At 41.0% G+C, this 72089-nt stretch overlaps 2 protein-coding genes across 2 annotated transcripts; one reads left to right on the top strand and one right to left on the bottom strand.

Annotated features, from left to right (window-relative positions):
* Positions 1-14961: 14961 nt before the first annotated feature.
* Positions 14962-21574, top strand: LOC120860408 (elongation factor 1-alpha 1). Its single transcript, XM_040236211.1, has 8 exons — positions 14962-15230; positions 16162-16339; positions 16599-16778; positions 16895-17191; positions 17272-17422; positions 17520-17776; positions 17860-18094; positions 18196-21574. Exons 2-8 carry the CDS (start codon positions 16196-16198, stop codon positions 18318-18320), a joined length of 1389 nt encoding a protein of 462 aa, XP_040092145.1. The 5' UTR covers positions 14962-15230; positions 16162-16195; the 3' UTR covers positions 18321-21574.
* A 17698-nt stretch (positions 21575-39272) lies between these two features.
* Positions 39273-61416, bottom strand: LOC120860406 (protein MTO1 homolog, mitochondrial). The gene is made up of 12 exons (XM_040236207.1): positions 61090-61416; positions 58552-58751; positions 58333-58450; positions 53439-53728; positions 51416-51528; positions 51127-51317; positions 50761-50891; positions 49899-50103; positions 49647-49818; positions 45404-45522; positions 42553-42713; positions 39273-40982 (listed from the first exon to the last, which is right to left on the bottom strand). Exons 1-12 carry the CDS (start codon positions 61304-61306, stop codon positions 40821-40823), a joined length of 2079 nt encoding a protein of 692 aa, XP_040092141.1. The 5' UTR covers positions 61307-61416; the 3' UTR covers positions 39273-40820.
* Between the last annotated feature and the right edge of the window lie 10673 nt (positions 61417-72089).

Raw genomic sequence — 72089 nt, 5'->3', positions numbered from 1 at the left:
AGTGGTAGTCGACTCATCTGCCATCTTGGACCATCATTTGATTCTAATGAGCTTATGTCACGTACTCAGGCGAGACCATTCTTTCTAAGGTTGTGCCCTACCCGCTTCCCTACTGTCTCACTGTTTAGTCATAAAACCCAGGTCCCATTTCCTTGCCGCTGATCAGTCAGGAACTGCTTGCTCTTAGCTCCGAGAGGCTGGCTGCGTCCTTTGTCCCATGGCCCCTCTGTCTTCAAGCGTTCCTAATCCTTCTCATACTTCAGACCTCTCACTTCCTCTTTGGCCGCCAACCAGAGAAAACTCTCTAATTTGGAAGGACTTGTGATTAGGTCAAGCCCAACCCAGTCATGATGAAACTGCTGAATTGTTTCAAACATGTCCATCCCTCTGTGGAAATAGAAAGTGGCTCTTTTTAGAGAAAAACTCTTTCAAAGGTGACAAATATCTGGAGAGAACTGAGCTTACACCTACCTGCCTGAAGAGGAAAAGTATTTCCTCTTTCATTCTGTATGTGGTAAAATGTCCTTTCAAACATTTGCCCCCAGTTTAACTTTTAACTGGTTATTCAGGTTTTAAATCCTCCCCACAAGTGTTTGTTAGTATCTCTGTGTCCTAATCAGTATTGGAAGTTGTAAAGATGGACTCAGGAACTTCCATGATAAAACCTCAAACCATGTATTCAGCATTATTTTATTATATTTTTATTTTTTATCTCTGCCATGCAGCTTGTGTGATCTTAGTTCCCTGACCAGGAATTGAACCTGGGCCACCACAGTGAAAGCACCAAGTCCTAAAGACTGGACCACTGGGGGATTCCCAGCTTTGTTTACAGCATTTCTCCAACTCAGTGCTATTGGCCTATTGGGCTGGATAATCCTTTATTGTGGAGGCTGTCCTGAGGGAGCCCTGTAAGACTCTAGAACAGCATCTCTAGGCTCTCCTCTACCTACTCCATACCAGGAATATCCCCAGGTCATGACAATAAAAAATGTCACCATACATTGCTACCCATCCCCTGGTTGAGAAGCAGTGTTCAATTCTAGGACTACTCAACTTTCATTAAACGAGCCATGTCTTGAATTATTACTGCTTTCTCAGTCTCAAATGACAGTAGAAATCCTTTACATCTTTTAAGACCCATATTCCCTGTGTGTCAGTGTGCGCGTGCTAATTGCTTCATCATGTCCGACTCTGTGCTACCTATGGACTGCAGCCCGCCAGTCTCCTCTGTCCATGGGGACTCTAAGAACACTAGAGTGGGTTGCTGTGCCCTCCTCCAGGGGATCTTCCCCACCCAGGGATGGAAACTGCATCTCTTACGTCCTCTGTATTGGCAGGTAGGTTCTTTATCACTAGTGCCACATGGGAACATGTGTCAGTATAAGAAATTTATTGGAGGAAAAGCAGATTAAAGTCCTAGATTCCCTCTCTATTACATTAATTCGATCATTCATTCAACCAATGTTTATTGACCGTCTACTATGTACTCCTGCAGACGGTGAAGGACAGGGAAGCCTGGCGTGCTGCAGTCCATGGGGAAATAGAGTCTGACAGGACTGAGCGACTGAACAACAGCAACTATGTGCCAGGCACCAGATACCCTGGTAAGAAAAAGTCAGACAAGGTTTCTGCTCTCATGGATTATACATTCCAGTAGACAAGACAAAACTGAAATATCAATAGTAACCAATGGATAAGACAATTGCATGTTCTGATAAGGTGTCAAGAAGAAAAGAAAGAAGGAGCTACAATGGAAAAGCACAGTGACAGAGAGGATCCCTCTGAGAGCATAGCATCTGGAATGAGACTAGAGGGAGGAGCTGGAGCCAGCCATGTTTCAACCCTGTGCTCGGCTCATCTTAGCAACTCCTGTGGCCACAGAAAGGTTCTGTGAGCAAAACGTTCCTGCACTGTTTGTTTCATTTTATGACAGTTAATTAACACAAAATGCATTTTTTCCTCCTGCTTTCATAGAATCCTGTTTTCTAATTCCAACTGAGCGTTCTGAGAGTGAAGGGTCCCAGTTTCCATTCTATAGCAGCAATTTTTATCTTCTCCCAGATTCCTGTCACATAATGGATGTGCCCACATCTGAAGAGGGTTTCTGTAGGCAATTTTGCTTCAGGTTAGGAATCTAATAATAGGTTCCTTCTGCTGTCTGGCTCTCATCTACTTCCTTTATTGTTAAAGTTTAGTGTTGGAATAAATGTTTCTGAATTTAGGAGGACTTTACCAGAGACTAAACTTAATTTTGTAAAAAATGCTATATATATACATTTTTTTGCTTTGTTGTTCATTTAGAGATTTACTTAGGGGTATATATATCTATATATATATAGATAGATAGATAGATATAGATATATATAGTGGGGTATTTTTTGCATCCTTTGGGTTATTATGGTGTTTTTTCCCATTTATTTCCTTAAAATACAATGGTAATCATGAATTTGTTGTAAGTACCAACAGGAAAGTAAAACTTTAGAAAATCTCTTCTCATCAGTTAGTTGTAATGTTTTTAAGATTTATGAATTATGAATTAACTTTTGTCATCATTAATGATGATGACTACTGTCTATTAGACTTTCACTGTGTGCCAGATTATGTGCTAAGCATTGCACATTCATTATTTCATTTAATCTATTAAGTATTATATTCTGTTGCAAGTGAAGGAACTGAAGTTCAATAAATAAAGCTCAAGAACTTCCCTAAGGACGCAGAGTAAATATTAGAGGCAAGAATAATTCAGGGGTTGTTCTTTTAGTCACTAAGTTGTGTCCAGCTCTTTTGTGACCCCATGGACTGTAGCCCGTCAGGCTCCTCTGTTCATGAGATTTCCCAGGCAAGAGTACTGGAGTGAGTTGCCATTTCCTTCTCCAGAGGATCTTCCCAACCCAAGGATCAAACCTGTGTGTCCTGCATTGGCAGGCAGTTTCTTTATCACTGAGCCACTAGGGAAGCCTGATTGGTAAAATATGTCATTAAGTAAGGTAATATTATAAATGGGATAATGCTTATATTAAACATTAATGGGCCTGCTCAGAAACAAACAATGGAATGACTAAAGTAGTATACATTAAGTAATTGTTATAAGGAAATGATAATTCCACCAAACAGTATTTGCCAAGTCCATTATAATCACGTAAAAGAATTTTCTTTTCTGAAACCACTTGGACTGTGGGACTTAGTTCCCTGACTGGAGATGGAACCCATGCTCCCTTGCATTGGGAGTATGGAGTCTTAACCAACAGACGGCCAGGGAAGTCCTATAAACTCTGCTTCTTATTAAAGTGCTTAGCCTATTAATTTTTTTTTTTTTTTGGCCATGCCATGCGGCATGCAGGATCTCAGTTTTCTGACCAGGCATGGAACCTATGTCCCCTGCAATGGAAGTGCAGAGGCCTAATCACTGCATAGTCAGAGCATTCTCCCCATTAACATTTATTGTAATTATTGGGTTTAGGTCCACCGTTTTACTATTTTCTTTGTTCCTTCGGCTTTTTGTTCCTCTTCTTCTTTTGGATTGTTGGAGATTCTTTAGAATTCCATTTTATCTATGGCTTTTAAGCTGTATCGCCTGGCATTTGTTTTTACTGTTTGCTCTAAGGTTTACGGTGCACACCCTTAACTAGAAACCTTGCAACTAGATTGGCCTATTCACCTTTCATACCTGTCCTTTAAGCTATAATTGTTTTTTGGTTGTTGTTGGATTTTTTTTTCTTTCTTTTTATCTGTGCTGGGTGTTTGTTGCTGTGTGAGGGCTTCTAGTCGTGATGAGCCAGGGCCACTCTCTAGTCATGGGGAGCCGGGGCCACTCTCTAGTCGTGGGGAGCTGGGGCTTCTCTATAGTTGTGAGGAGCTGGGGCTACTCTCTAGTTGGGGTGCTCAGGCTTATTGTGGCCGCGTCTCCTCTGTGGCATCCTGGCCGTAGAGCATGGGCTTCAGTACTTGTGGCCTAAGGGCTTAGTTTCTCTGCAGCTTGTGGGATCTTCCCCAACCAAGGATTGGACCTGTGTCCCCTGCATTGACAGGCAGATTCTTTGTTTTTAAATTTGTTTACCTTGTTTTATTATTTATTTTTGTCTGTGCTGGTCTTTGTGGCTACTCTCAGGCTTTCTCTAGTTGGGGCCAGTGGGGGCTACTCCCTAGATTCTGTGCTTGGGCTTCTCATCGCGGTGGCTTCTCTTACCGCGGAGCTCGGGCTCTATGGCATGACTAGAGTACATGGTTGCAGTGCATGGGCTCAGTAGTTGTGGCACATAGGCCTAGTTGTCCTGAGGCATGTAGAATCTTCCTGAACTTGCAAGCGAACCCTTGTCCCCTACATTGGCAGGTGAATTCCTAACCACTGGACCACCAGGGAAGTCTTCCCTAAGAAGAGTCTTATTGTCTTGCTTAAGTTTCACTGAATGAATTGACTTTCCTTCACCAGATTTGGGAAGTGTTTAGCCATTATTTTTCCATAACATAGTGATTAATGTTGAGCCTCTACCCCAAATTTTTAAGTAGTTCTACCGATAGCATATACATACTTCCTACAACTAAAAATATATATACTTTTTAAGTATACTTTTGAGTCAATTAGTTAACAATGGCACAGGAATACAACTCATTCTTTACTCATTCACTCATTCATTTAATACACAATTACTGGGCAGGAACTGTTTTAGGTGCTGAGGATAGGCTAATAAACACACAAAATTATATTAGTTAACACTTAGAAAATGTAACAAATATTAAAAATATACATTAAACGGGAACTCCCTGGAGGTGCAGTGGTTAGGACTTTATGCTTTCACTGCCAAACGTCTGAGTTCAATTCTCGGTTGATCCCACAAGTTGTGCAGTGTGGCAAACAAACAAAATAAATCAACTTCTTTAATTATCATAACAACTCAGTAACATTAGTATCCCTATTTTACAGATGAGGAAACAGAACTTAAAGAGATTAAGCAATGTTGTCAAAGGTCACGTATCGGAGCTGGACTTTGAACCTAACTAGTCGGCTCTAGGATTCGCACTTTAAAATCCTCGCTGACTGAAAAGTAAATAAAATCCTTGCCACTTTACCACTGACAGCCAAAAAATGGAGGCCATAAAGATGGGCAGCGGTTACTTTTAACCTCATGAGTACAAGGTAAATCAAGACTAAACTCTTGGGAACTCCCTGGTGGCACAATGGTTGGGACTCTGAGATCTCACTGCAGGGGGGCCCAGGTTCAATCCCTGGTTAGGGAACTAAAGTCCCACAAACTGTGCAGCATGGCCAAAAATAAAAAAAAACAAAAGACTAAACTCTCTTTCAGCTTGGAGAGTTTATTATTACAGCAAAGGTTAGTACAGTTTAACTGGAATTAGTGGAATCAAATGGAATTAATGAAATCAAGCGAGGAAACAATACAGTACTACACAAAAAAGGAAATAGTCATCATGCTGCTGTGGATCCATAAGATAAATTCATGGAGAGATTGTTAACAGCTTTTAAGCACATGAGTTAAAAGCCACCTGGGTTGCCCAGGCGGCACTCAGTTCAGTTCAGTTCAGTCACTCAGTCATGTTCAACTCTTTGTGACCCCGTGGACTGCAGCACACACCCTGTCCATCACCAGCTCCCGAAGCTTGCTCAAACTCATGTCCTTTGGGTCGGTGATGCCATCCAACCATCTCATCCTCTGTCATCCCCTTCTCCCCCTGCCTTCACTCTTTCCCAGCATCAGTGTCTTTTCCAATGAGTCAGTTCTTCGCATCATGTGGCCAAAGTACTGAAACTTCAGCTTCAGCATCAGTCCTTCAGGAATATTCAGGACTCATTTCCTTTAGGGTGGACTGGTTGGGTCTCCTTAAAGTCCAAGGGACTAGTGGTAAAGTCCAGGTGGTGCTGGTAAAGAATCTGCCTGCCAAAGCAAGAGATGCAAGAGATGCTGGTTTGATCAGTGGCTCAGGAATATCCCCTGGGAGTAGGAAATGGCAGACCACTCCAGTATTCTTGCCTGGAAAATTCCATGGATAGAGGAGTCTGGTGGGCTATAGTCCACGGAGTCACAAAGAGTCAGACATGACTGAGGGCACACCCACGTGTGCACACATACGCATACATTCACATGGTGGCTTTTAGATTCTTTTTTCATTTTGAGTGAGTGTCTTCTAAAAAAAATTAGATGATCTAAGAGCTTACCATAGTGGTTCCCCAGATACTGAGACTTGGTTTTCCCTTTTCATTAATGACTGTGTGTCATGCTGTTTCCCAAGCAATCATTAAATGCAAGATGGTTGAGTGTTTTTAAAGTTTCTAGGGAAACTTGAGTTTCTAAGTTTCTAAGGGAACCTGAGTTCAATCCCTGGTCAGGGAACTAGATCCCACATGCCATGACTGAGAGCTCACATGCCACAACTAAAGATTCTATATGCTGCAACTGAAAAAGGAAAAAAAAAAAAAAGATCTCGAGTACCCCAACTAAGACCTGGTGCAGCCAAATAAACAAATAAATATATTTTAAAAAAGGTCTCTAAAGTTCTTTTTGCAGTAAGAACAGCTTGCTGGTAGATATCTGGGAAGCAAACAGTACTGGAAAAACAGAGGCAATGACATAGCAGCAATTAAAAAAAAAACTATGTTAAAATAATTTTTTTAAAAAGATATAGGGCATTTAATCTTGGAAAGTACAAGGATGTGAAAGGACTTCAGAATTAAGGGTAACTAAGCTGCTCGGAGAAGGCAATGGCACCCCACTCCAGTACTCTTGCCTGGAAAATCCCATGGACAGAGGAGCCTGGTAGGCTGCAGTCCATGGGGTCGCTACGAGTTGGACATGACTGAGCGACTTCACTTTCACTTTTCACTTTCATGCATTGGAGGAGGAAATGGCGACTCACTCCAGTGTTCTTGCCTGGAGAATCCCAGGGACAGAGGAGCCTGGTGGGCTGCCGTCTATGTGTCGCACAGAGTCGGACATGACTGAAGTGACTTAGCAGCAGCAGCAGCAGCAAGCTGCTTTTGATTTTTAAAGATCCTATCCTAGTTTTAAAAACTTTAGCATTTATAACTTTATAATATTTAATACATAGCATCGCCAAGATTCTGAAAATGAATCTGATAGGCAAATTAATAAGCAAATGTAAACTGTCAGATGTTAAATAGAGAGTGCAAAGCAAGGTCATTGTGGCATCTTCTTAGTAAAGAAACTTCACTCTATGACAAGATTCCAGATAACTAGGACTCTTAAATAACAACAAAAAAGAATAACAAGCAACAATTGAGATTTATTGGATGTTTACCACGTTCCAGGCATTGAGTTAAGCACTTAACATTGACTGTCTTTATTCTTGCCACAGTCCTCCAGGGTAGATGATATTTATTATTATCTGCACTTTACAGATATGAAAACTGAGACTTAGGTTAAATCACTTGCCTAACATCCCATCACCAGCTATGGTGGACCCAACATGGATTTGGGTGAAGGCTTTCTGACTGCAGATCTGTCTCACTTTGAAAGCACTAGATAATACACACATCAGGTGATAAAACAAACAAGAGGAAAAAAGAAAAATTCCCTGTCAACTATTGTTCTAACTTGGTACAAAAAACCATGCTCAGCCCTTGAGATTCTTACCTTGTTCTTACAGCAGCTTTACAGGGTAAGTACTATCATCTTCTTTTGATAGAGGAGGGATCTGAAGTTTAAAGAGGCCAATAAACTTGCCCAGAGCCACACATTCAGCAAGTGATGGATCCAAGATTTGGACCCAGGTCCATTTGTCTCTGAAGCCCTGGTGTTCTTCACTGCTTCTTTGGGGGACTCAGTGAATACCCCAGGAAGATCTTGCTCTCTGTTCCTATCTGTGAAGGTACAAACTCTCCTTTCTCACAATCATCCAAAACCCCCACCGTCCAGGGCCTCCTTCCACTGACCAACTCCCACAGTTCCTACCCAACCAGGTGAGACTCTGAGCAGATCTCCTGTCTGCTGTCCTCATCCACTGCCCCAATCTGTGTCCTTCCTGACTGCTCAAAAGCACCCTAGGCTTACCTGCTTCCAGCGCTCATGTCCCACTGGAGTCACCTGCACATCGTTTGTTTCCTGTCTCTACCTCTCCAGAGTTCTGCCACACATACCATGCAGCAGTGATTGTTTTTGTCTCTTCAATGTCTTGCTAAGCATCTGGCACACAGAGGTGGTTGTTCGTGACTGTGCTCAGCTTGCGGGATCTTAGTTCCCCAACCAGGGATCAAACCTGGCACAGAGTCCTAACCCCTGGGTCACTAGGGAATTCTCTCAACTAATGTTTGATGGCTGGATAAATAAACAGTGACCTCTGAAGTCCTATTCAATTACTATATTGTACTGAAGGCCATAAGTTGAAAGTCGCTGCCATTTATGGATCTCACACACACACACACACACACACACACACACACACACACACACAGTCACAGAGTCACATATATTGGTCAATTGACAGTTCTAATATTTACAAGGAATGGATTAAAGTACTCATTATTAGAATGAATAATGAAAATTGGCAGAGTAAATTTCTCTGTGTTTTGAACAGATTTTTCTTTCTTGCTTTTTGAAAGTGCTAACAAATTCTTTTCTAATTATAAGAGCACTAATGTGTGAAAGTGCTGCACTCAATATGCCAGGAAATTTGGAAAACTCAGCAGTGCCCACAGGACTGGAAAAGGTCAGTTTTCATTCCAATCCCAAAGAAAGGCAACGCCAAAGAATGCTCAAACTACCACACAATTGCACTCATCTCACATGCTAGTAAAGTAATGCTCAAAATTCTCCAAGCCAGGCTTCAGCAATACGTGAACCGTGAACTTCCAGATGTTCAAGCTGGTTTTAGAAAAGGCAGAGGAACCAGAGATCAAATTGCCAACATCTGCTGGATCATGGAAAAAGCAAGAGAGTTCCAGATAAACATCTATTTCTGCTTTATTGACTATGCCAAAGCCTTTGACTGTGTGGATTACAATAAACTGTGGAAAATTCTGAAAGAGACGGGAATACCAGACTACCTGACCTGCCTCTTGAGAAATCTGTATGCAGGCCAGGAAGCAACAGTTAGAACTGGACATGGAACAACAGACTGGTTTCAAATAGGAAAAGGAGTCCGTCAAGGCTGTATATTGTTACCCTGCTTATTTAACTTCTATGCAGAGTACATCATGAGAAATGCTGAACTGGAAGAACACAAGCTGGAATCAAGATTGCTGGGAGAAATATCAATAACCTGAGATATGCAGATGATACCACCCTTATGGCAGAAAGTGATGAGGAACTAAAAAGTCTCTTGATGAAAGTGAAAGTGGAGAGTGAAAAAGTTGGCTTAAAGCTCAACATTCAGAAAACGAAGATCGTGGCATCCAGTCCCATCACTTTATGGGAAATAGATGGGGAAACAGTGGAAACAGTGTCAGACTTTATTTTTGGGGGCTCCAAAATCACTGTAGATGGTGACTGCAGCCATGAAATTAAAGGACGCTTACTCCTTGGAAGAAAAGTTATGACCAACCTAGATAGCATATTCAAAACCAGAGACATTACTTTGCGACTAGGGCCTGTCTAGTCAAGACTATGGTTTTTCCAGTGGTCATGTATGGATGTGAGAGTTGGACTGTGAAGAAGGCTGAGCGCCGAAGAATTGATGCTTTAGAACTGTGGTGTTGAAAAAAAAAGAACTGTGGTGTTGGAGAAGACTCTTGAAAGTCCTTTGGACTGCAAGGAGATCCAACCAATCCATTCTGAAGGAGATCAGCCCTGGGATTTCTTTGGAAGGAATGATGCTAAAGCTGAAACTCCAGTACTTTGGCCACCTCATGCGAAGAGTTGACTCATTGGAAAAGACTCTGATGCTGGGAGGGATTGGGGGCAGGAGGAGAAGGGGATGACCAAGGATGAGATGGCTGGATGGCATCACTGACCCGATGGACATGAGTCTTCGTGAACTCCGGGAGTTGGTGATGGACAGGAAGGCCTGGTGTGCTGCGATTCATGGGGTTGCAAAGAGTCAGGCGCGACTGAGAGACTGAACTGAACTGAATGTTTGTAAAAATGGTCTGCATCTTCAGTTACATTATCTCAGTTCTGTAACATACACGTCATAAGATACTGCACAGTAGGATAATGAGTTAAAGGGTGACTTTTCACCGCAAGATCACACAGCTAATAAATAAAATTGCTTGGGGACTTCCCTGGTGGTCCAGTGGCTGAGACTGAGCTTCTAATGCAGGGTACCTGGGCTTAATCCCTGGTCAGGGAATTAGATCCCACATGCTGCAACTAAGACCCAGCATAGCCAAATAAATAAATAATTAATTAAAAAAATAAAAAGAAATGATTCTAAAAATAAATTGCTGGGAACAGACTCCAGCTCTTCTTTTAATCCAGTGTTTGTTCTATGTATGTTCTATCTATGTATGTTAAGTAGATTTAGTCATGTTCAACTCTGGGCAATCCTATGGACTATAGCCCCCCCATGCTCTTCTGTCTATGGGATTCTCCAGGCAAGAGTACTGAAGTGCATTGTCATACCCTCCTGCAGGGCATCTTCCCAACCCAGGGATCGAACCTGTGTCTCTTGTGTCTCCTGCATTGGCAGGCAGGTTCTTTACCACTAGTGCCATCTGGGAAGCCCAGTGTTATCTATGAAGACACAGATATTGTGGAGTCACAATAAGTAGTTAGGGAAGATTATACTTTCCTTTATACCGAATGAGAAAGCATATATCCTGGTAGGCACTGGATTTGACATCATGAGAGCAGTAGCAGAAGTATTTTTAGTTTCCTTAATTTTCCTGGCATATCCTTTACACTTTCTCTAAACTGCTAAAAAGAAAATGAGTAACATTTCGCTGTATAACTTCTGTACTTTTTTTTTTTTTACTATGTACCTATTTCAACATGTTTGCAAATAAAATGATAGCAAAAAGTTTATCTTCTCTACTGAATTAAGTTAGCATCACAACGGCATACCAATTGAGGGCAGGTGTTCTCCAAAATACCTATAGAAACATGGTCTTTACTAGATAATTGAATGCCCTTGGTGGTATCTTTTCATGTCATTGCATATTAGAATAGAATTGTGAGGTAAGTGCTCAGTACGAGTAATGAGCAGACCCATGTAACACATGAACTGAGAAGCGAAGACTGCTGGGTATCACAGATCTGTAAGCAGCAGACAGAGGTCTCCTTGAACCAAAACGTCTGCAATTTTCATTAGATTGTACTGCCTAGATCTGCTGGTAAAAGTCAGGACTAGCTCTCTGGTCAGATTTTTCGGGTTTCAGTGCTGCTCTGCTGGACACAATGTCCTCACAGAAAAGATCTCCAATATGTATTAAGTGTAAAAAGCAAGGCGATATATTTTATTTTACTACTTTTGCAGAAATAAAGCGAAACTTTAAAAAAGAATTTATGTCTGCATTTGCCTATTACCCACATACTCTCAGTTGCCTACAGGCTCTCCATCTGTAAAGTATGGGTGCTGGGATTACATTAAATATTGCAAATATTAGAACAGTGCCTGGCACTCTGAAGTACCATTTTACTTGGATTCTCAGTTCAAATTCCCTGGCATAATCATTTTCTAAACTACCCTTTTAAAAATCGTTTTCAATTGCAGAGGCAAGATGAAAATGTGGCAAGCTACAGCAAAAATGTAATTACTTAAAGCTGCTCTAAATTTGGCCGGAAACAGAGCGATTAGCCAATACCGAAAGACGCTTGGTGAATCACAATTACTGTACAGATATCCCAAAGAAATTGTTCACTACTTTACTGAATACATTTATTTGGTTATTACCAAGATCTTCCCCCCACCCCTCCCAAAAAGGGTCGCGAAGATATTGACGACAATGTATTTTAACAGCTTGCTACCCTGAAGGGTATAAAGCAACTTGAAGGAAAATCTCAAGCAAAATAACGACCTTAGATTGCGACCGCCAAAACACATTTACAAGTCTCAACAACGTTATTGTTACCGCTTGAGTATCTAAGTTAAAGGCACACTGTAACTGCTGTAACATGAGAAAAGATGTGCTAGGATTTCAGCACTGCAAAACTGGGGGTCCGGGGAAAAGGGCGGACGCGCGAAGCTAACGAAAACCGTCCCCCTGCCCCCCGCCCCTCGGCCACGCGGGGTTTTTAGCTTCCTCCCAGGCGCTTCCTTCCGCCGTCGGCGTCCAGAGAGTGACCTCAAGCAGGGGGCGGGGCCGGGGCGGGGCCGCCTCGGCGCAGAGTGAGCCGATTCCGCGGCCGCCGCCCCCCCCCGGCTTGCCCACAGGTGTCGGAGCGCACGCGAGGCGCGGGCTCGCCCTCGCGTGCACGCCGGCGCGCCCTGAGGCGCGCGAGGCTGCCGTGCGTCGCGCTGCCCGCCGCGCTCCGCGTCCACCCGGAGCACGGACGTGGGCTCTGCTCGGAGCAGCGGCTTGGGGCCGTCGTCTAACCCTAACTCGCTCTGTGGCTCGAGATCTCCCCAGTTCTCTAAAGTCTCGGCCCTTAGCGCACAGGACTAACAGCACCTGGTCGGTGGTGCTCAGTAGGTCACTTATGTGATCAATCAAGGACTATTGTAGGAGTTTGCAGTTCCTTAAGAACTATTTTGAAGGATTTTCTGAGAGGTATTTATAAAGTGTCTATACGGATCCGCAGGCTCAGGCCTTGGGGACAACTTTCAATTAATTGTGCCTATTTTACAGAGGTCACGTGTCTCACTTTTATTTTTTCCTAAACTGAAATTATATTGGATGTTTTCCTCTTACCAATATCTGCTTTCATTTTGACTTTTCTTTCTTAGATTAGATGCATCTGCAATTCTGGATTTCATGTAAAACTTTGAAATATTCAACTTTTGGTGTCTTTAGTCTTTGTTTCCTTCCCTCCTGTCACTAAATAACCGGTTCTTAAAGTTACCAAAATGTTGTCAGTCCTGTTAGTATGACCTCCAATAATGTACACACCTAAACCATCTGAGGAGTATGGAAAGAAAGCATGGTAAAGAAGCATGTAAAATAATAAATCTAATGTGGCAACCTAATCTTAATATGAAATAACACTGTGCTGTTAATATCACTGTCATACACAAATATGACTGTGGGAATATAGTTCCAAGAGATTAGCCATTAATTAATATTTCCAAGTTAATAAGAGCAGAGGTATTTGCATTGTTCTATTGCTAGTGATTTATTTTCACTTGTACTTCTTACATCTTTATCTTATTACAAACATGGACTAGCATATCAAGATGATTTCATTCCACATGTATATGACTGGGTAAGAACACTAGGAAAACGCACTGTGAAAAAAGAATTTGTGGAAGAAGAAAAGCTAGAAATATAGACATTATAGAAAAGGCTTTTGTTGCTAGAAACATGTTACACGTATTTCTAGAGAAACTTCATATGGCCTACTTTCTTTCATGAAAACTATATCAATGCTAAAACAAGCCTACAGACTCCTAATGAAGAAAGAAAAACTTGATTTTTAGAAATGTGTGGCTGCAAAGAATGTGTACAAAGGCTGTAACAAAAGACTTTCTTTTATAAAGAAAAAGAAGGCATTTGGATTCTGAGAAGTGACTGGAAGCTAGGATTGGAAGAATTGTATTATAGAATGAAATTGAAAGTAAACACCATGGAAATTTGCCTATAACTGATTCCCACTGTTTTATATATGTTTTCCTCTTCTAATTTGATTGTGGGTTCCTCTCCAAAAGGAGGTACTTCTTTTGCACATGCCACAGAGTTTTACTTTGCCCTGGACACATAGTAGGTTCTCAAGTTGTGTTAACAGATTGGCTGAAAAAGTTGTCCTGATGTGCTATATGTGGAAGAAGAGACAAAACGTGTGTTAGTTACTCTGTCGTGTCCGACTCTGTGATCCCATGGACCGCAGCCCACCAGGCTCCTCTGTCCATGAAATTCTCCAGGCAAGAATACTGGAGTGGGTTGCCATTTTCTTCTCCAAGAAAATGATCTAGTAATTAAGCTCATTAAATATAAAGCTTCTTCTGCAGGAGTGTTTCTGAGAGTCTGCCCTTCTTGCTAAACTAAAAAGGTCTCATCCAGTGTCACCTTAGATTTATGCCTAAAATGTAGTTACAATCAACAGGATGACGGAAAACGAAGCTATTAGACGGGATAGGCCATTTTTGGGAAGCAGTGATTTCACAGCAGTGTCGGAGACTGTAAACTGCGTGGATAAGCTTGCTGATGCTGTAGATCTTAGTCTCTACATGAGATCATGTGATTATGAGAAACTCTTTTTAGGTTTTCCATGCTTGCAATCAGAGTGTACACTGGAAAATGTACCAGAAGACCAGGCACAGACTCACGATTTCGTCAACGTAATAACACTAGAGTTAGAAGTAAAGCAAACTGCAGGATTCAAGTCTATTCTAAACTGAAAAACTGGACATCTGGAGTACCACATGGCGTGACTGTGTGGTATGAACTTTGAATAAAAGCTATGAATGGCGAAAGCAAAGAGGTTGCCCTTGGAGCATATTCGTCCGGCTGCTAGCCTCCGAACCGAACCACTCGTGGATTCTCCGGCCCTGTCGGCCTCCGCCCTCGCCCACCGCCCGGGTCCCCGGGCCTTAGACTTCTCTCCAGTAGGAAGGGGCGCGGAGGGTAGGAGCCGGTGAGACACCAGCCCTGGTACAGCAGGAGGCTCGAGGAGTTGGTCCGGAACCCGCGAGACTGCAAGGCTGGGGACGGGAGATGGACTGCGGGTTAAAGGGCTACCCTAATATCGGTCTCTGCAGTTAAACCGGGAATAGTATAGAGGGAAGCTTCTGGATGTCCCCACCCGGCCGCCTCCTCGCCGCCCCACCCCCCAGCTGTGCAGCGAGTAATTCATACAAAAGGACGACTCGCCTCTGCCCCGGGAAGCCCAGGGACCGTCGATAAACTCCCACTACCCTGGAACCGAGGGAGCGCTCGTCCCCGCCCCCCACCGACCCGCTCTCGTCCTCCTCTGGGTCTAGAGGAGCATGCGCGGGGCGCCCAGCGCTCGTCTGTGGGCTGAGCGTACATCGCCCACGGTCCCCGAGACGTTGGGGGAGGGGACGGAGATTGAACTGGTGCCTGGTGGAGGCGGCGCGGGGTAAACTGGGAAAGTGGTGTCGTGTGCTGGCTCCGCCCTTTTCCCCGAGGGTGGGGGAGAACCGTATATAAGTGCCGTAGTCCCCGTGAACGTTCTTTTCGCAACGGGTTTGCCGCCAGGACACAGGTGAGTGCCGGGTGTGGCTTCGGTGGGCCCGGCCTCCGCCGACGGCCGCGGCCTTCGCGTGCGTGTACCTCCCGCCGCGCCCGTGGGCATCTTCACCATGTTCTTGACCCGAATTTCGGGGGGTGAGCGGGTGGGGGTGGGGTGGGGGGAGTTCGAGGCCTTGCGCTTTTCTCGCAGTACCTTCGCCTCGTGTTTGGGTGGAGGCCTGGGCTGTGGCACCGTGGCCGCTGCGTGTGGATCCAGCCGCGCTTTGCCGCCCGGTTCCCCCCACCCCGCCTCCACACACACTATTGAACAACTCCACGAAGCCGCGGGTTCTTCGGCCGGGGCGGTTCACCCGAGGCCGGCCGGGGGCTGACAGAATGGGCTTCTCGGCGCTCGTCGGGAGCTGGGGCGGGGGGCGGCCGCGAGGCGCTGAGGGCTTGGGCCTGCTTCCCCCGCGCACATGCCATCGCGGCCTCGCTGGCCCGAGGCGGGGCGGGAGAGCCGTGGCGGCCGGGCGAGCAGAGCGCCGCCCCACCCGGCACCAGTTGCGTGCGCGGAAAGATGGCCGCTCCCCGGCCCCTCTGCACGGCTTCAAAATGGAGGACGCGGCGGCTCGGGCGGGGAGCGGCCGGTGAGTCACCCGCACAAAGGCCCCGGCCCCGTCCCAGCCCGGCGCCGCTTCCTTGGGACACCCACCCGCGCCCCCCGCGGCGGACCGGGTGCCGTCCTGGCCTCTCGATCCCTCGAGGTTCTAGAGCGACACATGGGGTGGGGGAGGGGAATCTGGACGGAGGAGCTTATGGGTGGAGACTTGAGTTGGGCCAGCTTGGCACTGGTTGTAATGCTCCTTGGAATTTGCCCTTGGAGTTTGGATCGTAGCTTTTTCTTCAGCTTCCAGACAGTGGTTTTAAAGTGTTTAACACACCTCCACCCCTTTTCCAATTAGGTGTCGTGAAAACCACCGTTAAACCTAAGCCAAAATGGGAAAAGAGAAGACCCACATCAACATCGTTGTCATTGGGCACGTAGATTCAGGGAAGTCTACCACGACTGGCCATCTGATCTACAAATGTGGCGGGATCGACAAGAGAACAATTGAAAAGTTCGAGAAGGAGGCTGCCGAGGTAGGCAAAATTAGAATGAATATTGGCTGAGCAAGTGCATTTGAGTGGCAATTTTCTGAAAACTAGCCACTAGTCTAGACTTTACTAGTTAAAAGGTAAATTGCAAAGTTTGCTAAGTCAGTTAACTTTTGAAAATAAGGTAAATGCACTTAAGTGTAACAGTTGTAAGTGAAATCCAGCATTTTTTCCAAGTTAGGGAAAAGAATTTCGTGCTGGAGTTCATGTTTTAGTACTAAGTAATCGTCCTTAATCTTTCTAGATGGGAAAGGGCTCCTTCAAATATGCCTGGGTCTTGGACAAACTGAAAGCTGAACGTGAGCGTGGTATCACCATTGATATCTCCCTGTGGAAATTTGAGACCAGCAAGTACTATGTTACCATCATTGATGCCCCAGGACACAGAGACTTCATCAAAAACATGATTACAGGCACATCCCAGGTTTGTGAGACTAAAAACTACTGAAAATAACTCTGGGTCTGTTTTTACACTGGCAAAGCCATGGATCCTTTTGAAGAACTTAGTTTAACAGGATGTGGACTTTTTTTCTTTCAAAGGCTGACTGTGCTGTCCTGATTGTTGCTGCTGGTGTTGGTGAATTTGAAGCCGGTATCTCCAAGAACGGGCAGACCCGTGAGCATGCCCTTCTGGCTTATACCCTGGGTGTGAAACAACTAATTGTTGGCGTTAACAAAATGGATTCCACTGAGCCACCTTATAGCCAGAAGAGATACGAGGAAATTGTTAAGGAAGTCAGCACCTACATTAAGAAAATTGGCTACAACCCCGACACAGTAGCATTTGTGCCAATTTCTGGCTGGAATGGTGACAACATGCTGGAGCCAAGTGCTAATGTAAGTGATTTTCAAGTTTTTAAGACTTAAGATCTGTAATGGGGTTTAGTTTGATGGTAATCCAGCCTTTCTTGTTTTAGATGCCATGGTTCAAGGGATGGAAGGTCACCCGTAAGGACGGCAATGCCAGTGGAACCACCCTGCTTGAAGCTCTGGATTGCATCCTGCCACCAACTCGCCCAACTGACAAACCCTTGCGTTTGCCTCTCCAGGATGTCTATAAAATTGGTGGTAAGTAGAATAAAACCATTAGAATTTGTCTGGGTTGGTATAATACCTTCGGCCTGCGTTTGAGGCATTTATTAAGTACTGTAAACGTTTATTTTAGGTATTGGTACTGTCCCTGTGGGTCGTGTGGAGACTGGTGTTCTCAAACCTGGCATGGTGGTCACCTTTGCTCCAGTCAATGTAACAACTGAGGTGAAGTCTGTAGAAATGCACCATGAAGCATTGAGTGAAGCCCTTCCTGGGGACAATGTGGGCTTCAATGTCAAGAACGTGTCTGTCAAAGATGTCCGTCGTGGCAATGTGGCTGGTGACAGCAAAAATGATCCACCCATGGAAGCTGCTGGCTTCACAGCTCAGGTAACACTTAGAGACAAGTTTTTATTTACTGCTATAACTTTAAGGGTCTTTGAGACACAACTAAATGCAAGGCTTCTTTCCAGGTGATTATTTTGAACCATCCAGGCCAGATCAGTGCTGGATATGCACCTGTGCTGGATTGTCACACAGCTCACATTGCTTGCAAGTTTGCTGAGCTGAAGGAGAAGATTGATCGTCGTTCTGGGAAAAAGCTGGAAGATGGCCCTAAATTCTTGAAATCTGGTGACGCTGCCATCGTTGATATGGTTCCTGGCAAGCCTATGTGTGTCGAGAGCTTCTCTGATTATCCTCCCCTGGGTAAGAATGTTTCTCTGCTGTAATTAAAAACTAAATTTTAGAGGTAAACTTAAAGGTTTGAAAAATGTCTCTAATGGTAATACAATGTTTGTTTTTCATAGGCCGTTTTGCTGTGCGTGACATGAGACAGACAGTCGCTGTGGGTGTCATCAAAGCAGTGGACAAGAAGGCAGCTGGAGCTGGCAAGGTCACCAAGTCTGCCCAGAAAGCTCAGAAGGCTAAATGAATATTATCCCCAATACCTGCCACCCCAGTCTTAATCAGTGGTGGAAGAACGGTCTCAGAACTGTTTGTCTCAATTGGCCATTTAAGTTTAATAGTAAAAGACTGGTTAATGATAACAATGCATCGTAAAACCTTCAGAAGGAAAGGAGAATGTTTTTGTGGACCATATGTTTTGTGTGTGGCAGTTTAAGTTATTAGTTTTTAAAATCAGTACTTTTTAATGAAAACAACTTGACCAAAAATCTGTCACAGAATTTGAGACCCATTAAAAAAAGTTTAATGAGAAACCTGTGTCTTCTTTTGGTCAACACTGTAATTCCCTATAGTAACTACTTTGGTAAGAATTGCTCATAAGCTATTTCTGGTAAAACAGTTTTCAAATTATGGGTTTGTATTTCTAGGGTGGAGCTTCAGGTTTGTTAACCTTAAGTTGAGAACTCTCATCTGTTTTAATAACATCCTAAGCATTGGTGCAACACTTTCTAGATTAGGACAGATGAGCAAAGAGTAACTGTTTTATATGTAAGCTAGTTTGTAAGGTTAGATTCTATAGTATAGAAGCTCCTGTTGCATATAAAATTTTGTATGGTTATATAAATGAATAAATCTATGGCATTTAGTTTCCAGATATGAGGATGTGCATTCACATTTATAATAAGTAGTTAATCTAAAATGTGAGGCTTAAACAGTATTGAGTACTGCCCTGCTGGAGTTAATTGTATACAGGTTCTAGGAAAAATAAAAGACTAGGAAAAATAAAAGATGCTGGAGGCTAATTGTGTTTCCTGTCACTTAAATAGAAATGAACTTTATAGGAATTTTCATCTAATGGGCAAGGTTGGGTGATGAGAACATGGCTACATTGGTGAGAAGGGTATGGCCCATTTGGGTCTGAGTGTAGGTTCATCTAGTTAATGTTTTCAGAGTTAACTGCCTTTCAAAAAAACTAGAAAGGAAGCTGGAAAGTTGTCATTTGCAGGTTGCTATAATTTGACAGTTGAATGAAAATAACCCTTAACACCAGAGGAATTACTTTTGTAACCTGTCAATTGCAGGGCTTGGTCACAAATGGGAAAAGCTAGGTGGTCAGCTGATGATTGGTCTCTGGGTATAAGCAATGTAATTCTAAGTTAACCTTGGTTTTGATAGTCTTAACACATTTGGAGAAACTGAGTAATTCTGTATCTGATAACTTGGCTTTTATAATAATGAGAGGGAAATTAATCCAGCTGAAAAACCATTCTGGAAGCCTTTTTTTGCAAATAGAAAGCATCCTGTGAAATGTAGACAGGTGGATTGTTAATTGTAATTTTTCCTAGATAAAAATAATTTATATGGCCATTGGTAGGGGCTCTAAACTGACAAAAGATTTGGTCCCTAGCTTGTTCCTTAATGTTTTGACAGGTATGGCATTAACTGATTAAAGGAGATATGAATAAAGATTGCTAGCTAGTAAATAGTGAAGATTTGTCTTCACAAGGAAGGTTTCATTGCAGAAAATAGCTTTCATTAAGGAGAGCAGGACAGTTGGCATACTTGGAGCCATAGATTTGTCTGTAGAGAATTGCTGTGAGCGCCACCTACTGGTGGTCACTACAGACTGGTTTAAAACGTGAATTTCTAGATTCAGGATGAATGTTTTGCTCAGTTTTTTATACAGTTGCCTTTTTCAATATGAACTGACTGAAAAGATTTATAAAGCAAACTGGTGCTTGACCTTAAACCCCATTTTTAAAATTGTCTAGCTCTTGAAATGGAATCATGTTGAGACTTGGCCCCAGGAATTCTTGTGTGGTTTCAGAATATGAGAGGCAGTATGATTTCTGAAAAAAAGATTCTTAATCCTATTTCCAGAATAGGTAGTCTAGTTGAGTTTTGGCCAGATTATGCTTTGGGGGTTTTTTCAAGAGCATGAGCAATTTATCTGGTTGGGTTCTGGTCTGCCCAAAAGCAGATTGCATATACTGAAGAGCTTGATTATTAGTAATTTGCAGAATGGGGTATATAATACCAGGACAGGACTATAGATTTTTTTATTAAAGTATTTACCTTTGTTACCTTTTGTTAGGTTGAGCACTGAGCTCATGCCGAAAACAGGCTGTTTCTGGCTCTAGATACAATTCTTGAAATGGGCAACTCTAGAAAAGGGATGAAAACTTGTGTGTCAAGATGTCCTTTTATGTTTTTGGTTGATAGGTGTTAGATGTCCTTGTGAAATGCTGCAGGACTATATATAGTCACTTGGGAATTATTAAAGGTATATTAAATATTCCCTTGTATCTTGAATGAGCAGCATGAGTTCTCAATCTTGTGATAAGAGCAAGCTCTTCCATATGAGAGAGAAGGTGGACTGAAATGTGTTTTCCTTTATTTGCAATGTTCCTGAAATTTTTCCTGATCTGGTTTTGCTTTTCATGACTTCTCTCCTTTTTTCTTCCAAACCTCACCACCTTTTTTCTTTTGTCACCCTGGTGGCATCAGAGTCCTCTGCAGGCCTCTAGGAACTTCCTAGAAAAGTTAAAATCACAACTGAAGTTGCATTGCTTGCTCAAGTGATAGTGATTTAGAAAAAACATTGGAAACTGCCACATGGCTTCTGAAAGGTCACTGACCTCTGATCCAGTGGAAAACTTGGAAAGGATCATATGGGTGTCTTTTCTAAATAGGTTATGCTACATAGTCCTGCTGTTAATAGAAATGAGTGAGGTTAGTGAATTTGTCATGCACCTGGGACAACCTTCAGCAGGCCCATGGATTGACAACAAAGATCACGTTAATATTTCAAGTAAGCAATAATAGGAAACTTAGTGGAATATTTTAAAGTTCTTACCACTTTTTTCATTGAGGTCCTTAACCTAAAGTTTACCCTGTAAAAGCGTTTTGCAAGTTTTGGTAAAGTTTACCAAAAACAGTTAACAGTTTACTTACCGCAGTCATGGCATAGAATATTTCCATCACCTTTCCCCCTCCCCCAAATTCCCCATGCCCCTTGTGTGGTCAATCGCTCTTCTCTACCTCTTATTCTTGGTAACTACTGACCTATATTCTTTCCCTGTTTTGTTTGCAGCAGTGTCAGAAACCTGAATTGATACCATATGTAGCCTTTGAATCTGGTTTCTTTATAGCATGATGCCTTTGAGATCTGTTTTGCATGTATCAGTAATCTGTTCCTTTTTAATAACTACAAGCTTGTTTACAGCTGAGGGACATTGGTTGTTTTGGATAATTACAAATAAACCACTAAACATTCACATATAGGTTTGTGTGTGATTACAGGTTTTCATTTTACTTGTGTAAAAACCAAGGAGGGGGATTGCTTATTAGTTCTTGGCAAGTGTATACTTTTTAAGAAACTGCTAAAATTTTTCAGTGAACCGTTAGTAATTTAGGTGAAGTTGTTAAGTTTTATTTTGATAAGAATTTTTTGAAAATAATTCATTTGGCTCTTATTGTTGTCAGGTCTCAGTTGTGGCACATGGGATCCTGGTTATATCACTGTCTCCCATTGTAGCACAGCTAGGGGCTCTCTAGTTGTGGCGTATCGGGTTAGTTGCCTGACCAGGGATCGAATCCACATCCTCTGAATTATTAATCATTGGACCACCAAGGAAGTCCTTGATGTGATTAATTTTTTAATGAAAATTAATTTGTATAAGGTTTCCCTTGTAGCTCAGTAAAGAATCTACCTGCAGTGCAGGAGACCCGGCTTCGATCCCTGGGTTGGGAAGATCCTCTGGAGAAGGAAATGGCAAACTGCTCCAGTATCCTTGGAAAATGTCATGGACAGAGGAGCCTTGTGGGCTGCAGTCCATGGGGTTGCAGAGTTGGGCTCGACTGAGTGACTAAAGTGTTACATTGAAACTCTAGGACGGGGGCCAGACACTATTCTATTCCACACACTTGGGATAGGACTGTGAACAAAACAGATAAAAGTCTGTGCCCTCTGAGTTGATAGTCTACTGGGGGAACTAGATACTGAGTTAAGTAGGTAAAATTCTGAGTTCTGGTGATGTTTAAGGGAAAGAAGGATGCTGTGAGCAGGAAGGGTGAAAGGGATGTAATTTAGATTGTCTAGAGAAGGTTATTTGTCAGAAATAGCTGAGATCTTAAAGGATAAGTAAAAATTACTGAGTTGAAAAATGTGAAAACATTGCACTACTTTGTAACAATTACATAGAATCAGAAGTCTTGTGGGTGTGAATCACTTGGTTGTGTCTGACTGGGAGCTCACACACTGTAATCTGCCAGGCTCCTCTGTCCATGGAATTATCCAGACAAGAATACTAGAGTTGGTAGCCTATTCCTTCTCCAAGGGATCTTCCCAACCTAAGGATCGAACCTAGGTCTCCTGCATTGCAGGTGGATTCTTTACCAGCTGAGCTACCAAGAAAGCCCTAGAAAAGTCTTGAAAACCTAAAAACCGTTGAACTACTCAAATCGATTTTGAATATGCTCATTGCAGTTTTTGATTACTTTGTCAGTGTGGGGTTGTCAGAGGCACAGTTGCTAAGTTGTGTCTGACACTTTCTGACCATTGACTGTAGTCCAATACTATTTTTGACCCCATGGACTGTAGCCCACTAGGTTTTTCTGTTCATGGAATTTTCCAGGCAAGAATACTGGGGTGGGTTGTCGTTCCTATTCCAGGGGATCTTCCTGACCCAGGGATTGAACCCTTGTCTCCAGCATCCCTTTCCTTGGCAGGTAGGTTCTTCATCACTGAGTTACTTGGGAAAGCCCCATAGTGCTATCACTCCTATTACAAATGAGAGACTGAGGTATGGAGGCTACTAAATCATCCCGTTGCTGGATGAAATTTTTTCTTTAAATATTATTGCTGGTAACATAACTAGGGGGTTTTCTTGGTCTAATTGAATGATTTCATTTTCTTTTGTAAGAGTTACTAATTTACCTGAAGATGCCAGTCAGTACCTCTCAGTCACATCTGAGCTAAACACTTCAGATCCTACAGCTGTTTCTTAAATTGAATAGTTGATTTACAATGTTTTTTCAGGTGTACAGCAGAGTGACTCAGTTATATGTGTATATATTCTTTTTCAGGGGCTTCCCAGGTGGCTCAGTGGTAAAGAGTCTGGCTGCCAAGTAGGAGACACGGGTTCCATCCCTGGATTGGGAGCTGGTAACCCACTCCACTATTCTTGCCTGGGAAATCCCTATATTCCGTGAGGGCTATATTCCATGGGGTCGCAAGAGAGTTGGACATGATGTAGGGACTTAACACTTTTCCCCCAGACTCTTCTTATATGTTACTAAAAAATATTGAATATAGTTCCCTATACTATATAGTAGATTTTGCTGGTTATATATTTTTGTTTTTTGGGTTTTTTTTTTGGCCTCACTGCATGGCAACACGTGGGATTTTAATTCCACATTTGACAACGGATTGAACCCACACACCCTGCAGTGGAAGTGCAGAGTCTTAACCACTAGACTGCCAGGGAAGTCCCTGGTTATCTTTTTATGTATGATGCCATTTATATGAAATGTCCAGACTAGACAGAGCCAGAGAGAAAGCAATGATTAAAAATATTCTAAATTTAGTGATGGTTACACAACAGTAGATATACTCCAAACCGCTGACTTACACTTTAAAGAGGTGAATCTTGTATGAGAGTTACATCTCATAGCTTTTTAAAAAAATGTCAGGTATCAGGACAACCCAGAGGTCAGTTGTTGAAGGCCAAATGTCCATCATGGGTTGATTCTGCAGTCTGTCTTTGATCCACACACTACACAAGGCAGTTACTACACAGATTACTAGTTCCTTGCCCTAGTAGAAATCTGCACAATTGAGGGATCTCAATTTCCCTAAATAGGCTGATACTAGGTGGGGTGTGTGAATGTGTGTATGGCTTGTGAATTAAAGAGACTTGAAGCAGAACCACCTGTGTAACAGGCCCTGGCTGGCTTTTGGGTATGTGAGTGGGGAGAGGAAGAAAGGTGTCCCAGTTTTCTGTTATTTAATCACTAAGTCATGTCTGATTGTTTGCAACCCCATGGACCATAGCACACCAGGCTTCCCTGTCCCTGTGCTTCTCTATCTCCTGGAGTTTGCTCAAACTCGTCCATTGAGTTGGCAATGCTATGCAACCATCTCATCCTCTGTTGCCCCCTTCTCCTGTCCTCATTTTTTCCCAGCATCAGTCTTTTCCAATGAGTTTGCTCTTCACATAAAATCACCTGTGACCATTTCATGTGGCCTGGGTTTCTTTGTGGCAGGCACTGGGTTCCATGAGTGAGAATCCTAAGGGAAACAGACGGAAGCCTTGTTATCTTTAATAGGACTCAGCTTTGGAATTCATGTAATGTCATTTCTGTAGTCACTGGCTCGCTCCACAAACCTCAGCTCTAGGTGAGAGGAGTATCACTGTCATGTGGTAGGAAGAGCATGTGAGACAGAAGTTGTGGTCATTTTTGGAAAATACCGTATTTTTATGATAGTGTGTATAGTGCAGTCTCAGTCATGTCCAACTCTTTGGGACCCCATGGACTACAGCATGCCAGGCCTCCCTGTCCATCACCAACTCCTCCTGGAGTTTACTGAAACTCATGTCCATTGAGTCGGTGATGCCATCCAACCATCTCATCCTCTGTTGTCCCCTTCTCTGCCTGCAATTTTTCAGGTCTTTTCAAATGCGTTAGTTTTTCACATCAGGTGGCCAAAGTATTGGAGCTTCAACATCAGTGTTTACAGTGAATATTCAGGACTGATTTCCTTTAGGATGGACTGGTTGGATCTCCTTGCAGTCCAAGGGACTCTCAAGTCTTCTCCAACACCGAGTTCAAAACCATCAATTCTTCGGCACTCAGTCTTCTTTATAGTCCAACTCTCACATCCATACATGACTACTGGAAAAACCATAGCTTTGACTAGATGGATTGTTGTTGGCGAAGATGTATCTGCTTTTTAATACGCTGTCTAGGTTGGTCATAGCTTTTCTTCCAAGGAGCAAGTGTCTTAATTTCATGGCTGTAGTCACCATCTGCAGTGGTTTTGGAGCCCCCCAAAATAAAGTCTGTCACTGTTTCCACTGTTTACCCATCCCTTTGCCATGAAGTGATGGGACCAGATACCATGATCTGAATGTTGAGTTTTAAGCCAACTTTTTCACTCTTCTCTTTCACTTTCATCAAGAGACTCTTTAGTTCTTCGCTTTCTGCCTTAAGTATGGTATCTTCTGCATATCTGAGGTTACTGATAAGTCTCCCAGCAATCTTGATTCCAGCTTGTGCTTCATCCAGTCCAGCATTTCACCCGATGTACTCTGCATATAAGTTAAATAAGCACGGTGACAGTATACAGCCTTGACTTACTCCTTTGCCAATTTGGAACCAGTCTGTTGTTCCATGTCTATTTCTAACTGTTGCTTCTTGACCTGCATACAGATTTCCCAGAAGGCAGGTCAGCTGGTCTGGTAATTCTCCACAGTTTGTTGTGATCCACACAGTCAAAGGCTTTGGCATAGTCAATAAAGCAGAAGTAGATGTTTTTCTGGGACTCTCTTGCTTTTTCGATGATCCAGCAGATGCTGGCAATTTGATATCTGGTTCCTCTGCTTTTTCTAAATCAGCTTGAACATCTGGAAGTTCATGGTTCATGTACTGTTGAAGCCTGGCTTGGAGAATTTTGAGCATTACTAGTGTGTGAGATGAGTGCAATTGTGTGGTAGTTTGAGCATTTGGCATTGCCTTTCTTTGGGATTGGAATGAAAACTGACCTTTCCCAGTCGTGTGGCCACTGCTGAGTTTTCCAAATTCAGTGTGTATATGTTACTACCACGGAGAAGGCAATGGCACCCCACTCCAGTACTCTTGCCTGGAATATCCCATGGACGGAGGAGCCTGGTTGGCTGCAATCCATAGGGTTACTGAGAGTTGGACACAACCGAGCAACTTCACTTTCACTTTTCACTTTCATGCATTGGAGAAGGAAATGGCAACCCACTCCAGTGTTCTTGCCTGGAGAATCCCGGGTATGGGGGAGCCCAGAGTCAGACATGACTAAAGTGATTTAGCAGCAGCAGCAGCATGTTACTCCTGAATTCCTAATTTATCCTCCCCCAGCCCTTCCCATTTGGTAACCATAAGTTTGTTTTCTAACTATGGGCCTATTTCTGTTTTGTATGTAAATTCATTTGTATTACTTTTTAGATTCCACATACAAGTGATGATCATACTTGTCTTTGGCTTAGTATTATAATCTTAGGTCCATCTATGTTGCTGCAAATGGCACTTTTGTATGACTAAGTAATATTCTGCTGTGTATATATACCACATCTTCATCCATTCATCTTTTGATAGTCATTTACATTGCTTCCATTTCTTGTCTATTGTAAATAGTGTTATGAACATAGGGGTGCATGTATTTTTCCAAGATACAGTTTTCATCAGATAAATACCCAGAAGTGAGATTGCTGGATCATATAGCAACTATAGTTTTTTTTTTTTAATGGAGCTTCCTTACTGTTCTACATAGTGGCTGCATCAATCTACATTCCTACCAGTATGTAGGAGTGTTCCCTTTTCTCCACAACCTCTCCAGCATTTATTATTAATAATTTTTGATGATGACCATTCTGACTGGTATGAAGTGATACCTTATGGTAGTTTTGATTTGCACTTCTCTAATAATTAGTAATGTTGAGCATCTTTTCATGTGCTTATTGGCCATCTGTATGTCTTTGGAGAAATGTCTCTTTAGGTCTGTAGTTCATTTTTTGACTGGGTTATTGGATTTCCTTTTTTTAACATTGAGCCCTATAGCTTTTCACTTACATGCATTGGAGAAGGAAATGGCAACCCACTCCAGTGTTCTTGCCTGGAGAATCCCAGGGACAGGGGAGCCTGGTGGGCTTCTGTCTGTGGGGTCGCACAGAGTCGGACGCAACTGAAGTGATTTAGCAGCAGCAGCAGCAGCAGCTGTTTCTTAATCTAGATTCTTTCCATGCCATTCTCCCAGATAGTTTATAGCTTTAGAGTGTTTTCACCAAAATTAAACATTATGACCGAGGATGCATTAAAAGACTGGTTTCTTAACCTAGAGTGTACTTTCATTAATGTGATCCAAGAGATAGTCACCCAAATTTCTTAGTTTCCTAAACTGATATATTTGACTAGATCATCAGAGTGCTGTAAATGGATAAAAGCTGTCCTTTTCATCATCTAGCCAGTGGGTACAATACTATCTATCTCTTAAGACTGCTGTAACGGTGCAAAACTGCCAATAAAAGGTAACTTTTATCATCATTACAGTCATTTGGAAGATCAGTTACTTTGAGCAATACCACTCTGTTTCTCTGGACTTCCCTGGTAGCTCAGCTGGTAAGAATCCAGAAGACATGGTTTCGATTCCGTGGTTGGGAAGATCCCCTGGAGAATGGAGTGTGGCTACTCACTCCAGTATTCTTGGGCTTCTCTGGTGGCTCAGATGGTAAAAAAAATCTGCTTGCATGCAGGAGACCTGGGTTTGATTCCTGGGTTGGGAAGATCCCTTGCCATCCCTTGGGCATGGCCACCAACTCCAGTATCCTTGCGTGGGTAATTCCCATGTTCACAGAAGCCTGCTGGGATAAAGTGCATGGAGTCACAAAGAGTCGGACACAACTGACTGACTAAGCGCAGCACACTGTACTTCTGGATTATTCTAAACATTACCTGATTTTTAAATATAATTCCATTTATATGGAATATCCAGAATAGGCAAATCCAGAGACAAAATTGATTTTTAAAAAATTACCTTTGGCTGTGTTGCGTCTTTGAGTTCCAGAAAAACATCTGCTTTATTGACTATGCTAAAGCCTTTGACTGTATGGATCACAACATACTGTGGAAAATTCTTAAAGAGATGGGAATACAAGACCTCCTGGCCTGTCTCCTGAGAAATCTATATGGAGGTCAGGAAGCAACAGTTAGAACCGAGCATGGAACAATGGACTGGTTCCAGATTGGGAAAGGAGTATATCAGGGCTGTATATTGTCACCCTGCTTATTTAACTTTTGCAGAATACATCATATGAAATGCCAGGCTGGATGAGGCACAAGCTGGAATCAAGATTGCTGGGAGAAATATCAATAACCTCAGATATGCAGATAACACCACCCTTATGGCAGAAAGCAAAGAAGAACTAAAGAGCCTCTTGATGAAAGTGAAAGAGGAGAGTGAAAAAGCTGGCTTAAAACTCAACATACAGAAAACTAAGATCATGGCATCTGGTCCCATCACTTCATGGCAAATAGATTGGGAAACAATGGAAACAGTGACGACTAATTTTTTTGGGCTCCAAAATCACTGCAGATGGTGACTGCAGACATGAAATTAAAAGATGCTTGTTCCTTGGAAGAAAAGCTATGGCCAATCTAGATAGCATATTAAGCAGAGACATTACTTGATAACAAAGGTTCATTTAGTCAAAGTTATAGTTTTTCCAATAGTCATGTATGGATGTGAGAGTTGGAGTATAAAGCAAGCTGAGCACTGAAGAATTGATGCTTTTGAACTGTGATGTTGGAGGAGACTCTTGAGAGTCCCTTGGACTGCAAGGAGATCAAACCAGTCTATGGTTAAGGAAATCAGTCCTGAATATTCATTGGAAGGACTGATGCTGAAGCTGAAGCTCCAATACTTTGGCCATCTGATGTGAAGAACGGACTCTTTGGAAAAGACCCTGACGCTGGGAAAGATTGAAGGCAGAAGGGGATGACAGAGGACGAGATGGTTGGATGGTATCACCGACTTGATGAATATGAGTTTGAGCAAGCTCTGGGAGTTGGTGATGGACAGGGAAGTCTGGTGTGCTGCAGTCCATGGGGTCGCAGAGTTGGACACAACTGAGCGACTGAACTGAGTCTTTGTTGCTTTTTTGTTGTTGTTTGGGTTTTCTCTGGTGTTGAGCAGGGGCTACTCTTGAGGTGTGTGGACTTCTCAATGCAGTGGCTTCTCTTGTTGCAGAGCACAGGCTCTAGGCACGTGGACTTCAGTAGTTCCGGCTCATAGGCTCAGTAGTTGCAGCTCTTGAGCTCTAGAGCATGGGCTCAGTGGTTGTGGTGCAAGAGCTGAGTTGCTGCATGACATATGGAAGCTTCTCAGATCAGGGACTGAACCCATGTCTCCTGCGTTGGTAGGTGGATTCTTACCCACTGCACCACATGGGTGAGTCCCAAAGTTGACTGATGCTTGCCCGAGACTGGTGAAGGGGGACTAGGGAGTGATCTTTAATTCAGGCTTTCTTAGATGGGGTGATGAAAATGTTCTGGAAGTAGATAGTGACTGGTAGTTTTGTGACCTTGCAAATGAACATACTAGAAACCACTGAACTGTATATTTCAAAAGGGTAAACTGTGTTATAAAAAAAACGTATATATATGTACATACATATGTGTATATATAAAATGGCAGAAAACAAGAGTGACAGCCAAGGGTCAGAGTCCTGCTGTTACTATGCACCATTCCTGGCCCTACCTATGCTTGAGCACAGCCAAGGGATCCCCTGCCCTCACTCACTGACCTGCCATGAGAACTGATGTTTTTAAACATAAGTTATATTTTAGGAAGATCTCTTTTAAGTTGTACTGAATTTTTTTTTTTAACAGGTAAACCTTTATTTTGAAATAACTTTAGATTTATAGAAAAGTTGCAAAGATAAGTAAAAGCTCCCATATACCCCTTACCTATTTTGTTTCTCCTCATGTTATCATCCTGCATTACCATAAAACATTTATCAAAACTAAGAAGCCAACATTAGTCTCTAGACTTTATTCAGATTTTGTCAGTTTTTTTCAAATGGCCTTTTTATCTGTCTCAGGACACAACCCAAGACACCAGTGTGATTAACTTTAAAAACTCAAGTGTTCGGAGTTTCCATCTCTGCTATACTTTATTGTTTTGTTGAGATAATTTTGCATTTGGAGCCATGCTAAATAAAAATATGGGCTTTGTCATGTATACATCTAGTATTTTGTGTTACTGTAGTTTTACTTTAATTATTAAGTACTAAGCAAACCAGGTCCAGAAACAGGGAACTTGGTATTACATTAGAGAACTATTGTTTGACTTTGGTCTCACCAATTGCAAATTCACCTAATAATAACCTGTACCATACTTTACCATTTTAATCACAGGGTTACCACAGTGAAAATTTTTTTTTTTTTTCAGATTTTATTTTACAATACTGTATTGGTTTTGCCACACATCAACATGAATCCACCACGGTGTACATGTGTTCTCAATTCTGAACCCCCCTCCCTCCCCATACCATCTCTCTGGGTCATCCCAGTGCACCAGCCCCAAGCATCCTGTATCCTGCATCGAACCTAGACTGGCGATTTGTTTCTTATATGATATTATACATGTTTCAATGCCATTCTCCCCAGAGTGAAAATTTTATCAAATATTTGGTTAAAGAAAAGTGAAGTAGGTGAAAGCTTTAAATTTACTTGGCCATTTTTAGCAGACCAAAAAAAAAAAAAAAAAAAAATCTGCAGAATTTACAGTTTCTATTTTAACCAGTCACACTTTCCCTAAAAGAGTTCAGGTAGTTTTGGGTTTTTGTCAAAGTTAATAACATATGTAGTCTGGATATTGCCTTTAACACTGTCTCTTTTGATACGTTGTATAAAATATACGTTATTGCTTGCATAAAGCCAAATCAATTTTAAAATGGACAGAATCAAAAGTAGGTAGTTTATTTTAGTGAGAGTAACTGGCAGCAAAAACCAAGCCAAGAGAGCGTGGTATGATCACGCACGTGTGGTTAAACAACGGATGGCTTATATAAAAAATAACTAAAAACCCGAAAATATTCCACTTGGCTGAGTTTTCAGTAAAACCATGTGGTTGAGAGAATACCCTAGCTGGTGTCGCACTAACCACAGTGTTGCCACGAGGAGTTTGAGTGCCAGTGCTGTCTGCAGGAGCCCAAGGGGGGCGTGGTCTTCTCAGCCTGCTGGTGAACCATCTGCAAACTTTTCTGAGACTTGGGTTGTAACCTTTCAGATATAAGGACTGCAGCTATGCCATTGCAACAAAGGAAGGACCTGATCTAGACTTGACCTGTAGCCCCTCTCTTTTAACTATTGTCATACCTTCCTGATTGATCCTTTGGACTTCTCTGTTTAGCCTCCTACAGGATTCTGTGTAGAAACTGGCAACTCGGTAAATGTCTGAGAAGTGAGGTGGTTTTTATTCAGTCATGGTTCGGTATAAAAAACATTTTCCCAAACTAACTCTTTGAGTCTAGGGGTTGCATCTCTTGGAACTTAATTTCTCATATTTTATATAGCTGCTTATAAGTTTTTTTCTTCAAAGCTCTGATACCTGTCTCTGCAGTTTGTTAAACTGCCCCCCTTGAGGTTTTTCTGTATAAAATTGGAAATAAAATCAGTCAAGTTTCATTGTTTGAAACACCACATGCTTGCACTCACGTATATAGTCTGATCTTGTATTAAATACAGTAGAGTCTGGATGTTTCGTTTTAAATTTATGCAGTGTGTTTGTATATTTATGCATTTAAAACTTTCAATTTCCCATGTATCAAGAGGGTATAGACTGGACTTCCCTGGTGATCAAGTGGTTAGGAATCTGCCGTGCAATGCAGGGGACACGGGTTCTATCCTTGGTCCAGGAAGATTACATGTACTGCCTGTGAGCTACAGCTACTGAAGCCTGTGCACCCGAGGGCCTGTGCTCTGCAACTAGAGAAGCCACTGCAGCGAGAGCCCTGCACACCGAAACTAGAAAGAGCCCGCATGCAGCAATGAAGACCCAGTGTAGCAAAACATAAATTTTTGAAAATTTATAAAAGGGTACAGACTAACTCAAACAGAATTAAAAGAAAAACCAACAAAAGACTAAACATGAATTAATCAGGAGGCACTGGATTTAAAAAAAAATAGTCTAGCAAACACTTAAAAAAAGCATAACTCCATAAATGCATAGTATGAAATTGTCTGCAAAGAGTGAGAGTGGGAACTGAAGGGTAAGCCAAAACAGACTTCTACCCTATGTTGTTTAACAGGGAGGAAGAAACACTTTATCCAGTAGAGGACCTTTCCTGGGAGGAAAAAACCTACTTTAAAGTGACAGGCATTGTGAAGTCAGAATATCTGAGATCCATGCTCAATAGCAACTTGGAGTTACATTTAAATCAAATCACTTAATCAGGTACAGCATAGGGAGAGACCAATGTCTTGTTTTTAAAAGCTTTTTAGAAAAAGTTGAGGAATGTATGTGTGTGTGTGCTTAGTCGCTCAGTCATGTCCAACTTTTGTGATCTCGTGCACTGTAGCCCACCATGCTCCTCTGTTCATGCAATTTTCCAGGCAAGAATACTGGAGCAGGTTGCCATTTCCTACATGGAACAAATATGCCTCTTAAAATTTATGAAATACAGTTTGTACATAAATTACTGAAACAAAAGTATTAGAGCACTTGCTGCATATGACAAAAAACTAATTTCATGATCTGATAATGAATTGCAGACAGCAGTTATAAAAATGTCAATTTAGCTCAGTGACAGTCAAAGGTGAGATTTCTAGATTAAAATAGTTGCATATTTTTCTTTATGGCATAAAAACATAGGACCTCAGGGCTTCCCAGGTGGTTCAGTGGTAAAGAATCTGCCTGCCAATGCAGGACACAGGTTCGATCCCTGGTCTGGGAAGATTCCACATGCAGTGGAGCAAATAAGCCCAAGCGCCACAACTACTGAGCCTGTGCTCTAGAGCCCAGGAACCACAACTACTGAGCCCACACACCGCACCTGCCGAAGCCTATGCACCTGCAGCCTGTGCTTCACAACAAGAGAAACCGCAGTAAGAAGCCTGAGCACCCAACTAGACAGTAGCTTTCACTCCCTGCAACCAGGGAAAAGCCAGCGTAGTAACGACCCAGCACAGCCAAAAAATAAGTAGATAAAGCAGCACAGGATCTCAACCTATATATTTGTCCACAGGCGTCAAGTATATCCAAAAAAGTGTACATTTGAAAAAAATTTGCTTGCCCACAAATTACCCTAGCCCACCTCTCACTGAAAGCTGGAACAGCTTTTAGACTTGAATTTCTGTAACAATGTGAGTTCACTTTTCTGCACAACTGAACTGCTCTAGTACTTCCTTCAACAGTACAAATTATTTGTCATCTAGGTTCCTGAGCCATCACACATTATAAAGTTATAGCTTTGTTTCTGCCGTGGTAGAGTGGGTATTTATTTATGAAGGAAAGTCAGTGACTCTCACAGTTGGCTGAGCATCAGAAACACAGATGTGTTAGGAAGGAAGTTAGACATGAGTAACAAGGGGAGGCTTGGCTGAAAGGGAGGCAGGCTGATCTCTGAACTCCAGCTCAGATGCACCCAGGAGAGCTATATGCTATAAAATAACCACAGAGACTTTTCAACGGGTGCACATGCGCCCTAGGCACACAGTGGATACAAAATAACCACAGGGGCTTTTCCAAGGAACTTTAGGCAATTAGGAGCCCAGTAAAGACTCTGATGCTAGGAGGGATTGGGGGCAGAAGGGGCCGACAGCTGATGAGATGGCTGGATGGCATCACTGACTCGATGGACGTTGTCTGAGTGAACTCCGGGAGTTGGTGATGGACAGGGAGGCTTGGTGTGCTGTGATTCATGGGGTCGCAGAGTCGGACACGACTGAGCAACTGAACTGGACTGAAGGATTCAGGAATATTTTACATCTAATTTTAACACACTGAATTATTGGAAGACATAAACAACATAGCCTGCTGTTATATAACTTGCAATTATCAATTGGCCTTGAGTGTATGCTTATTTGCATTCCTTTTCACTGACTGGTGGTGGGTATAAGCCCTACTTTGCACACACCATAACCAAAAGGAGGAGACTGGAAGTACAAAAGGGGGAAGCCAAGTGGGATCAGGCTGAAGAATGAGGAAGACTCCTTTAGGATCAGCCTGCTCCCATGTCTTGGGAGTGTCTGTTTAATAAAAGATCTGTCTGCTTGAGCTGAACTGGGCTATAACTTGTCTGTTGTTTTTTATACTCTTTAACCACTGCTCTAAATTTTTGTTGTAACAAGACAGGAACTCAGGAAGAGAGATAAACTGACTTGCCAGATGCCAAGACATTTCCAACGAAACTAAATTAGAATTGCCTGTGATAAAGTTGGCTGTCTACAAGCTAGTATTGAAAATTCTGATGTCTTAACTAGATCAACTGTAAAGAACCTGCAATGCAGGAGACCCTGGTTTGATTCCCAGGTCAGGAAGATCTGCAGGAGAAGGGATAGGCTACCCATTCTAGTATTCTTGGGCTTCCCTGGTGGCTCAGCTGGTAAAGAATCTGCCTGCAGTGCGGGAGAGCTCGGTTCAATCCTTGGGTTGTGAAGATCCCTTGGAGAATGAAATGGCTACTCACTCCACTATTCTGGCCTGTAGAATTCCATGAACTGTTTAGTCTATGGGGTTGCAAAGAGTCGGACGTGACTTTCACATTTTTCAACTAGGTTTTGGGGCTTCCTAGGTGGCACTAGTAGTAAAGAAACTGCTTGCCAATGCAGAAGAAATGCAGGTTTGATCCTTGGGTCAGGAAGACCGCTGGAGGAGAGCATGGCAACCCATTCCAGTACTCTTGCCTGGAGAATCCCATGGACAGAAGAGCCTAACAGGCTACAGTCCATAGGAGAGTCAGATACAACTGAAGCAACTTAGCACATATACACATCTAGGTCTAAGAATCACTGTTTAGTGACATCCCTCGTGGTCCAGTGGCTAAGACTCCATGCTCCCAAAGCAGGAGCCTAGATTAGATACCTGGTTGGGGAACTAGATTCTGCATGCTACAACTAAAGCCTGGCACAGCCAAATGAAAAAAAAATTTTTTTTTAAACATTTTTTAAAAGATTAAAAAAATAAATCACTGCTCAAGGGCTTCCCAATCATACATACTTCCTTTATTTTTTATAACAGCTTTATTGATATATGTCACATACTATAAAATTCACCCTTTTAAAGCATACAATTCAGTGTTCTTTAGCATGTTCACAAAACTGTACAACAATCTAGTTTGAGAACATACCACCTTAAAAACAGGTGCCCTTTTAAAGAGCAAAAATGCTACCTAGAGGACGGCCTTTCCAACTCATTGGGTGAGTTTGCACACCAGCCTCAGGCCTAGACCAAATGCTGGGGGGCTGCCATGACCAAGATGACTCTAAACTAATGAAGAGTTTAAGCTTCTGGGACTGTGGAAGGAAAGAGTGAACGAAAGCATGGTTCTTTAGGCAAGGAGGAGGGCAGTGCACAGACATGGCTATCAGGAAGACAACTAGCAGTGTTTCTTAATGTTTCCAAGTGTTGTTTCTCGTCTGTAGAACAGGAAGAAAACTGCTTTATCATGGATTAAAGAGCAAGAATCCATGTAACACCCTTAACTTCGTATCTGACACACAGTAAACGTTATTAGGTAGTAGCTACTCTTTTAAAAGAAGGCTGAGCTCCAAAGAATTGATGCTTTCGAATTGTGGTGCTGCAGAAGACACTCAGAGTCCTTTGGACAGCAAGATCGAACCAGTCAATCCCAAAGGAAATCAACCCTGAATATTCACTGGAAGGACTGATGCTGAAGCTGAAGCTCCAATACTTTGGTCACCTGATGCAAAGAGCCAACTCACTGGAAAAGACCCTGATCCTGGGAAAGACTGAAGACAAAGCAGAGGGGGAGGCGACAGAGGATGAGATGGTTGGATGGCATAAAGACTCAATGGACCTGAGTTTGAGCAAGCTCAGGGAGATGGTGAAGGACAGAGAGGCCTGGCATGCTGCAGCCTAAGGCATTGTAGAGAGTCAGACATGACTTAGCAACTGAACAACAATGAAAAGCGTAACTCTCCTTATGGGGTTATGTGATTTCTCTTAGATTTTAGTTAATAGGAAAAAGTTTTCTTCTGGTCCCCTTGATGGGACAGAAAGAACTGGGGTTTAACATTTAAATGCAATGTGCCTTTTCCTCAGATAATCTTTAAGTCTGAACCCTTCTCTTTAAAATATCTCAATTATATTTTTAGAAATAAGGGGATAGGTTATCAATCAGCAGGTTTTAGAGTCTGAGATACAAGTTAATTCATGGCTTTTACAATTGTTATACAATATAAATTTTAACACCTTAATCAGTTTTAAAAAAATTTTATTTGGCTGTGCCAGGTCTTAGTTGCAGCACAAGGGATCGTCGGTACATGGGATTTTTTTTTTTTTTTTCAGTTGTGGCTTGCAAACTCCCAGTTGTGGCATGTAGGATCTAGTTCCCTGACCAGGGATCAAACCCAGGCCTCTGCACTGGAAGCATGGAGCCACTGGATCACCAGATGAAGTCCCAACATCTTAAACTGTTTTTAACTGTAAGGTGGTTTTAAGTACATTCACATTGTTGTGCAACCATTAACACCATCCTGCAGAACTCTTCATCTTGCAAAACTGAAACTCTATCAAACAGTAAATTTCCATTCCTCCCTTGCCCCAACTCCTGGCAATCACCTCTACTTTGTCTCTGTAAATGTAACTACTCTAAATACCCCATGTAAGTGGAATAATACAGAATTTGTCTTTTTGTGACTGGCTTATTTCAGTTAGCATAATGACCTCAAAGTTTGTCCAAGTTGTAGCTTGTGTCAGAATTTGCTTCCTTTCAAAAGGCTGAAAAATATCTCATTCCATGTATATACATTGTTTATCCATACATCTGTTGACGTGCTTAGGTTGCTTCCACCTTTGGCTATTGTGAATAATGCTATGAACATGGCCCTTGAACAGATCTCAGACTCTGCTTTCAATACTGTTGAATATATACATGCATGTGAGATCTCAGGGTCATACGGTAACTCCACTTTTGAGGGGAGCTGTCACCCTGTCTTCCAAAGTGGCTACACCATTTTACACTTCCACCAGCAGTTCTAAGTGGTCCATTTTCTCCACAGTGTTCTCAACATTTGTTGTTCTTTTTAAAAAATATATTATGTATTTATTTTGCTGCACTGGGTCTTAGCTGTGGCATGCTGGATCTTGGATCTTCGTTGTGGCACCAGGGATCTTTAGTAGCAGCATGTGGGATCCAGTTCCCCCACCAGGATCGAACCCACGCTCCCTTTACTTACAGTGCAGTTTTAGCCATTGGACTACCACGGAAGTCCCAACATTTATTATTTCCTGACTGTTAACAGCCATCCTAACAGGTATGAAATGGTGTCTCTTTTTTTTTTTTGGCAACACTGTGCAGCATTTAGAATCTTAGTTCCCTGACCAGGGAGAGAAACTATGCCTCAACAGTGTAAGCTTCAAGTCTGGACACTGGACAGTCTAGGGAGTCCCTCACTGTGGTTTTGATTTGCACTTTCCTAACGACTAGGGATGTTCATCTTTTCACGGAGTCATTGGCCATTTGCATATCTTCTTTGGAGCTATGTCTATTCAGGCCTTTTGCCCATTTTAATTTTCTTTTAAATGCCTTTTACTTTTTCGCTGTACCAGGTGGCTTATGGGATCTTAGTTCCCCGACCAGGGATCAAACCTAGGCCCTGACAATGAAAGCACTGTGTCCTAACCACTGGACTGTCAGGGAATCTCCTCAATTGTGTCTTTAATCTGGCTTTTTAAATTAGGAAATATTTTCTGATTGAATAAAATGGCCTGAATATAAAAAATAGGCTTTAATATCATATCAGGAGCAGTGAAAAGCAGGGATAACAGTACAGAAAGATAGAGGAAATAAAGAGAATGTGAAGACAGAAGAGAGACGGAGAAAGGCAAATGCATAAGTATGCAGTTCTTAGTATGTTATAAATCTTTTTATCCCATTTAATTATTCAATTAAGTTTTAGTTTTGCCATCTCTTGCCTTTAGTACTATTTTTTCATTTATTCAAAAAACATGTTCTGTCTACAACCATGCCGCTGCCGGCATTGAAGAGGTTTGCATGTTGATAAGAGTAAGTTAAGAGTAGGACAGGCATTAAGAATTAAGGTGGATGAGGTAAGCGCAACAAGAGAAGATTGTGAACAGGGAGCCTGGGGAAAGTTTATTGATAATGTGTACCTTCTAGAGTAAGCAGCTTTGCCAACTCTGAGGGAACCCCTAGTCTGCTGGTGGCTTCCCTGGTACTTCTGACCACTTCTCCTGAGCAGGGCATTCTTCTAGGAGTTGAAATTTCTGAAGGGGAAAAGTCATGGCTATTCCAATGGAGGCTGAAACTCAAAAGTGACAAACCAGTTTAAAACAATCAGTAATAAAACTCAAAACACCTGTCTATAAAGTAACTGCGTAATTCAAGGCTGTGACGGTTTAATTTAGCATAGGTCCTTATCTTCATATTCCCTTCCTCCTCAACCAATCTGACAAATGCTTAGTGTTTCTTAGTCAGTTCCTTTTTGGGCCGCTCAGTGTGGCTCGTAACATCTTAGTTCTCTGACCAGGGATTGAACCCATGCCCCTCCATTGGAAGTGCAGATTCTTAACCACTGGACCACCAGGGAAATCCCTCATTTCCTTATTTTAAGTTTGGTGTTCCTGTTGAAATGAACTTCAGTATGTGCCTAACTTTTCAAACTACCAGGTTATGTGGTCTGTGGTGGGTGGAGGAAATCGTAAGGCCAGCTTCTGTTGGATGCTGACTGCTGTCATTGTTGGGGGATTCCCATGGAGTAACTGGACTAAGGGTACATCTTCAGCCGATTTGTTCTGAAATATTCTGTTAAGTGAGATAATTCTGTATAATATATATAACAACATATTTTAAATTGTGGATTTCAAGAGGTTTCATATCCTAAACTAAATGCAGAACCTAAAACATGTTTTCTATCAAACATTTTTCAGTAAGATAGTTACTACTGTAATGGAATCACATTATAAAACCCAAGCTTCTTTATATGTGGTGTCACTAGGCCCAAAGTACAGCTGTTGAGAACCTTCCAAAGCATTTAGGAATTTTTTATTTCCTCAAAATAAATTTTTGCTATAGTCCATTCAATAAGCACCCTACTCACTGCTTTTACTCCTGCAATTAGCCAGAAAAAGAAAAGTTTACAATCAATGGTTCCCCTCTAGTGATAAACAGTAGTACAAAATATCCTCTTTTAACAAACACCATACAGAAGTGTACTCAATATGCCTCTGTGGTAAGAATTCTGCCTAGGAATGGCCATAATAACTAAAAGTTACCACTTACTGAAATTACTACATCAAGTATCAAAAAGAATTCATCATTGCTAAAACATCCAGCATTACACATATTGGGTTGGCCAAAAAGTTCACTCTGGCTGTTCTGTAACATCTTCTGAACAAACTTTTTGGCTAACCCAATGCTTTTTACTTGCTACTGATCCTGGACTGTGTTATGGAAAGGCAAAATTAGATGAAACTCATGGAAACCGAGCTACGTCCAAGGGGCTATATATGATTATAACAAGAAGATATTTGCCCCACACCCATAATCAGGCTTAACACACAGATCTGTAACCAAAGTGATTTCAGGGCGCTTAGAACTGTCTGAGATACCTGCTTTGGCTTGAGGCTGACATGGGAGCTTCTCCCTGGACTGACAGGAAAGGTCTGAGTTGGCATTTCCAAGGATAAGTAGGGTCCTCTTGTCCACTTGGCTACATTCATCCTCTAGTCAGTGAAGAAAGGTCAAGGTGTCTGAGGAGTTAGCCAAAGACCCGGCTGGTTACCACCCCCAACCCCTGTAACCATATATCACAAGTACTGGAGAGTACCAGCGCCATTCAGATTTTTCTGTCAATTCTGACTTTCAATAGGGGAACTTTAGTCACCATGCTACAGCCTAGCACTGGAAATTAGCTGAATGATTCTGGATGATTTTGTACAGTTTCAAATTTTTAGCCTTAAGAATTTGAGGGCTTTGAAATAACACAACCAAGCAGAAGCCTGCCAACTTTCAAAACTAATTGAAAGATAAGACTTTTAATTTGGTACCTTTTATGGACAAAGTTCTTATTATTTATTTTTGGCCACGCCATGCAGATCTTAGTTCCCTGACCATGGTTCCAACCTGGGTCCCCTGCAGTAGAAGTGCGGAGTTCTAACCACTGGACCACCAGGGAATTCCCAGTAAATTAGTCCTTATGAGTAGGCAAATTCGCAAGCTGAGAATTTTTTTTTTCAGGTTCTGTTTTAGTTCCACTGTATTTCTCTTTGATGAACACTGCCCAAACTTATATTAATAGGTATACTGTATTAGAATACCTGAAACAAAGAATATAAATAGACTTTATAACTATTTTTTCAGATATACGAAAAAGCAGAATTATAACCTATTTATAAATTAATGACAAAGCCACAAAACGTAATAAGAGTGTAGACAGGAGATAAGAAGTATTTATATTTAGCACCTGTTAAAATAACTTTATTTAAAAAAAAGTTATTTTAACAGGTGCTAAATATAAATACTTCTTATCTGGCTACACTCTTGTTCAGATTAACTCTTCTATCAATAGAAAGCTATAACTGACTCTCTTCAAGTCTGTCTGTATCACGTAATTGTTGATCAATTTTGGGAACTCTATTCATAGCTGCCTGTCTTTGCTGAGTGGTCTTCACAAATCTGAGCAGGTTGACGATGGCAGCAGCTGTCACTCCAGGTATACGACTGGCAGCCCCAATCTAGGAATTAAAACCACAAGAGAAACATAAATGAGCTATGTCAGTTATAAGCAAATTTATTTTCCTCTTGATAATGACTGTATGTTACAGTTTATAAAATATTTTCAAAACTTTATCTTAATATATTGTCAAAATAACTTTAAAAGCAGGTAAGAGAAATGTGGTTATAATTAATATCTTCACTTTAAAAACAGGGGAAACCGAGACTCGGAGACATTAAAATGACTTGTCTAAGATGATGTAACTAACAGATGTTAGAGTACCTAACCTTTTCTTTTTGTTAAACTAAACTAACATCACTAGCAGTGTGCTGGTCAGCACCCTATGACTAATCTCAGTGATATTTCTATGGTATATTTTTGCAGTGAAATGTATGACTTATTCACTCCACATGGTATAGAGACCTCATATCAGTTCACGTCTGTTTTGCCACCAAATGACTCTGTAGCAAACTTTTGCCAGAGCTTTTGGTATTTCAGAATTTTGGTTAAGAGGTGAACTCTGATGACCAATACAATGCAATTGAACTTTTCTGTGATAATGGAAAATTTCTATAACACTGGCTGTGTAAAAATATGATAACTGTCCAGTATGACAGCCAATAGCCTTTTGTAGCTACTGAGCATCTGAAATGTGGCTAATATGACTGAGGAGTTGAATTTTTAACTTTATTTCATTTTAATTACTCTAAATGGTTGCACTTGGTTAGCGGCTATCATACTGGGCAGTGCAGCCTATGACTATCCACAAAAACATAACCCCAACTGAGTAAGATACAGCTATAAAACTTAAGGCCTCTCTGCTGCTTTCCATGATGACTATGACTAAGAATACCATATTAGTTGATGAAATCACTCCTCTTAAAAAAATCTTTTCAAAATTTTTTGCAGGCCATGGTTTTGTTAAGTGCCCCTTTATTTTATGATCCACTGAAAAAAATTAAAAAAAAACACAACACAATGCCCATTAAACTATGATACACCATCAATTTTTAAGCTACAACTCAGAGATGTTAAAAATGTATCTCAGAATCAATAAATACAGCCTACAAGTCTTTCAATATTTGTTATTACAAATTCATTACTGTATGCTGCCAAGTTTTTAACAGATGTGTACAGCGTGGTGCCCATGTACTCATGCAAATGCAAACCACACACAGACACACATAGGATCATGGGTGGGGGCCTCTCTGGCTCTCTACTTCCTCCTACTGGCTCCCAAGGCAACACTATGGAACTCCTTGGAGGGATCCAAGCAGTGATCTGAAAACCACTGACATGTATTCTATTTTAACCTAAGGTAGTTTAAGTCATGCATATAAACAAGCGTGCACATAGTTGGATAATTATAATCAACCAAATTCTTGACTTCCAGATACATATTTAGACTAAGCTTTTTTCTCTCTCATAAAAAATATAATGACACCTGTCATATAAAAAGAATATGAAAATAAGAGGTTAAACTTTTTATGATGACAAACATTAGTTATATGGCCACTATAAATCCAGCTTTTAAAAATTAAAGCATTGGCTCTTTATGATCTGTTCCTGTCCACTGCCTGTTTTCTTACCGTCTGTGGGCGACTGAAATGGAGCTTCTCTCGAACTTCATAGGACAAAGATATATCCTTGAGAGTCAAATAATCTAGATCCTTTGGTAGTTGGAGAGCTTCATCTCTCTGAACTTCCTTTATTTCTTGTTGCTGATGGAACAGTACTGATTCATAAGTGGCTGGTGAACAAAATTAATTATGTTGTGATACTCAGATAACATTAACAACCTACATGTTTCTAGCTTTTTACAATTTACAGAGAGCTTTTGCATATATGATCTCAGTACCACGACAGATGGGGTAGGTGTTCCCTTTAGCAGAAGAGGAGACTGAGATTAAAATAAAGAGAGGGAGTATCTTGTGTATTAACTACAATATTCTGTCTGGCAGTTTATTCCATGTCCTTCTCATTTAAAAAATCTAGAAAATTTTAAGTAAAAAAAAAAATTGCTTTCTTTCTCAATGCAAATTTTGGTGGAACACTTTCTTCGACAGGCTATAGGTTTGAAGTTCTAAAGATTAGGTGTTTCTCCAAGAAGTTGGTTTTCAAATAAAGCTATAATTGTTAAAAGGATATATTCTTGGATGATAACATAATTTAAATAAATTAACTGAAGTTTTATTCAGAGTGAAGTTAGACAATTCAGCAATTATTTTGTAATTAAAGCATTCCATTCTTAGAAAAATAAATCCAAGACCTTCATTCTGTCCTGTTTAAGAAAAGCAAGTCTTCCCTAGAGGTTCTGGAAGCTTCTGCTTCTATCACTTGGCTGGTAGCCAGAAAGTCTCAGCTCTGAGCCTGGCTCCACCAATAAATTACCCTCTGACAATGAACACGTCATGATACTTCTGGGCCTCAGGCACCTTATCTAGAAATGTTACGGGCTGACCCAGAGACTTATGATGGTCTTTTTGACAACAAAGGAGAGCTGTGAGGTACACAGGCCTTGTAGACAGATATACTAGGTTCAAAGCCCAGTTCTGCCACTCCCCAACTGTGTGACCCTGGGCAAGTTATAACTATCTGTAAATTAAGACATAATGCTAGTAGCTAGCCTTTACATGACACTTTTTAAGTATCAAATGAAATAATTCACATAAAGGGATTAATATAACACATCAGCATGACAAACTGTAATGAAATTTTATGACTCAGGAATAGACTACAGGATCACAGAATATAAATAATGTATATGTTAAAGATATATTTAATTTTCCAAATATGTATAGCAAAACTCTGAAACCGATTTCTTCCTTCAAGAAATTTGTCTAAGGACTTCCCTGGCAGTCCAGTGGTTAAGACTTCACCTTCCAATTCAAGGGGTGCAGGTTTGATCCCTGGTCAGGGAGCTAAGATTACACAGGCCTCAGGGCCAAAAAACCCAAAACATAAAACAGAAGCAATGTTGTAATAAATTCAACAGATTTTTTAAATGGTCCACATTAAAAAAAAAGAAAGAAAAAACTTATCTAGTGGAGGATCTAGGTAGTGATTTGAAAACTACTGATATATGCTATATTTTAACCTAGTGTGGTTTCTTTTAAGCCGTGGGTATTAGTTAGAGTCTTTATATATGCCAGTCTTAAAGAACAAGGCAAAATAGTAATTACTCCATGGCTGAAGTCAGGGTTTCCTATAAACAAGTTGAAGATAATTATTTTGGACCATTTATTGGACACAGTAAAACGGCAAACCAAGTTTAAAATACAGAGTTTAATCACCTTTTCCCAGATGCTAACAGCCTAAATGTTCAATAAAGTAACTTTTACTCAATAGAGAGATCATGACGTTGAGATATAAGGTTAACAACACTTCTTACACATTAGCAAATGACCAGGGCATGTTCATTTGGAAGAATGATAGGTAGAACTTGGGTCATTCTATATAAGCAGTCAAAGCATAGCAGGGTGACAGACCTTTCTGGAACTGAAAGAAAATGTTACTGCTAGAAGGACTGCAGCATTGTTACCACCTTTGCCGGTCCCCAAGGAGCCTGAAGGCCTTTCCTGATTGAACAGTCCACCTTTTATCGTGCTTTTCCTACCCTTCTCTCCCATCTCATTCTGTTTCCTGACTTTTTCTGCACACAATTTTCCAGAAGAGGAAAAAAAAATCTTCTATTACAATGCAGAAGTTAATGCTATTATCAGTATTTCTGTTTGAATTTTCTTTTTGGCATGCGGGATCTTCCCTGACTGAGGATCAAACCTGTGCCCCCTGCATTTGGAGTATGGAGTCTTAATCACCAGGGAAGTCCTGAAATATTTTTTTTTATAAAGAAAAAGTTAAGAATTGCAGTACAACTCCAAAAGTCACATGTGACTTTGATGGTCAATATATTGACTAAGAGTGTGAGAACACGCCAAATGTTAGAACATACAGGAGCAGACTCTGAACTTTTTTGCCTGATACAAAATAAGTCTTTGTTAATGGAAGAGTATTATAACATATCATCAAAGCCAAAGACAGCATTATTTTCCTCATTATTAGAACATTTAAGTGCAGAAAACATTAAAAGAAGAAGTTCAAAAGGAGAAAAGGTTTTTTTTTTTTAAAAAGGAGAGCTCTACAGTGGCACTTCCCAACATGAAATATACACACAGATCACCTAGGGAATCTTGTTAAAATGCAAATGCTCACTTAGTGGGTCTGGGGTGGAGCTTGAGATTGTGCATTCCTAACACATTCCGATGTGTTACAATGCTACCTGGGAAACCTACTCTGAGTGGTCAGAGCCTAAGACGATGCTGGTCTTACGGTAATAATGGCTCCTCTTGACACAGAGCTCTCTGTGTATCTGCAATTCATTCATTATTTGCACAAATGAAGAAGACAGCATACAGACATTCTAAGTAAAAAATTTTCTACCTTCTATTTTCAGTCTTTCGGCCAGCTCTCTACATTGGGTGTACTTCTTCAAGGGCTCTGGAACAGCCCTGGCCAACAACTCCATGTCAACTTCCTCATACTTCAGAACATCAAGAGCTCTACAAACACAGAAAAGCTTCATTAACACAAGGGTCCTTATTATATCAGGCAGATTAAGAACAAAATTCCTTGAAAGTAATACCAAATCTCAGAATAAATGATATCAATATATTTCTAATTTTCCCCAAGTATACTGAGCAAACACAGCAGCATCTGCGACACAGTGAGACCTCCAGAAGATCAGCATGTGATTCTCAGGCTGAATTCTGTCGAAAGCGTTTCTGCATCTGCTCAGATTATCACATGGTGTTTATATTTCAATTTGTCGATATGGTGTATCACATTGATTGATTTGCGTATATTGAAGAATCCTTGCATCCCTGGGATAAACCCGACTTGATCATGGTGTATGATCTTTTTAATGTGTTGCTGAATTCTGTTAGAATTTTGTTGATTTTTGCATCTATGTTTATCAGTAATATTGGCCTGTAATTTTCTTTTTTTGTGATGTCGTGGTCTGCTTTTGTTATCTGGGTGATAGTGGCTTCGCAGAATGAGTCTGGAAGTGTTCCTTCCTCTGCAGTTTTTTGAAAGAGAGCATGTGATTCTCAACTCCTTTCCTTTATCAAGATGGGTAAATAGTTGGTAAAGTGGTACTGCAACAATCCATTTGTCCTCTGGAGCTTTCCTATTAGGACAGAATATCCTCTGAAAACAAGGGTGTGATTGAACTCCCTAAGAATTTACATCTAAGTCACGTTAAGCCCACGTCCTGTGAATGCGTCATCCTTCTACACGCATGCTCAGATCCAACTAAAGGAGATCTGCTTATTCCAAGACTGGAAAATACCCTGCAGTTTCCTTCTCATTTTGCTTGGTTCTCACAAGGTTTCACTGATCTGTACACTTTCCCTACACTACATTTACTGCCTTAATTTTATTTTTATTTACTTTGCCCTTTCCCTCTTTCAATAGATTGCTTTTTTGATCAACTTTGTCCACCCCAAATCAATTAAACCAATTAATTTATCAAGTCAAAAGAAAGTCAAATCTGCCCATCCCAGGGTCCCAAGTCCCTTCAGGCCTCCCAGATGTGTTTTTTTCTTTTCTTTTTTTTTTTACAGCTCATTCTATCACCACAGTCATGTGTCACACTCTCTGCAGAGGCCTGTCTCATCTCAGACAGTCTAGGAAAGGCCAGACACCTCTTTGCACAAGGAGCTGTCAACTTTGTTGTGCTTCACAAGATGAATTATGTCAATTAATTTCAGAAGTCTCATCAGATAAGCTATTGATATAATGAAACCTAACCCTAAACTCCAAAAGGGGTTGTCCTTTCAGAAATTATAGAACAAGACTTCCCTGGTGGCTCAGTGGTTAGGAATCGCTTGCCAATGCAGGGAACATGGGTTCAATCCCTGGTCTGGGGATATCCCACATGCTATGGGGCAACTGAGCCTGTGTGCCAGAACTACAGAGCTCACTCGCCTTGGAACTGGTGCTCTGAGACATGAGAAGCCATCACAACATGAAGCCCATGCTCTGCAACCTGAGAACAGCCCGTACCAGTCACAACTAGAGAAAGCCTGCATGTAGCAACGAAAACCCAGGGTGGCCAAAAATAAAATAAAAGAATTATAGAACATACAGGAAAATACCTCCTACTGACTAACCAAAAAGAGAGCAATCTTAGAGGATGGTGACCTCAAAGAAAAGCCCATGACCATTTAACTTTTAAGAAGGTTTTAGGGTTCCCTGGTGGTCCAGTGTTGAAGTTAAGAATCTGCCTGTTAATGTAGGGGACGTGGGTTTGATCCCTGGTTTGGGAAGATCCCACAGGCCATGGGGCAACTAAGCCCATGTGCCACAACTACTGACCCAGCACTCTGGAGCCTACCAGCTGTGACTACTGAAGCCTGTGCTCGTCGACAGGAGAAGCCGCTGCAATGAGAAGCCCCAGTTCTGCAGTGAAGAGCAGCTCCCGCTTGCTGCAACTAGAGAAAGCCCACAGGCAGCAGTGAAGACCCAGAGCAGCCAAAATAAATACATCTTTTAAAAGGCTTTTAAACAATTTGTTTAGAAGGCTTGGAACTATTTGCAGGTCCAAACTTCAAGACCAGCTTTGAATGAAGCCTAAGCGTCAGAGTACAGAGGGCTGCCACTGAAGGACAAATTAGCACACTTCTGCAGAACACAAGAGACAGTTTCTGCACTACCTGGCGCATCCGTGGGTCTCCCTATGGCCCTGACAGGAAATGTGTGCGCGCATCTCTGTGGATCTCTTCTGTCAAACGGTAGCTCAAAGTCTAGTCCCACTTCTCAGCGCCTGGCGCACAGCTTGCTGTGTGTGCGGCAGACACAATACATGTCCTCGGACCAATTTTCTATCTTTCTAGCTTTATATGTCTAGGAATTGATCAAGTGAGTTCTTTCAGGGAGGCTCAACACTAGATTATAAATATTCTACCAAAATCAAACAGGAGGATGAGGCCTTCTGAAAGGAAAGACACCTGAATTAACAAGAAAAGCATTTGATCAGATTACTGTTTAAAAAAAGGTTACCTTTACAAAATGGGTACTCTTGGGATTAGGTAAAAATATAACTGACAGCCCCCTCCTTTTTCGTATTTTTATTCATCAATTAGCATTCTAAGCAGTGTTGAAAACAATCACTTCCCTTGCTCTCACTATGACCTCAATCCACATGAGTCACATCGAATGCAAATTCTAATTATATAAAATCTAACATAGTGTAATATTTGACCTATGTTAAGCATAATGCTATAAATTCTTCTGCAAAGTTTGAAATAATAATAAACTCTTAAATTTAAACAAATAGCTGGACAACAGAGTGAAATACAAAACTATGCTTATACTACTACCATCTCCCAGTACCACTTAACTGGTAAACGAATCTGCCACCCTTATCTGTGAACCAAGCTATTTTTCCTGTGAATGAGACCCCCTGGTTTAGGTGACAATCATGCAGATTCTTTATTATTTATTGTTGCTAAGTCACTTCTGTCTGACTCTTTACTATCATGTCATGTCTGACTCTTTACTATCCTATGGACTGTAGCCTGCCAGGCTCCTCTATCCATGGGATTCTCCAGGTAAGAATACTGAAATGGGTTGCCATGTCCTTCTCCAGGGAATTTTCCTGACCTAGGGATTGAACCCACATCTCTTAGGTCTCCTGCATTGGCAGGTGGGTTCTGTACCACTAGCGCCACCTGGGAAGCTGATTATTTACTGTTACTATAATTAAAAACCTGCTTACTATCCTCTATCAGTGGTGCCAGTGCTTTGGGAAATTCTCATGAAAATGAAAATTTGGGAATACAAACTGTAAACAAAAAACACTGTGATGAGATGAAAGTCAAAGACATGTTATGCCTGGCTGTTAGTTAAAAAGAAAGCAGTTAGAGAGATTGGGGATGATAAAAAGTGGCATTAAAATGAATATACCGTTAAGTCTACAAATTTCCTCACAAGCAAAACAAGGACTGAGAAAAAGAAAACTATCAACAAAAAACATACTGGAGACATAGCAGCAAGATCAAGTCAGCATGTGTGCTTCTAAGACACAATGATTGTAGATTTATACCTTCTAAAACCCACCCTCCAATCCCCCTCTCCGCATTAGCTTACATTTTTTAAATGGGAAAAATCAGTGGTGACTGATGTAAATTTTGAATTACATGAGGTTTTCAGAAATGTATCTCTGAATCATAAAAGCTCTCTATTAATGTCCTTTAGAGTCCATACAACCAGAATGGTAAAAACAAGGACAAAAAAACTCCTAAAATGTAGCAAGGGACTCTGTAAGAATTGATAACACTGCTTAATCAAAGTATCCCTGCTATGGTTCACAGGCAAGATGAGACCATTCCAACTGTTCAATGCATAAAAAAGAAAGCAGATTATGCTATTTCTTGGTTTATGCCCTCTAGATCTTAGGAAAGGCAGAACTCAATGGGAGCCACAGAGAAATAAAAAATAATTTAGAATCATGTATATTGTCATTCGTGAGTAAGGAGATTAAATTATCTCTAAAGAATTTTGAAAAGAAGCAAACATAAGAGGTGCATTCATTTAAAACGTGTAGCTAGGGAATCTATTGGTAGTATCTGAGATGACTCCATTTTTCTATAAAAAGTAAGTTTATACAAAAAATGCATACCTGAGAGGCAGACTTTTACCACTACTTATAGAAGACTCTGGAATTAAGTTTTTCCATTTAGTACTTAAAAACTCAATGGACTTTAGCACAGAAATGCCTTCTTCTAAAGACGACTTCATCCAAGAAGCTCTTTCATATCGTTGTTGGGACACACAACCAGCTTCCTTGTACCCTAGAAGGGGGAGGGGGAGATTATAATGAAAGAGGTCTTAAAGGAGAGAAAGTCTGGTTGCAGGACTCAGTGTAAGTTACCTCGGAATGTGAGCCTGCTGTCGGCGTTATCAGGACGCAGTGACAAACGGAACTCGGCTCGGCTGGTAAACATGCGGTATGGTTCGTTGGTGCCCAGTGTGGTGAGGTCATCAATCAAGACTCCTATGTAACCTTCTGTTCGGCTAATGACAAAAGGAGGCTTGTGTCTGACCCGAAGACTTGCATTGATTCCAGCTATCACGCCCTGCAAGAGGACTGAAATGTTTAAAAGGCCATTATGAACTGAACCAAGAGCTATCCTATTCAGACACTACCTGGAAAAAATGGTTCAGGCAGTAAGGAAGCAGGCCTGCCCAGAAGGGACACAACACAGACAGAAAATGTGGTTCACATTTACAAACAGAATATGGGTAATGTACCACTTTAGAATGCTGTAATTCATTGCTTTCAAAAATATCTAATATTCTTGATAAACCAGGTGGCTAATCTTAAAAAAAAAAAAAAAATCCACTTGTAAGACTTTTTTAGCCTTTTCTCACTTCCAACTAAAAATAACATAGCTTTCTGTTTAAAAAGGAGTAACAACAGGGTAATTTTCAATAAAGTTAGGTTAGGTTAAAAGAACTAAATTTTCTTTTTTTAAATTTCAGAAGCAATACAAAAATCTAATCAAAATATGCAACTGGATCTAGGAGCTCAGAAAAGAGCAACAAAGACAGTGTTTTAAAAATCCTGTTGTATACAGAAGCCACCCCCATATGTCCTGAAATAGAAGTCAGTTTTCTATTACAGTTATGAGTTGTATCTAAGCCCTATATAGCAATCATGACAGATGTCAAGAGGAGGAACACCAGTTAAATAGTCCTTTTCTGTTTATAGTAACATTTGAACCACTTCTTACTTGAGCTGCAGCTTCCTCGTAACCAGTAGTGCCATTTATCTGTCCAGCAAAGAAGAGCCGCTGCACCAAATGAGTCTCGAGAGAAGGAGAGATCTGGCGGGGGTCCATGTAATCATACTGAACACCGTAACCTGGCCAAAGAACAGATGGTACAAAAAGCAAAAACAGGGCTGGGTTTGCCTCAAGGCGGAGATGCAAAGATTATCATTAAATGCTCTTCAAATGTGAAGACTATTTTATTAACAAACGTGCAGATGCTGGGTTTTGTCTTCTGGGGCTCTAAGCACCATGACTGTAGCTTCAATTTTCCGCTGTCTGCTAAGCAATGCTGAGCTCAGACCAAAGGGCAGCTGGCAGTCTCTTTACCTGGCTGAATCATTTTAGCGTTCTCCAAGCCTCTGATGCATGTGATCATCTTCTCCTGTAATTCAGCTGGCAGTGTCACAGATAACCCTTGGGGGTAGATGAGGTCAGAATCCATTCCTTCAGGTTCCAACCAAACTTGATGTACACGGTTTGGAAAACGCAAGACCTTTGATTCAATGGAGGGACAGTATCTAGAACAGGACATTGGAATTTAAAAATGTAATGAAACAAATAAAAGAGGGTTGACATTATTCCTTACTGTAATTAAGCACTGGTATTTTGTCCTTACCGGGGTCCTCTTGTAGTTTCCTTAACGTGACAGTTAAGGTGAAGGTTCTCAAGGACAATCTCATCCACTCGAGGGTTAGTGTGAGTCAAGTAACATGGCAGCTGATCTTCTGGCTAAAACATGGGAACTCGTCACAACACTGTTTCGCTTCTCTATTAGTTTGCCTCTAATTCAAATAAATTCCATACATGATATAAACTTACTTGTACAGACATCAAATCTATGCACAAAGCCAAATACTAATGGTGAAATATGCTTGTTAAAAACAACCCAAAAGATGAACCTAAATTTACACAAGCCTCCAGATCAATAGTTCACAAGAAATATTGATGATGTAGGAACATGTTTAAGGCACCAGAACAGTGAAATCAGACAAATCTACAAATCTAGAATGTAGGAAATTCCAGAAATGTCTGAGTTTCTTCCCCATGTAGATGTAAAAGAGGCTCCCCTGGTAGCTCAGGTAGTAAAGAATCCACCTGCAGTGCAGGAGACCCTGGTTCGATTCCTGGGTCGGGAAAATCTGGAGGAGGGCATGGAAAACTCACTCCAGTATTCTTGCCAGGAGAAGCCCCATGGACAGAGGAGCTTGGCAGGCTACAGTCCATGGGGTTGCAAAGAGTTAGACACAACTGAGCGACTAAGCACAGCACAGCACAGCACACAGATGTAAAAAAGAGAGGAACTATTATAAGATATGTAATGTATGAACCTCATTTAGTTCTTGGTTCAAATAAAACAACTATAAAATACTAGGAATGCACTTGGAACATTGTAGTTCAACTGTACTTCCATTATATATATACTTAATACTAGGGAAAATTGAGCACTGGGTGTCAGATGATATTAAGAAACTTTGTTTTGCTATGTGCACTAATAGTATTATGGTTGATTTTTACAAAATCCTTATTTGTTAAAGACATGTACCAAGGTACTTCTGGATGAAATGATGTCTGAGACTTACTTTAAAACTCAGTAAGACAAAGTGTTGAGGAAAGATAAGAATGTCAAAAGAGGGAATTCCCTGATCGCTTAGTGGTTAGGACTTCACACTTCCACTGTAGGAGGCATGGATTCAATCCCTGGTTGGGGAACTAAATTCCCACAAGCTGTGCAGCATGGCTAGATAAATAAATAAATAGCCACTCATCAGGGTAACACTCACCAAAAATTAGGACCGTCAACTACTAGCCCTTAATTCTAAACACACAATATAGAGCTTGGTTTTTTCTTAAATTACAAGGACAGGTAAAAGTAGCCTATATCTTCAAAAGTATCAGTACTATTAAGACTGAGGAACTATTCCAGATTAAAAAGAAATGACAATTAAATGGAATATATGATCCTAGGTTGGAAAAAGAACGTTGGGACAAAAAAATGTATTGGGGTGGTCAGAAAACTCTGACTATGAATTTTATTTTCGATAACAGCACTGTCAATGTTAAATTCCCCAAATTTCATCACTGCATTGAGGTTATGTGAGGATGTCTTTGGCTTAGCTGAGATGCAGACTGAGGTATTTAGAGGTAAAGGGTCATGATCTCTGCAACTTACTCTTAAATGTTTTGGGAAAAGAAAAAAGAATAAAAATAAACATGTATGTTACTGTTCTATATGTTAAATATATGTATCTATGTCTATATATATGGAGAGGGCAAGTAACAGTCCTACAACTTTTCTGAAATTATTTCAAAAAATTTAAATAGGTAAAGTTATCAAAGCAATGAAATTTAAGAATTTATGGGATTTGGGGAGGGAGGTGGAGGGAGGGTCAGGATGGGGAACACATGTACACCCATGGCTGATTCATGTGAATGTATGGCAAAACCCACCACAGTACTGTAAAGTAATTAGCCTCCAATTAAAAAGAAAAAAGAATTTATGAGGAAATACCCAAGTAGCCAAATCAGCTAATCCTTCTAAAGAACACATTTTTGTGCCCTAATTAATAGTGATGAAAAATGAATACAAAAAAAAAGTCTATATTCCCTGTTTAAAGCCACATTTTCATAAATTATCTCACCTTAATCCACACTGTCTGATTGATAAAGCTGAATGGTATGGATGGATTATCTGGTGTCTGCTTGTTTAGAATGCTGAAATTAACGGATTCTTTGGCAATTCGGGGTGGAGTCCCAGTCTTCAATCTTCCCACCACAAACCCCAACTTCTCCAGAGTCTGAGCCAACCCTATGGAAGGCTGATCCCCTAAACGTCCTGCTGGATGCATCTCCAAGCCGATTACAATCATGCCTCTCAGAAACGTCCCAGTAGTCAGAACCACACTCTCTGCATACACTGTACTTCCATCTGCTGAAGGACAGGAAAGAGAACAAAACTCATGCTCTAATTGTCACCACGGATCAAATTAGAATGTTACGCTTTTGTAGGAGAACTACAGAAAAATTTGTCTTTAGAAACCTGAAAAAGATTTTAAATCAGTAAGAAGGCTATATGTTATCAATCTGAAGAATCCAAAAAAGCTGAGATGGAGAGCATAATGTATTATCACAGATACACATGTTTCTAAAGTCTTGTCAGCACTGAATAGCTGGTCTCAGTTAATTTTTTAAATTAATTAAATTTAGACTTCTAGTTAAATTTAACAGATCCCACCTCACATGATTTCTTCTCCTTCTTAAAATTCCAAAAGAAAATAAAGGAGCAAAAAAGATATGAAACCACAAGAACCACAAGAATGGGAAAGAACTTGTCAAAAGATAAAAAATTTCAAATATTTTTGAAAGATAGAAAGTGGTTGGAGGGATAGATAAATTAGGAATTTGGGATTAACATATACACACCACAATAAATAAAATAGATAGTCAACAAGGACCTACTGTATAACATAAGGAACTCTACTCAATATTCTATAATAACCTACAGTGGAAAAGAACCTGAAAAAAGAATGGATAATATACATTATATACGTTTAACTGAATTGTTTTGCTGTATACCTGAAACTAACACAATATTGTAAATCAACTATACTCTAACATAAAATAAATTTTTTTTTGAAGTGGTTGGAAGAGTGATAACTGATTGAGCAGAGGGGAGAACACTATAACTCAAGAACCTGAAGAGAACATACAGATGACAGTAAAGTACTCTGCCCTGCAGCGGTGCAGAAACGGGAGGACTGAGTGTGAGAACTGTGGGAATGTAGCTGGGGGCTGAAGATGAGAAAAAGTTGAAATTCACATATAAAGTTTGTCTATAGATGGATCTACCGTACAAGAAAATGTAGGTTAATTCTTTGGGTAATGAGACTTACTGTTAATGGGTACAGTATTTCAACTAAATTTCAAAAGTTCTAGAAATGGAGAGTGGTGACAGCTGCACAACATTGTGGGGGTACTTGATGGTGTGGAACTGTATATTTAGAAATGGCTACAGCGGTAAACTTTATGCTATATACATTTTACTACAATAAAAAACTGATTATTAATAAGCTATAAAAAACTGATTATTAATAAGCTATAATGGAGAAGACTGAAAAAGAATATATATATCACTTCACTGTACATCTGAAACACTGTAAATCAACTATACTTCAGTAAAAAATGTTAATTAAAAATTGTATTGTTGGGTCCATAAAATATAGACAGCGTCCAAGAAACAGCATTTGAAGATACTAATTTAAATAACAAGTAAAAATAATTAAAAAGGATAAAGGGCTACCTTAATAAAAACAATATAATCATCAAGTCTGGAAAGGAAAGGAAGCAGAGAGAAAGGGAAATGAAAATAAAAGTAGTAACTGTTCAACATAGGGAAGTCACGAAACACTGACAGAAGAAAGGGAAGATTAAGTGTATTACAGAAAATCATAGTTACTAAGGTAATCACAGAACAAAAGCCATGGACTTGTAGGAAAGAAACATAGCTCCCAAAAAGCAAAGCAAATACAGACTAAGTGGTTAAATAAAGTATAGCAGAGTGTGTACAATATGTTACTACTGTGTGTGGGGGTGGAATATATATACCTATGCGTGAAGTCAAGGATAAAATCACAGACAGAAAGACCACACCAGTGACTAGGAATGCTCCTGAGGAAGGAAACCGGCTGCCTGGAGCACCAGATGAGAGACAGACCACCTTTTCACTCTGCCTTCTTTCATCCCCTTTAAACTGTTGATGACGCAAAAGGAACATTTAAGTTTTTAAATACCTGGGTTGAGTTCTTGACTGTGATATTTTCTAGCTGTGGGACTTGGGGAAACTACTTGAACTTTACGAAAGTTGGCTTTCTATTCTATAAAAAAGATATGCCTACATCATAAATATACTTATATGGAATTTTAAAAATTCAGGTGGAATGTAGAGCAAACTGAAAATTTCTTCAGACCCCTGGCTTTAATTGCCTGTGGTAAATGGCAATTTTTCTTAAAAAAATTTTTTTTAGGCATTAGCTGGCTGCAGCTACCATGTTTTTTTATTATTAATGTTGCAGTTATTTATTAAGTAATTCACTATAATTATTAAGTATTATATTATAATCTATTAAATCCTTACTATATGCCAACCTCAACATTAAGTCACACTTTTCTCATTTGGTGAAATATACATTACTCTCCCAATTTTGTAGATGAAGAAACTGAAACTCAAAGCTAAGTCTGAACACTAGTCTTAATTCCAAAGCACCTCCTCCAGTCAATGTATTTTCTTTTTACTCTTTGATTCCACCAAATTCCTCACAGTAAAGTTTGAGCAGTATCATTCTGATTTTCTTCATTTTGTCTTTCCTTTTTCCTTTTAATTAGAGGATAACTGCTTTACAATGTTGTGTTGGTTTCTGCCGTAGAACAACTATATGAATCAGCCAGACGTACACATATGTCCCCTCCCTCTTGAACCTTCCCTCCGATTCCACCCCTCCAGGTTGTCACAGAGCCTTGGATTGAGCTCCCTGTACTATACAGCAACTTCCCACTTGCTATCTATTCTACACATGGTTTTGTATATGTTTTTTTTTTTCATTTTGGATTTATTTATTTTTAATTTTACTTTACTTTACAATACTATATTGGTTTTTATACGTTTTAATGCTACTCTCTCAATTCATCCACCCTCTTCTTCCCCCACTGGGTCCACAAGTCTGTTCTCTATGTCTGTGTCTCTATTGCTGCTCTGCAAATAGGTCCATCAGTATCATTTTTCTATATTCCATATGTATGTGTTAATATACGATATTTGTTTTTCTCTTTCTGACTTATTTCACTTGTTTAACAGGCTCTGGGTTCATCCACCTCATTAGAAACAACTCAAATTCATTCCTTTTATGGCTGAGTAATATTCCATTGTGTGTATGTACCACAATCTTTTTCTCCATTCATCTGTCGATGGACATCTAGGATGCTTCCGTGTCCTGGCTATTGTAAATAGTGATGCAATGAACATTGGGGTACATGTGTCTTTTTGAATTATGACGTCTTCTCAGGGTATATGCCTAGTAGTGGGACTGCTGCATTGTATGGCTACCACAGTATTTGATTATTGTTTTTACTTGTAACACCAGATATGTTCAATGTCTATGTGGGATGTAAATTATAGGTGATGTATTTATGTCACCATAGCACTCTCAATATAAGTAATTCCTTATCCAACTGACACACTTTCTTGACTAATAACTCTTATTTTCCTTGGGTGAAATATACCAATTAAAAATATTTATCTTTTCACACCAATTTGAGGCCATAGAAGGCCATTAGGATGCAGTTTTGGTCAATGGATTTCAAGAAGATGCTGGGCTAAACTTCTATTAATAGGAAAGTGGAAATCCTGTTTGAAAGGAAATGCACCTTGTTTGCTCTGTCTTTATTTGGTCTTTAGCCTTTCCCTCTTTTTCCTTTTCTTTCTGATATGATAATGGATACCTGGATATGTGACTTTGGTCTTGTGAACACTGGAATGAAAGCTATAGCCACAGGTGATAGAGCAGGGCAATGGAAGGGGCACGGGTGTCTGGTGACATGGCTAGGACTTTCATGTGGATTGTCTACCCATGTCCTTCTTACTGTGTAAGACAAATACACTCAATTTTTTCTAAGTAAAAAAATTAATATGTATATCCCATTCTAAAAAATAAGTCTACAATAAAATTTAAACAGGAGAAATAAGTTAATAAGTGTATTTTAAATGATGAAATTTTTATGGCTGATTTGAGATGTTATATGGCAGAAACCAATAAAACATTGTAAAGCAATTATCCTCCAATTAAAAAAAAAAAAAAAGGATAAATTTCTCCAGTGCAGCCCCTTCTACTACTTTGTTCCTAGAAAGCTAACAGTAGAAAGCTAACAGTCCAGTCCTCTGGCAGAAGACTGATTCTTCTCCTTAGGACTGACGTAGATGTTTGGGAATTCCTCAACAAAAAAGCCAGTTCAATCCCTAATCATTAGACTGTACAGAGTCAGTCAAGCCATAAAATAACTATGCACACACAAATCTCCCAATTAGTGTTTGCAATGAAGGCTAAAAAAGCTGAAGTGGTTAAGTCTTTAAAGGGAGAAAACAGAGATAAATTGCTTTTCCATTCTTCTGTAAAAAATATGTGCATGTGCAATTTTATTTTAAAAATTAACATGTAACTCAAATAAAACCATAAATAATCTTGTAAAATATAAATTTAAAATGTTTAAAGTCAGAACGAAGAAAAATAAAAATTACCACAGAAATACCAAGAGGAAAATACACAATTATGCAGGCTATAGAGTCCCAAAATAAGATGGTACAGAATGTGAGTTTCATGGTGAAAATGAATGAGGAATAGGATTTTTTTCTATACAGTTTCCTTCATACTTGAACAGAAAACACAACAATTTCCTAGAATAAGCAAAATATCTCCATACGCTACTCAGGATAAAATTTTCACATGGAGTTTGATACCGTTATTATTATCTATAAGCAGTACATACCCAAAACAACGCCACTGACACGGTATTTCCCAGTGTGCTCAGGCTCTGGTTCTGTAAGGATGAGATCTTCTACAGCTCCCTCCTGAACAGTAAGCAGCGGTGTATTGAGGATTTCTTTCTATCAAAAGAGAATGCAAGTTGAAAATAACTTGTTGTTAAAAATAACTTGCATGTTAAATAATCACTACAATCCTTCCTGTTTTCATGCCCTGTTCTTACCTGCATGTTCCGCTTATAAAGCTTCCTATCAATTTGAGCTCTCAGACCCCAAACAGCTGGTCCCTTGCGCCGGTTTAATACTTTGTAATGTATACCAGACTGGTCACAGATTCGAGAACACAGGCCATCCAAGGCATCGACTTCCCTCATTAAATGCCCCTTTCCAATGCCACCAAAGGAAGGATTACAGGACATCTGACCTAAAGAGAACAGACATAAACAAAATAAATATACGAGCATCTCGCACATAGTGCGTGCTTGATAGGGAAATGTCTGTACAAGTGACTAGAATCAGGTGATTAAAAATAAAAAACTTGATGCAAACACTAAAACTGGTGAAGTCCCAGTGGGATGCAAGAGTTATTCAGGGCATCTTGGAAGACAAACCAATGCTGGACGTTTCTTTTGAATCTTTCTCTTGTACATATTTTTAGCACTTCATTACACTGCCTCTTCCTTTACAATGTGATTTTGAAAACCTTACCTCATGAAACCTTCCTAAATCAAACATAATTTAAGAAATTTCTTTGTACTGGTTCACAGTTATAATTAATTATGTCTTCCATAAAGGCCATCTGCTGATCCTGTGACCAGCATTTAGGCCTCCGAAAGTTTTCATGGTCTCCAGAGGGAGGCTGGATAGTACTGTCATTATGAGCATGGGTTAGTAGCAAGGCAGAGTTCTGGTTCAGTTCCTATATTTACCACTTATAAGCTCTATGTGATCTTGGCAAGTTGTCTAATATTCTGTATCTCAGTGTCCCTACAGTAAAAACAGGGATGACAGCTGCGTAGATTATTTTCCTCCTTCCTTTGATATAGAACCACTGTTTATTTAGGTAAATACTCTTCCTGATGAGGCTTTGTGCTTGGGGAGTGTGACCTAAACTTAGTTTAGGGATAAATCTTTATTGATCTAAAGGAATCCTGTTCCTACTTGCCAGTGAGTGGTTTGGTGTTAAAAGACTTCTCTTTCATCATGAATGGAAAACAAGTTTGTCAAAAAGTATTATTTCCCAGGTTATTAATAAAATAAAAAATTTTCTACCTCTGACTTTATTATGGCAGATGATATGACAGAATTGATACAGGACAATTCCTGCATTCTGTATTCCTATGGAAGTTTAACCTTCTAAGTCAAAGCTATCTTTCTGAGAACAAGCAGAAATACTTCATACTCCACAACATCAAAGTACCTTAAAAAAATGAGACTGATTTTAAATAGAACTGTCATTCATTAAGCTCATTTATAAGAGTTATTAAATATCTCTGAAATCCATTTATTTAAAAAGAAAACTTAGGTCACATTGTATTGGTATAAAAATATAAATACAGGTTTTGATGGGAATTCCTTTATCCTTGACAAAACTACACCACTTATACTATTATCTGATCATCTTAGTTCAATAATAATTTTTGTTCATTCAACTTTTAAAATTATTATTGAAATGCAGTACCTGCTTTTTACTTGGGTAATCACATAGCCTCTATCCAAAAGAATCGCTGTTAACAAAAGTATATATTTCTCCACAGTTATAAACTGAATGGTTATTTCTAAACAGTATTTCAGTACAGAAAGCATAGTTAACATTTCAATTACTGTTCCCTCGTAAGCAAAATGCACAAAGAAAGACACAGGCATGCATAATTTACAAGACAGTGTCCTGCTGCTGCTGCTGCTAAGTCACTTCAGTCGTGTCCGACTCTGTGCGACCCCATAGACGGCAGCCCACCAGGCTCCTCCGTCCCTGGGATTCTCCAGGCAAGAACACTGGAGTGGGTTGCCATTTCCTTCTCCAATGCATGAAAGTGAAAAGTGAAAGTGAAGTCGCTCAGTCGTGTCCGACTCTTCGAGACCCCATGGACTGCAGCCTACCAGGCTCCTCGGCCCATGGGATTTCCCAGGCAAGAGTAGTGGAGTGGGGTGCCATTGCCTTCTCCGAGATAGTGTCCTAGCTGGCCCTAGCTGGCATCTATGATGATGCCAGAGAGGGGTCCTGCTTTAAATTATGGCCGTCCAGCCACTGCTTGTGAAGTGCCAAAAAGCACAGTCGGATCCTAACCGTAAAACTGGGGAATAAACATTCAGTATGAATATAAAATACAATTTAAAAAGTAGCCTCGTTCTTCAAAAGGGTTTCACAAAATCTCGAGAAAAACACAATGGGTATTTAATAAACGAGTACTAATAACGTTGATTCACTCTTTAACCGAGGCAACAAGCTAGTAAAGGGCAAAAGACAACATTGAAATAAAGTATCACCAGTATTCTTAAAAGTTTGTTCTTTTCTTAAGGTGCCTCTCCCCCAATCCTCCTCCAACTAATTACTTCTGTCAACAGCAGCCCAATTCGTGGTCCACAGAATAGCCGAGACCAGAGTTCTGGCCCGGGTCCGCCTGATCTGCGAAACACACACACCAAGCTAAAAAACATTCGGTAGGATTCTCACCAGAGTAACGGGAGGAAAAGGTACTGGGAGGGGGAGGAGGACCCTGGCAGCGTGCCTCTCTCTGCAAGCCTCACACCGCGCCACTCACCGATGGTGTCCACTCGGTGCGTGAGCAGCAGAGTCCGGGAGCCGCACCGAGCTGCTGCGGCGGCGGCTTCGGTCCCTGCGTGTCCTCCGCCGATGACCACTACGTCGAAGTGCGGCGTCCAGGGCGCTGCGCTGTCACCGCCGAACCGGACGGACGCAAGGTGCTGTTTGGTGAGGGAAGCCGCGACCCGGCGGCCACAGCCTCGGATACAGAACATTGCTGGAGAAACGTAGAGTCTGTAACTCGGATCCTGACACTAGCGAGGGGAAAACACGTAGGAGAGAAAGCCTTCAGGGAGCAGCCATCTTGCTATGATGTCACAGCGTCACGTTTACGTCCAGCGTCGCCGCTGATTGGCAGTTTGGCGCGACTTTCCTGGTGAAGCGCGGTGGTGTGCACGTGGATTGGTGCACGTGGATTGGCGGAGGTTGTTGGATTACCTGTGGTTGGAGAAGGGGAAGACAGAGGATGAGATGGTTGGGTGGCATCACCGACTCAATGGACATGGGTTTGGGTGGACTCCGGGAGTTGGTGATGGCCTGGCGTGCTGCGGTTCATGGAGTCGCAGAGTCGGACACGACTGAGCGACTGAACTGCGCCTCGTTTCTGGCCTGGCGGAGGAGGCTGTTGGATTACCTATGGTTCTGGATTTGGGGTCGGGGGAGACTTCTACTCAGTCATCTTTTGTTCTTTTCAGCGAATTGCTGCCCTAATCACCAGGTGACTGCCTACAAACAATAATTTAGGTCGCTTTGCTTTATAGGGCTTCCCTGGTAGCTCAGACGGTAAAGCGTCTGCGTACAATGCTGGAGACCCAGGTTCGATCCCTGGGTCGAGAAGATCCCCTGGAGAAGGGAATGGCAACCCACTCCAGTACTCCTGCCTGGAAAATCCCATGGACTGAGGAGCCTGGTAGGCTACAGTCCATGGGGTCGCAGAGAGTTGGACACGACTGAGCGGGTTTTGTTTTTTGTTTGGCTTTATATGAGTCTTTGAAATTTGTGGTGCAGCCATCACCTTGCCTTCTGTTTATGAAGATTGGGATAGATTCCAGAGACATTCAAATGTATTTGTGGATGAAAGGTTCATGAAGGCTAGTTAGAAGAACTGAAAGGTTGAAGGTTAAATGTCCAGCCGTTTGGAACTGATAGTTTTAAAACCTCTATGTGGCCAGGTACATCCCCTGCTCTGTGTGCATGCCCTAGTCAGCCAGTGTCTACCTCACCTACACCCTACTCACATGACTGACTTTCCTACATACTCTTGGCCCAGACCTTAGCTGGTGACTTCTGAGCCTGCTGAGGGGGTCATGTCCCAGTTACTTCACCATGTAACTGCTAACCTCTCCCTTCCACTGGGAGAGAATTCTGCTGCTGTGGTCTGTCCCCGCTCCAAGGTACGCAGTGGGGTGTCGCTCAAGGACCTTGTTGCAGACAAGCAAGCACTCCCTGTCCCTTAAACCATTGATGTCTCTGTGCTGACTCCAGGCTGTTTCTTCAGTTTTGAAGCTGTGCAAACACACCCGGTGGGGGGAGGAGGGTAGTGTGCAACCCAACACCTTCTTTAGAAAGGAAAATTTTCACTGGTTGGATTGTGAAACGATCCATGTGGCCGTTTTATTATTCTGATTATTAATATCTATCGAATACATAATTTTTATTACATTATTATTTTTCATACACAGTTTAAAGCTTACAGAAATACAAAACTTTGAGAGTTAAGGAACTTGTAACTTACATCGGGCCTTCGGACTTTCATCTCTAATAATTGTCAGCATTTTGTTGCTAATACTTTCTAATTTTTATTTATTAAAATAAAGACTGCACCAGGTCTTATTTGTGGCATGTGAACACAGCTGTAGCACGTGGAATCTAGTTCCTCTGGCAGGGATCGAACCCAGGCCCCCTGTGTTGGGAGCCTGGAGTTTTAGCCACTGGACCACCAGGAAGGTCCCAGTGTCTCATTTTTTATAGTTATACTAATGCTACTATTATTTTGCACATGTAATATATTACATGTGATTATATTGTTTTTTAGTTTGCTACTTTTTTAAACAATTTTTTTTTTACTATCTCTATGCCAATATATATGAATCTGTCTCACTTTTTAGTGATATAGTCAGTTGTTTATATGAACCATAGTGTATTTTTGAGTGGATGGCTACAGCAGTTGATCGCTAGATGATGGGCATTCCTGGTTTCCATCCTGCGTTCCCTCAGGGCTCACCATCCAGACGTGGTGGCTTGATGGCTCCAACATCCTTTGTTTACTGATACGGCAAGCAGCACTCTTAGTTCACATTTCTAATTTTTTGATATTATGATCATCTTTGTACATATATCTTTTAAAAGTTATGGGATTCTCGGGCTTCCTTGGCGTAGTGATAAAGAACCCATCTGCCAATTCAGGGGCCATGAGTTTGATCCGTGCCTAATCCAAGAGGATCCCACCTGCTGCAGAGCGACTAAGCCCACGCACCACAACTACTGGAAGCCCGTGCACTGCAACTTAAGAGTAGTCCCCACTTGCCGCAACTAGAGAAAAAGCCCTCACAGCAATGAAAACTCAGCAGAGCCAAAGATAACTAAATAAAAACTATTAAAAAAAAAGTTATGGGACTCATTATAAGTGAAAATTCTGGGTAAAAGGACTCCTCAATGTTTAAATTTTTCATAACTACTAAATTAACTTTCTAAAATCTTTGTGTCAGGTTGCATGGGCAGTGTAAGATTATTTCATCTCATCATAGCCAGCACTGGATTTTAATTAAGTTTTAATTATAAATGTATTTTCATTATCTTTTAATGAAAATATGGTCATACTGTGATCTATATACACTGTTTTGTAACCTACTTTTTTTTTTCTATTACAACATCATGATTTATTAAGGCACAGCATTCTGTACAACAAAGGGCCTTAACAGTGGTCTATTCTCAGCCAAATTTCTCTGTAAGTTAGTTTCTCTTAATAAAAAACATGTTATACTTTAAATTAATAATTTAACTGATGAGGAAGTTACCATAATACCTATTTTAACATTGAACAAATCTAACCACCTATTGGACATTAATGTAAAATCCTGACATAGAATTTGATTTAAAACTTCTCAAAATAAATTCATTAAAGCAAGTTCCCTGTGAAAATATGTAAGAATGAAACCCAGCATAATAGCAGGTGCAGTCTTTACATTTTATTAACCTTAAAAGATACTTTTCTAAAGAGTAATAGAGACATTAACTGTGCAAAACCTGATGAGATTTACAGTCTTAAATACAAGCACCAACACAGAAAGGAGATTGTGTCAGTTCAGTTCAGTCGCTCAGTCGTGTCCAACTCTTTGTGACCCCATGAATCGCAGCACGCCAGGCCTCCCCGTCCATCACCAACTCCCGGAGTTCAACCAAACTCATGTCCATCGAGTCGGTGATGCCATCCAGCCATCTCATCCTCGGTCGTCCCCTTCTCCTCCTGCCCTCAATCCCTCCCAGCATCAGAGTCTTTTCCAATGAGTCAACTCTTCACATGAGGTGGCCAGAGTACTGGAGTTTCAGCTTTAGCATCAGTCCTTCCAATGAACACCCAGGACTGATCTCCTCTAGGATGGACTGGTTGCATCTCCTTGCAGTCCAAGGAACTCACTCTCAAGAGTCTTCTCCAACACCACAGCTCAAAAGCATCAATTCTTCACCGCTCAGCTTTCTTCACAGTCCAACTTTCATATCCATACATGACAACTGGAAAAACCATAGCCTTGACTAGATGGACCTCTGTTGGCAACGTAATGTCTCTGCTTTTTAATATACTATCTAGGTTGGTCATAACTTTCCTTCCAAGGAGTAAGCGTCTTTTAATTTCATGGCTGCAGTCACCATCTGCAGTGATTTTGGAGCCCCCAAAAATAAAGTCTGACACTGTTTCCACTGTTTCCCCATCTATTTCCCATGAAGTGATGGGACCAGATGCCATGATCTTCGTTTTCTGAACGGTGAGCTTTAAGCCAACGTTTTCAGTCTCTTCTTTCATTTTCATCAAGAGGCTTTCTAGTTCCTCTTTACTTTCTGCCATAAGGGTGGTGTCATCGGCATATCTAAAACTCCATTAAATCTACATTTAAGAGGATCATTTCTTTATGTCAGCACAATCTCATTTATGAATTACACATGATATGCAGTTTAGGATCCATCTACATTATGCTTGTAACTACGTGCTGCTGCTGCTAAGTTGCTTCAGTTGTGTTCGACTATGTGCGACCCCATGGACTGCAGCCTACCAGGCTTTTCCGTCCATGGGATTTTCCAGGCAACAGTACTGGAGTGGGTTGCCATTGCCTTCTCCTTGTAACCTACTTTTGCACATAATAGTTCATCATGGACATTTTTCTATGCCAAGGAATACAGGTTTATGTCATTTTCAAGGCTACACAATGTACTGTTTTATTAATAAGTATTTTAAAATTAGTATCTTGAGCCTTTGATTAGAGAATCACAGGCCTACATTTTCAATTTGATCATTCCTTTCACATGGTGTATATTTATTTATTTAAACTATTTATTTGCTTATTGGCTGTGGTGGTCTGTGCTGCTGTGTGGGCCTTCCTTTATTTGTGGCCAGCAGGGGCTGCTCTCTAGTTGCAGTGCACAGGCTTCTCATTGTGGTGACTTCTCTTGTTGTAGAGGACAGGCTTTAGGCTTCAGTATTTGCAGCTCCTGGACTCTGGAATAAAGCCAAAGTGAGCTGCAACTACAGGGGGCATGATCCTGCCCACGGCATATGATAGGAAATGCTTCTTAAAATAACTGATTTATGAAATGGACTTGAAGTCAGTCATCCTAAAAGGAAAGCAGAGTGGTTGGATTCCTTATTATCTGGCCTCCAAATACCTTCTTAGTCTTTTTTCTTTTGCATTTGCTGTTCCTTCAGCCTGTAATGCATTTTTCCTTTAACCCTTGCCCTGCAACCACATCTCCCCACAAACTTTATGGTATTTCATGCTTAAAAAAAGAAGAATAGCATTCAGCAGAAAAGGAAGTTAATTGTAGGCAAGGTGGACATTTGTATGTTAACATGTTCCCCTTCACAGCTGTTTCTGTTTTTGTAATACTGGATTATAACATCATATGCTTCACCTGTACCATATTATGGGCTTCCCAGGTGGCACTAGTGATAGAGAATCCACCTACCAATGCAGGAGACACAAGAGGCACAGGTTCAATCCGTCGGACCCCTGGAAGAGGAAACAGCAACTCACTCCAATATTCTTGCCTGAAGAACTCCGTGGACAGAGAAACGGGCTGCAGAGAGTCAGACGCAGCTGTGGAACTGAGCACAGGTACCACACTGTATTTCTTCTCTGTATACACTACAGAAGGGTGCTCACCACCAAAACTTTAGTTTCTGTCAGTCACCATACAGTTGACCCCCTTTACCCATTCACTTTCCCTCCACTCCCTTTTCCCTCTGGTAACCAATACTCTGCTCTCTATATCTGTGTGTTTTTGTTTGGTTTGGTTAGTTCACGTATTTTGGTTTTCTTAAATTCCACCTATGAGTAAAATCATATGCTGTTTGTCTTTCTCCATCTGATGTATCTCATTTTGTATAATATCCTCAATATTGTGGCACATGGAAAGATTTCATCTTTTAATGGCTAAGTAGTAGTCCATTGTACATATAGACCCATCTTCTTTATTCATTCATCTGTCAATGGGCACTTAGGTTGTTTCCATATCTTGCCTATTGTTAATTTTAATAATACTGTGGTGAACAAAGGGGTACATATCTTTTCAAATTAGTGTTTTTTTTTTTAATTCGTCAGATAAATACCCAGAAGTGGAATAATGGGATCATATGGTACTTCCTTGGGCTTCCCTGGTGGCTCAGATGGTAAAGAATCTGCTTGCAATGTGGGAGACCTGGTGTCAGGTTGAACCTTGGTATCTTCATTTTGTCAATCCCCTGCTACTCCCTCTGTTATGTGGAAACTGCGGGAAACGTCTTCCTGCAGTGTTCCTCCAGCAATTTCTACTGAGAAAAGTTACCATAGTGGGCACTTTCAAAGAGAAATGCTTGGGCTTCCCTGGTGGCTCAGTTGTAAAGAATCTACCGGCCAATGCAGGAGACACTGGTTTGACCCCTGGTCCAGGAGTATCCCATATGCCACGGAGCAACTAGGCCCATGCGCCACAACCAGTGAGCCCAGGCTCTAGAGCTGGGAGCTGCAACTACTGAGCCACGTGCCACAACTACTGAAGCCCACACGCCTAGAGCCCACGCTCTGCAACAAGAGAAGCCACAGCGATTATAAGCTTGAGCATTGCAACCAGAGAGTAGACCCAGCAAAGGCAAAAATGTTTCTTAAATATATAATTGATTTAAAATAAATAAATAAAAGGGAATGCTTAGCGGAATTCTGTTTATCAGTAAGCTTTTATTGAAGGGCGTGTTTGAAGCTGAGAGGCATTAAGGGGATAACCCACCCTCTTCCCCTGGGTATCCCCTCCTTTAACTTTTGCTCAAGTGTCATTCTCTCACTATTTTACTGAGAGTGAAAGTTGCTCAGTCTTGTCCGACTCTTTGCGACCCCATGGACTATACAGTCCGTGGAATTCTCTAGGCCAGAATACTGGAGTGGGTAGCCTTTCCATTCTCCAGCCCAGGGACCAAACCCAGGTCTCCCACACTTCGGGTGTATTCTTTACCAGCTGAGCCACAAGGAGAGCTGAAGAATATTGGAGTGGGTAGCCTATCGCTTCTCCAGCAGGTCATCCTCACCCAGGAACAGAACCGGGGGTTCTCCTACATTGCAGGCATATTCTTTACCAATTGAGCTATCAGGAAATCAATAGAATGGGAAGGACTAGAGATCTCAAGAAAATTAGAGATACCAAGGGAACATTTCATGCAAAGATGGGCACAATAAAGGACAGAAATGATATGGGCCTAATGGAAGCAGAAGATATTAAGAAGAGGTGACAAGAATACACGGAAGAACTATACAAAAAAGATCTTAATGACCCAGATAACCACAATGGTGTGATCACTCACCCAGAGCCAGACATTCTGGAGTCCGAAGTTAGGTGGGCCTTAGGAAGCATCAAACATAGCTGGTGGAGGTGATGGAAGTCCAGCTTTCAAGTCCTGAAAGATGATGCTGTGAAAGTGCTAGACTCAATATGCCAGCAAATTTGGAAAACTCAGCAGTGGTCACAGGACTGGAAAAGGTCAATTTTCATTCCAATCCCAAAGAAAGGCAATGCCAAAGACTGTTCAAACTACTGCACAATTGCACTCACCTCACACGCTAGCAAAGTAATGCTCAAAATTCTCCAAGCCAGGCTTCAGTAGTACATGAAGTGAGAACGTCCAGATGTTCAAGCTGGATTCAGAAAAGGCAGAGGAACCAGAAATCAAATTGCCAACATCTGTTGGATCATCGAGAAAGCAAGAGAGTTCCAGAAAAATACCTACGTCTGCTTTATTGACTATGCCAAAGCCTTTGACTGTGTGGATCACAACAAACGGACTGGTTCCAAATTGAGAAAGGGAAAGGAGTACATCAAGGCTGTATATTGTCACCCTGCTTATTTAACTTATACGCAGAGTACATCATGTGAAGTGCCAGGCTGGGTGAAGCACAAGCTGGAATCAAGATTGCTGGGAGAAATATCAATAACCTCAGATATGCAGAGGACACCACCCTTATGGCAGCAAGCAAAGAGGAACTGAAGAGCCTTTTGATGAAAATGAAAGAGGAGAGTGAAAAAGCTGGCTTAAAACTCAACATTCAGAAAACTAAGATCATGGCATCTGGTCCCATCACTTCATGGCAAGTAGATGGGGAAACAATGGAAACAGTGACAGACTTTATTTTCTTGGGCTCCAAAATCACTGCATATGGTGACTACAACCATGAAATCAAAAGATGCTTGTTCCTTGGAAGAAAAGCTATGACCAACCTAGACAGCATATTAAAAAGCAGAGACATTGCTTTGCTGACCAAGGTCAAAGCTTGGCCAAAGCTTCTTTCAAGGCTTCTTTCATAGTCAAAGCTATGGTTTTTCCAGCAGTCATGTTTGGATGTGAGAGTTGGACCATAAAGAAAGCTGAGCGCCAAAGAATTGATGCTTTTGAAATGTGGTTTGGAGAAGACTCTTGAGAGTCACTGGGACTGCAAGGAGATCCAACCAGTCAATCCTAAAGGAAATCAGCCCTGAATATTCACTGGGAGGACTGATGCTGAAGCTGAAGCTCCAATACTTTGGCCACCTGATGGGAAGAGCTGACTCATTGAAAAAGACCCTGATGCTGGGAAAGATTGAAGGCAGGAGAAGGTGACGACAGAAGATAAGATGGTTGGATATGAGTTTGAGCAAGCTCCAGGCGTTGGTAATGGACAGGGAGGCCTGGCATGCTGCAGTCCGTGGGATTGCAAAGAGTCAGATACGACTGAGCAACTGAACTGAACTGAACACTATCTTAGTATTGTACGATTCCTCATTCCTGATTTTCCTTGCACTATTTTTTTTCCTGTTATTTCTTGCACTGTTTTCCCCTGGTAGCTCAGACAGTAAAGAAGCTGCCTGCAAGGTGGGATCCCTTGAGTCCCACCTTGGGGATCTGCAAGAGCCCCTGGAGAAGGGAATGGCTACCCACTCCAGTATCCTTGGACAGAGGAACCTGGCAGACTATAGTCCATGGGGTCACAAACAGTCGGACACGACTGAGCAACTAACATTTCACTTCAACCCTAAATGGTCCCATGTTCCATATGTTATTTGGGCTTCCTTGGTGCCTCAGGTGGTAAAGAATCTGCCTGCAATGCAAGAGACTGTGTTCAATCCCTCAGTCGGAAAGCTCCCCTGCAGAAGGGAATGGCAACCCACTCTAGTATTCTTGCCTAGAGAATTCCATGGACAGAGGAGCCTGGTGGGCTACAGTCCATGGGATCCCAGAGTTGGACATGACTGAGCGTCTTCCCCTTTTTTAAATACAGCTCATCATTTTCTGTGATACGGAGTAATTTATGTATGTATTATTTTATTGTGTTTTTCCCTGCCAGAGTGCAAGCTCTAGGAGGGCAAGATCTTTGTTTATCAGTATATTGTGAGTGCCTATGGTTGAGCTTGGCACATAGTATTTGTGCCAAATATTTGTTGAATAAGTGAATTACTGAGATAAATATGGGACATAAAATATATAAATCATCTAGGTGAAATATATACCCACAAGCAAATCTCTTGTTTTTTCCTACCTGATAAAGTCCAAACTCCATATAGTCATTCCTTCTGTGATTTGGACATTGATTGCTGCTGCAAGATTGAGCAAGGAATGTTTTCCTTTTTTGACAGGTCAGCAGAAGAGGTACTTGATTGTGGTCTTGTGGCCTGTTGCTTGCACGCTTTTGGTTAAGCTAACACTAGTGCACTTTGAAAACAGCTAGAAGACAGCATTCTCTACTACTCTTGCCTGGGAAATCCCATGGACAGAGGAGCCTGGTAGGCTGCAGTCCATGGGGTCTCGAAGAGTCGGACACGACTGAGCGACTTCACTTTCACTTTTCACTTTCATGCATTGGAGAAGGAAATGGCAACCCATTCCAGTGTTCTTGCCTGGAGAATCCCAGGTACGAGGGAGCCTGGTGGGCTGCCGTCTATGAGGTCGCACAGAGTTGGACACGACTCAAGCGACTTAGCAGCAGCAGCAGGAGCAGGATTTCAGGACAGGCATGGAGCCCTTCGAGGACAAAAACAGAATCACAGAGCAGAGGTCTTCAATGTGGAAGAGGCATACTCCTGCAACATCCTGGAAGACAGTCCAAGGGACCTGCGATTTTAAGGAAATGGCTTCCAACTTTCGGCTTCCGTTTTACTCTTGCCTGAAATTGGTCTGCTTGAGAAGTCTGACTACACACTAGTCCTCCTTCCATTTTATAAAAGAAAGACATCTTTTAAAATTCAGAGAAGGATATATCAAAATACTGGTTTCAAGGAAACCTTTTAGAAAAGTAATCAAGGCATTTTGTCCCTTGACAGATGAATGGAAAACAATGTGTGTTATATACATACCTATCAGTTCAGTCAGTTGTGTCAGACTCTTTGAGACCACATGGACTCCACCACATCAGGCCTCCCTGTCCATCACCAACTCCAGACTTTGCTCAAACTCATGTCCATCAAGTTGGTGATGCCATCCAACCATCTCATCCTCTGTTGTCCTCTTCCCCTCTACATACATATAATACAATGAAATTATTCAGCCTTAATAAGGAAGGCTGAGACGTGCTACAACATAGAGAAACCTTGAGGACTTTATTATTAAATAAGCTCATCATGAAAGGAAAAGTATGATTCCACTTACATAAGGAACCTAGATGGTCAGATTAGAGACAGAAGGGTGCTTTCCAGAAGTCAGAGCAAGCAGGAGGGAATGGGGTGTTAGTTTAATGGGTAGAGTTTCAGTTTTTCAAGATGAAGAATTCTTGAGACTGATGGTGGCGATGGTTTCACCTGGAACTGTACACTTAAAATGGTTAGGATGATTAAAAAAAAAAAGTACCAAGGCATGCTAAACCTAGAACTTTCTATCAAACATGTATTTCTGTAAAGGACTTGGCTTTAGAAATCGAACTTAAAAGCTTGTATTGAAATACTCTGGAATCACAACGGCCGAAGCAGTATTAATTATTTAAAAATATAAGTGCCGATGTGCCGATGTTTGATGGGCTTTTGAGAACCAGTGGATAAAACTCACCAATAAGAACTTTACACTTTGATTGTGGGTGTTTTTAAAATGATGTTTTAAAAAGGTTAAGTAATATTTATTCCATATTCAATCCATATTATTCAATCCAATTATTATTCAATATTCAATCTATATGATTCCACCTAATTAAAAAAATCCGTTTACTATTAATAAGAAAATCCTTTACTTATACTTGCATTTAGAAAGTTGCTCCGTCAAGTTCAATGTGTGAGATAGTTTTTCCCAAATGTTCTTAGGCG

Source organism: Oryx dammah, unplaced genomic scaffold (genome assembly GCF_014754425.2).
Source record: "Oryx dammah isolate SB20612 unplaced genomic scaffold, SCBI_Odam_1.1 HiC_scaffold_11072, whole genome shotgun sequence".
NCBI lineage: Eukaryota > Metazoa > Chordata > Mammalia > Artiodactyla > Bovidae > Oryx > Oryx dammah.
Note: the sequence above shows the minus strand (reverse complement) of the source record. Positions and strands in the feature narration are given on the sequence as shown.

Coding starts and splice junctions, on each gene's coding strand:
- LOC120860408 (XM_040236211.1), top strand. CDS start 16,196: ATGGGAAAAGAGAAGACCCACATCAACATCGTTGTCATTGGGCACGTA. Junction 16,340..16,598: donor TCGAGAAGGAGGCTGCCGAG/GTAGGCAAAATT, acceptor TAATCTTTCTAG/ATGGGAAAGGGCTCCTTCAA. Junction 17,777..17,859: donor CTGCTGGCTTCACAGCTCAG/GTAACACTTAGA, acceptor GCTTCTTTCCAG/GTGATTATTTTGAACCATCC.
- LOC120860406 (XM_040236207.1), bottom strand. CDS start 61,306: ATGTTCTGTATCCGAGGCTGTGGCCGCCGGGTCGCGGCTTCCCTCACC. Junction 58,752..61,089: donor GCACCGAGTGGACACCATCG/GTGAGTGGCGCG, acceptor TGTTCTCTTTAG/GTCAGATGTCCTGTAATCCT. Junction 50,892..51,126: donor CGCTAAAATGATTCAGCCAG/GTAAAGAGACTG, acceptor TTCTTTGGCCAG/GTTACGGTGTTCAGTATGAT.